General features: G+C 30.0%; 1 protein-coding gene and 1 long non-coding RNA gene across 2 annotated transcripts; one reads left to right on the plus strand and one right to left on the minus strand.

The window, feature by feature from the left end:
- Positions 1-20,131: 20,131 nt before the first annotated feature.
- LOC129316484 (TMV resistance protein N-like) lies at positions 20,132-25,961 on the plus strand. The gene is made up of 4 exons (XM_054960909.1): positions 20,132-20,268; positions 24,182-24,369; positions 24,584-25,079; positions 25,169-25,961. The coding sequence occupies exons 2-4, from the start codon at positions 24,345-24,347 to the stop codon at positions 25,959-25,961; spliced, it is 1,314 nt and encodes a 437-aa protein (XP_054816884.1). The 5' UTR covers positions 20,132-20,268; positions 24,182-24,344.
- A 1,704-nt stretch (positions 25,962-27,665) lies between these two features.
- On the minus strand, positions 27,666-33,741 carry LOC129316098 (uncharacterized). Its single transcript, XR_008594691.1, has 4 exons — positions 33,499-33,741; positions 33,054-33,188; positions 32,199-32,274; positions 27,666-31,155 (listed from the first exon to the last, which is right to left on the minus strand). It is a non-coding gene; the product is annotated as an uncharacterized LOC129316098 (long non-coding RNA).
- Positions 33,742-72,089: the final 38,348 nt, after the last annotated feature.

Raw genomic sequence — 72,089 nt, forward strand, 5'->3', positions numbered from 1 at the left:
AGAATCCATTGGTAGAGGCCTTTAATTTTAATTTTGTTGAAGCAGCTAACCTATCTTGAATAGTTTATATATGGGAAATTAAATTAATATTACTCTGATTGCTGCATGGCTAGAATAAATATGAAAATGTTATCCATTTCCTAGGAAGACTATTGAATTCCCAAGTGACTGGTTATGGATAATATTTTTGAAGAAATCATAAAAATACTGAATGGTCAAGTAAATATATCTTTGAAGAAACATATTTATATTTGGAGCCTGCAAAAACAATTTAAAATGTAGTGAGTCTTAAGTACCAATATATATATATATATATATATATATTTTCATTTTGGTGATGTTGGATGCGATTCTCCCAAATATTAAAGCTGAGCTAGTAACAAAAGCGAAGCAAGGGTAGCAGGGAGATGAAGAAAACAAAACACTGGTGAGATCTCAATAATGGCTCTTCTTTTTTACAAACATACGTCCGTATAGCAGACTAATTTTCAATTAAGTGTACAGTAAACATATAACAATACCACATATGAAAATTGCCCAAAACAAATTATGCAAGATTTGAAAATTAAATAAATATATCAAAATTATCTTTTTGATTTTTTTTTGGCAAAAAATTCAATGATTTGATATATATATATATATATAGCACTGGAGGGAGGGGAGAAAAAAGAGAAGAGAGAATAATATGAAATAAAAATAGTAATGATACTTTAAAGAGATATATATGTATGATACATATATCATATATATATATATATATATATCTAATATATATATATCCATATACATATATGGATATATATATATATATATATTGAAAAAATATATATATACACACACATATATATATAATTATATTTTGAATTTTATATTTCATATAAATATATATATATTTATTAAATAAATATTCAAATATATATATATATAATTTATTCACCCTATATTACATTCATTGAATCAAGACATATTCAAGATTCAACGAACTTGGACATTATAGCTCGAGTTGGGCTGTTCTTGTATGCGACCCTATAGACCTATATAAAATTAGCAGTAGGCTAATTACACTATTAGCCCACAAGTCACAAATGGCCTCTAGCAAGATATTGTAACTACCCAATTCACATCAGGATTAATGATCCAATGTAACCTATCATACAACTATATCACATCCTTTTTGTCATGCGATATTTCGGTCAAGTACGAGGTATGAAATTGTCATTCTCCTTTACCTGACCGTGACTTTCTCGATCTCTGAGTAGACTAACAGTAGCACTGAAAAAATCCTTTCTATTGTAGTATGGCCATACATTTTCTCAGTCTTACTCATTGAGGGGCCCTATAATATTTCTCACTTAATGTGAGGGACAAATTCCATCTTAACCACTCATATTCCTCTACATGAATATTAACTAAACTCAATCATACCCTTTATGATCACCCGATTGAAGGTGACTTTTAACTAGGTCAAAGTTCATTGGTCATTATGTAGGAATCCATAATGATTTCAAGTCAAAAGGTTTAGTGATATAGTTATATATGATATAAGCTTATGACTTATACCATGCAACTTTCTCATAGCGGGTCAGTCCAGCACCTTGTACTCTTTCAAGTGCCTATGACTTTAATTTGTATCTCTATAATTAATTAAAGTCATACTAGTCTTGTTTCATCTATGATCCCTCAAAGATAACCGACCAGGGACATTTAGGACAATCACTATAGTTTGTTCAAGGATACAGTTATCATATTAAACATGCAATTATTATGATAACAAAAGAAAAATTCATTAAATAACAATGTACATAGTATAATGATTGACCCTAAGGCATAATTTCAACAAAGTAAATTATTTAGGAGATAATTATTAGACTAATTTAAGATAAAATTCTTTATTAAGATTCTTAGAAAATATAATAATAATTATTACTATTATTATTGTTATTAAAAAAAGGGGGAGAAAGAATACAAAAAAAGAAATAAAGTGGAAAACGGGGCTATGTCCATTTGTGTGTGTAAGTGTATAGATATACATTAATAAAAAAACAAAAGAAAAAAGGACATAGGGCCCACACCTTTTTTTTTTGAAAAATGACAATTAAAGACCTCCTAAGGACATTAATCTCAATTAAGGATCATAAAATATTGAAATCCTAATTAAGGACTAAAGAAAACATACTTAACTTTACAGAATTGCCCTCCACTAAACATTAAAAGATATCAGCTCGTGCTTGTGTTCTCTGTTCGTTTTGGGCATGAAAAATCTGCTCTCATTTGTGCGAAAAATCTAAGCAAAAAATCATAGTTTTCAGTGGAGTGGATCGGCATTTGGGTCATCATCTTCTCCCCCTCTTGGTGATAAGTAATTACATTCATTACTTCTTTTTCATCTTTTTCCCTCTCCTGCATGAAAAATCTAAAGTTTGATAGTTTTTTTTCTTCTCTGTCTTTATGTCTTCTCTTCTCCCTTAGGTGAAAGACAATTTTTTTATCTTTGTAAATGATATTTTACATCTTTTCTCTTCTATAGCTAAGAAAAAAGAGATCTTGTTAATGATTATATAGATTATATATATACACACAATAAATGATTTGTGAAATAGATAGTGTTGAAAAAAATGAGTGAAAAAAAGATAAAAATGTAACATGAATGCTGATTTTTTTCTGTTCTGCGATGAAAAATACATCGATGTTGAAAAAATGATGGCCATTTATCTTAATTCCTATTCAATTGTGTATAAAATGCAAATAAATAAAATATTTATTTAATTACAAGAGGACTTGATTCAAAATTAACTTTTGAGACCTACACATCCTTTTATAGGGATCAAAATCTACGTAGTTTGAGATGAAAATTAGTGTCAATGGTTTTTAATTTATGATTTTCATGAAAAGAGAAAGTTAAATGAAAATAATTTATCAATTTGTAAACAAAATTTTTTTCTAAAATGTGAGTTGGTATATTTTAATTTGCAAAGATAAATCATCATTTTCTTTTTACTCCCATTTTAAATTTTGAAAAAAAATTGTTATTATAATTTCTCTTATTTTGAAGATTCACTTTGTTAATATAGAAAAGTAATTTTAAAAAAATTTTTAATGTGCCTACAGAGACTTATTGTTACTCGTGGACATACAATTGACCTTAATGCCTTTCAAAATTCTATGTTTCCCTTACAATATTAAATCTTAAATTATTTACTAAATATTTTATTTTAACATTTTTTTATTTATTGAAAATTTATTCAATGTGCCAATGGAGACTTTTATCATTCATGACAAAAAATATGATAAAAAAATCTTAATTATTATACTGCAGAGTCTTATTGACTCACATGATAATACGATTATCCTAAACGTTTGCAGAGATTTTTAAAATCCCATGTGACAAAAGGATCTAACTATCTAAGTATAGTTATAATTTAAATACATTAATTTTAATTAATTAATAATTTAAAAAAAATAGTTATTATATTATTATTTACAATATCCATTTATTTACTTCCTCCATTTAAAAATATAAGATAGTTTTTGAGGAGTTTGATGTTAACAAATGTATAGCATTTTTAGTCTTTCGAGGTGTAATCATTGTCTTTTTTTTAAAAAAAATGCCCCTATTGATGAATGACTTCATATTTATTGTAGGATATTTAATGGGGGTAAATATAAAAAGATAGGGTTAGTTTAAAAGTAGGTAACTATTTTATTTGGAGATAAAATTTGGTCAAAAATACTTTATATTTTTTAAAAGAGGGAGTACTTATTATATAAATTAATAACCACGACATCGACGAGGACATATTATTATACACGATGAGGTGATTAAGCCAAATATCTACAAAGATTCTTCAAATCTCTCATTATAGCATTCAGATGTTTTAATTGATTATAATTATATTTGGAAAATGATAAGAACAAAATTGTTAATTTAAACAATGGGCCATTGGAACCCATGTTTAATAAACAAGATTGATTATCACACCTATAAAATCTTATTGATTTATACGATATAAAATTATGTCAACTGAGGTTTTAAAAATTCTCATAGAAAATTATTAACAACTATGATACAAATGATTACATGTTTGTAAAACAATTTGTTCATGAAAATCCACTAAAGGAAAGGGAACCAAACTACTTGGATATTTTATTCCTATTTTATCTTGAGGATGCTATATGAATTAGTACTTAGAAAAGGGAATGATAAAAGAGGAGAAAAATGGTAGCAACACCCACATATTTAAAATCTCCATATGAAAATGATGTTATTTAAAATCAAAATTATCTTCAACAATTACTAAATTGATCTCAAATGAAAATTAAATGCAAAATAGTGTCATGACTTTAAGAAACAAAGATAGAAATCAAACTTGGGTTGACTAATACTCCTTTACGTTAAAAGACAAACTTGAATCTAACTTATCACTTAGCCCAACAATCTCAACAATTTTCCAAATGTTAGAACCAAAAACATTATGGGAAAGTATCATAACTAAATCAATCTCATTTGTGGAAGCAAATAAACACATGTTGAAGCATATTTAAGATGTTGAAATAAAGTATTAATTACATAACACAACTTGGAGGAAGAAAACACAATGATATAACTATGGTGCCTAGGTTCTATTCAAGGAGAAATAAGTTAGATGTTTTTGCTTTCAAATTCCAAACTGATCAACAGCCCCAAACAAGATCTTGAAACAAAGCCAAACCTATGATAACTCTGAATCTCAATTATTCAAACAATCACACATAATTCTTGCTATCATCAAGATTAGCCTACATTATAGTCCTAAAAAAATCCATCAAACTAAAACAAAAGGGGCTGTTCAAATCTATTTTGAAAAATAGAGCAATAAAATTTTTGTCAAGCTACATATTGCAATATGAAGCTAAAACATGACATCTAAAACCCAAAAATCGATTTCCTCTGGACCACACATACAAGCACACACTAACTCAAGCTTATATATCACAAAGCAACTCTAAATAACACTTTAATCTTGACAGAAGTAGGATGCACATAAATGTGATTATATAATCAAAATATTGGAAGATCCTCAACAAAGTGCTAGCTATTAGACTATGAAACCAACTTCAATCATAATCAGAAGCATAATTTGAGACTAAATTTCATCCACCACACAGCAAGGCAAATGAATCATATGAATAGATTATATAATCTAGCATTGTTCTTACAGCCACAAGCAAGAATCAATCCCACAATAAAACCTTTAATGAACATTAAAATAACTATTTTCAACAGCTAATCCATATATCCAATCAAGTCTATATGAAACATATCCTTAAAAAAATTTCTTAAATAATACGGACTAGTTTTTAACCATTCGAAGTCATGCTTACAAACAAGATTGGTACATTTCAAAACCAATCAAACTTTTATAGAGTAGTGTGAGGGGTTTTAACTTGAAATCAGAAACCAAAATTTAAAGCATGGAAGTTAATCTCAAAGTTGTTACCGAAGTGGGTGTCTTCTTCACTTTCAATCTCTCGGTTCCATCAGTTCTCACTCTTCTACTTCTTCAATCTCTACTTCAATTGCAAAACTCTATCGCTCTTTCTAAATTCGGTCTACTCTCAGAAATTTCTCTGAATCTCTCTTGCACTCTCAAAACTCATAACCTTTTTTAGAGATCAGACCATCTCCCCTTTATATAGAAGACATATATCATACCTGGATTACCTAAATCTGTGAACTGTAACTTGATTTGGCTTCTCCTTTCTCCCACGGTGCCAGATTTCATCTACAGAGCCGGCCTTCTTCAGTGTTGTCTCTAATCTTTCCTCTTCTTGCTAAATTTCCTTGTCTAATCTTGAAAGCAGACACAGGGAAGGACTGACTGGGGTTGTGTGCGAGGGGAGAGGTGTTTGCGTGGCTGACTTTGACTTTTGACCTCTAAGATGCAATTATAGAGAACCAGGAAGTGAGCCATCTCTGCTTCTCTTCTCTGCATGAGCGGCTACGTCTCTAATCTTTTCTTGAAGAACTAGGGCAAGTTTGAATAATTGAAAGGTTAAACGGTGCACTTTAGTCTTAATTATTTTTTTTAAATTATAACCCTTTTCCTTGTTTAATGATATTTATTATTATTTTTTATATGTCACATATTCAATTTAAAATAAGAATATATAGAATGAAGTATCTTATCTTAAATCTAGATTTTTTTTAAAGTTTAAAAGGAATTTTTTTAAGATTTTGCTTGATTTGTGTAACTATCATTTTTAAAATTTGATTTTTTAAAAAAAGGAAGATTATCTAGAATAGAAGATCTTTTCTTAATCCTAGATTTTCTTACTTCTTGAAAAATAAAAGAAAATATTATTATTATTATTATTTGAAACTAATTGTTTTAACAAATCAAAAGAAGTAACATTCTAGCTAACGGAAGATTATCTGGGCTAAAAATAAAACCAATTCCTATTTAATTAATTTTTTATCTATATTATTAAAACTTCATTTTTTTGTTAAATTTTTTATTATCATTATATTTAAAAAATACCTAGACAAAATATAGTGTTAACACCTAGACTCCTATGGATAGATTTTTGTCTAATCTAAAAGCATATATTGATTTATTGAGGTTTAGATAATTATTTGGGATGAGAACTAGATTATTATGACTATAGAATAATTATTTTAGGCTTGAAACTAAATTTGTAATTTTTGGGTATTTTTAGGTGCGAATTTATGAAATAAAAAAGGAAATTTTGATAATAGAAATTAATTTAGAGGTTGATTTTACCTTATTAGTGTCTATTGATGATTAAAAGAAGAGTTAGAAATTTTAGATGAAGGTACTAACTCTAGCTTTGTATTAATAATGGGATTAAGAATTATGTTATATTCTTTAATTCTATTATTAGAGTTATTTTACTAGTTTCAATAATTGAAACTAATATTTATAAATAATATATTATGTGTAAATTTTGTTGTTGGTGAAGACTACTGTGGAGGAGAAACTGTAATAAATAATTTATTAAAAAAGTAATGAAATAACTATATTTTAATTTGTGATTAATGTTGCTTCATGTTATTTGTGTGATTATTGAGAAAATTTGTGAATTATTGTTGGAAAATTATTTTATTATGTTTACAAGAAAATTATGTGAAAAGACTTTAAAAAGTGATGTTAAAAGTATTTTTTATAGTAGTGGTAGGTCCTCAGTCAATTTGCAAGTTGTCCAAGAAAATCCTGTCTAACAGTGCAATGAACATGGTCAAATACGTTAAGAAAGATTTAGGAAGAGGAGTGTTTTTTCCTTCCAAAGGAGATACTGAGGTAGTGAGCTATTGTGACTCCATTAGGCATCATGTGCTGAAAAGAGGCGTTCAATCACAGATTATCTCATAAAGCTAGGAGATGCACCCATTTTTTGGAAATCTAAAAAGCAAACCATTGTATCAAAATTCTTAGCTGAAGCTAAGTATAGAGCTTTAGACAGTGTCGTGTTTAAGATATTATGATTGAAAGGGTTATTGCATAATATAGGTCTCACAAACATTGCTTCAGTCACTATGATGTGTGACAACAAGGCTGGCATACAAATAGCCTCTAATATAGTCTCCCACGAGCGCATGAAACATATCGAAATAGATTGCCACTTCATGCAAGAGAAATTACAAGAAGGCCTAATCTCATTACACCACATCTTTTTGAAAGAACATAAACTGACATTCTAACTATGGCTTTAGGAAAAGCAAGTGATGAAAAGTTTCTGGACAAGCTTGGAACCTTGAATATTTTCAGCTCTTGCTTGAGGGGGGTGTAGTAAATATAAAATAGTGGGACTTACTTTATATTGTTGTTAGGTTTAGGCTTTATTTTGGGCTTATTATTCTTGGGCCATTCGTATTGAGGCCTTCTATTTCTTTGTTCAGTCTTGTATTTTTTTATTTCCCTATTAGTTTCTTGTTTTACTGTTACAAGATTCTTTCATTTGTGGGCCAACTTGTGCAATAGCAGTAAACTATACTTCAGATAATAACATTTTCTAATTATGATTTAGAGTATCTCAGCCCGCCAATTTTGTACATATACACTACCATGAACATGCTCGACCTTGCACTCCAATATAGTTTGTTAGAAGAATGACAGATAAGTTTTAAAAGAAAAAACTAATGACAATTAGGTTTTTAATCATTTTTTTTGAAAAATTAATTATAAATATCAATTCAAAAAATTATAAATTTAAAAGTTTTAATTACAAATATGAGATTTAAATTTAAATATAACAACTAGTTTGCAATCTTGATTTCTATTTATAACTATTTGAATTAATATTTATAATTTATTTTATAAAAAATTTGGTTGGAAACTTAACTTTCATTAATTTATCATTTGAGGACTTTATTGTTATTCTCTCTATTTTTTAAAATTTCATATAAATTCCACATGACCTGACTTGACAGCCATAACAACAATTATTGACGGTGCTAATAACAATTTTTTAGGTGAAGGATCACTGAGTTATGACATGGAGTAACTTATAAATGATAAGGACAAAGTTTATTAAGTAGTGATGATGCAAAACAAAAAAACAAAGTTAATATAGCACCCTCTATATTACGGTTATCTTAAGAATCATTTTATAAATGAATGAGTAAAAATTCAAGACTTCAGCTTCACTAAATTATACTCCCTCCAGTCCAATTTAGAAGACAGAAAGAGAATATCTTTTTTATCTTATTTATTACTCACATTATTAAAATTTTATTATAAATTTTTTTTTTACCCTCCATTGAATGTTGGTGGGATAAAATATATTATTAAAGTATATATATTTAATGGAATAAAATTAAAAAATTATTAAATTTTTAAATAAAGTTAATAAATTTTAAGATCTTTTTATTTAATAAAATATATTGAAAGTTGTTTATAAATAAAATTAAAAAAATATTGTGAGAATTGACTTTTAAGTGAATTGTAAGATTAAACAATTACTTTTTTTCATCTAACTTATTCCATCTCCAATCAATAACTTTAAAGATGTACACTTGACCTTATTCATTAGCTTTTTGAAAATTGTAGGAAAGAATGAGCAATTTTCGTGGGTCTTAGTCTTCGCATTCACATTAAAGCAGAGACATCAACACTTATTTAAATTATGCAAAGAAGATACTCCTTCCATTTCTATACATAAGATATTTTTAATCAAATCAAAAAAATTAATAAAAATTAGTTATCTACTTAAAAAACAACAATATTCTAATTTTGCCTCTAAATATTGTAAATAAAAAAATAAATTTTTTCAAAATAAATTTATGAATACTTATCTCTTTTTTTTTCAATGTAATAAGGATATAATGATCCATTTATTAAAAATATTTAGGAATAAAAAAGGTTTTAAAAAATTTCTTATATAAAAGGATGGAGGAAGTACATCCAAAAGTCTGAATTTGTACAAGAATTTAAATAATTATACAATGAAAAAAAGTGTTTAAATAATATAATACTGTTGTCAAATCCCCCATCATCAATAATTCAAGAAAATGAGCAAGAGTCTAATATACTCCTCTGGTCATGTTTATAGGATAAATAAAGAAGATTAATTTTAGTCTTATTTAGAGAGCACTTTATTATTTTCTAGGTTTATCTTTATCTTATCAAATGAATAGTATAAAAAAGGGTTGAAATGATAAATAATTAAGAATGCATTCTATTAAATCTGAACGGTCCGTTCATACTTAATATGGGATGGAGGAAGAAAGAGGGAAGCCAAGTTCGAGAGGTTTGGACAATTTCTTTAGGAGTCCCCCACTCTCCTCCCATCCTTGTTAAATTTGTATAATTTAAATAGTCATGGTGAAATGATTTAATTTTATATTTATATTTATTAAAATAAAAATTATAAATTTTTTATTAAATCTAATCAACAATTTAGATAGTTTAGATTTAATAAGAATAGTCTAAGTTTAATATTAAAATTTTTTATAATTTATAAATTGACTATCTAAATATACACTAAATAATACGGATTTAATGCTAAAATTATAAAAATTTTAAATATTAAATTTGGATCATTTATATTAAATATGTACTTTACAAACTAGTGATTAGATATAATAATTATTTTTATAATTTTTTTAAATTGATTATCCAGATATACTATGAAAAATACATATTTAATATCAAAATTTTAAAAAATTTTATTTTTAAATTTAGACTATATATACTAAATCTGACCATCCTGATTATTGATGAAATTTAATAAAAAAAATTAAATTTTTATTTAATAAATATAAAGTTAAAATTAAAATTAAAACTAAAATTAAATTATTTGATTTGGACGAACAGGTCTAAAAGAGGATGAGAGAAGGGAACGGTACGGAGGAGGGAAGCTAATCCCAATTTCCCTGGCAACTGGCCAGCCGTTGACATTTATTAAAGCTACATTATTGGGTCTAAGAAGTCTCAATGCTCCCTAGTTAATGTCTCCACTTTTCCTGTCTCCATTTCCCCTTCATTTCCTAAAACAGTGCAGTTTAAATCATTAAAAAAATATAAAAAAAATAATAAAAGGCATTTAAAAGGAAAGCACCCTCGTCTTGTCGGGAAAGTTAGTCACTAGTTTGAATAATCTAAATTCAATATTAATAGTCTAAATTTAATATTAAAATTTTTTATTATTTTAATATTAAATCTGCACTGTTCCAAAGTATATTTTGAAGGTCAATTTATAAAAAAAATTAATATTAAATTTGGACTATTCATATTAAATCTTGACTATCCAAATTAATAATAAAACATTTTATTACCATTTTTATAATTTTTAAGAAACATACAAAAATATTTTATACTGGAGAGGGTAGAAAGAGAGATGACAGGATAATAATTCTTTTTATTTTAGATTTTTTTATTATTTTTTATATTTTTTAATAATTTAAATTGTACCATTTTAAGCAAATGAATGGGAAATGGAGAGGGGAAAATTAGAGCCACCATGGCACAGGGAGAGGAACCAGCAGGAGCCGTGGCCTCCCAATTTTATAAAATTTTATTTGTATTATATAAGTTACATACTTTCGGCTCCTCTAAAAATTTATGAAAACTTTATAGTATATATATATTTTTTTAATTTTGATTTTTTTTATTTTTAAATCCTGACTCTACCTCAAAATGACTTAATTTAATTATTTTTATTGAGATAATATATGATTGGCTCTTTGATTTCTACTATATTCGTCAATGCTGGCCCCACCAATCACTTCAAACTTTTTTTTGTTGATAAAATATGTTGATAGTACTTACAAATAAAATTGAAAGAGTATTTTCAAAATTGAGTTATGAGTGAATTATAAAGCTTAAAAAATTAGATTTTCTTTTTAAATTATGTTTTCTTCAATCAAAGACTTCGCAGGCTTAAGTCTTAACCATGTTGATTAGTTTGTTGAAAATCGCAGGAAAGAATGGGCAATTTTTGTGGTCTTGGTCTTCACATTCACACTAAAACACGAGGACGACGGACAACTATTTCCCCCTAAAATTTAAAATCTAGTCTATCTAGGCTAATATACTCCCTCCCTCCTTAAATATAAAAGATTTTCTAAAACTTTTTTTACCAGGAAAAAATAAGTACTTATAAGGGAAAAAATCTAATATCTAATTGTCGTCTTGCTGTTGGTTTTATTTGGGTTGGAGCGTGTAAAATTCTTAATAATGCTGACAACACCTATTTAAAAGTTATATTATTAAATTCTTACCCCTTTTTTAAACATTGATAAAAGTAAATATGTTATAAATTAAAAGCATATATATATTTATTAGGGATAAAATTATAAACTTATTAAACTTTTTGATAAAGTTAATGCATTTTATAGTTTTTTTAATTTTCATGAAATATGTTTGAAATTATTTGTATAAAGGATGAGAAGAATATTTTGAGAACTGATATTTAAATGAATTGTTATTACAAGGACTAAAATTATTTTTTATTTAAATTACGTGTACAATAAACATATAACAATACCATATATAAAAATTTCCCAAAACAAATTATACAAGATTTGAAAATTAAATAAATATATCAAAATCATCTATTTGATTTTTTTTTTGCCAAAAATTCAATGATTATATATATATATATATATATAGCACTGGAGGGAGGCGAGAAAAAAGAGAAGAGAGAATAATATGAAATAAACATAGTAATAATACTTTAAAGAGATAACAGTACAATAAACAAAAATATTATAAGAATTGAAACAAAAGATTTTTAAAATTTTAAATTTAATTTTCAAATCATCAAGATATTTTGAACTGCTCTGAGACATTCCATGTGAGGCCTGCCAATATAATGTGTGTAAAATAGCCACTCTATATCGCACATGGTTTTATACTTTCATTGCTGCTCTTGCATTGTTATTTATCAAAAATTCTTTGTTGTAAAATATTGCGTACAATTGTATTATAAGAGTGAAAGTAGGTATGGATATGAATGAGGATATCAAAGTTCAAGTTTAATTTTTTGTCATGAAAGTGTTAGCAAGTAATGGTAGGCAGCAACTTTAAAAAGCTTTCTCAGTCCTTTCTTTATGCAATTTTTTCAGTTCCTGCCAAATTGAAGCAAGCTAAGGGGAGCAAAACCAATTCCCAAAACATTAATTTTAATTATTATATTCTAATAGTAGAGAACCTATTTTACCCTATAACCTTAGACAATTCAAAGACCCGAATGATTTTAAATATATATATTTAACATAAAATTAAAAACATAATAAATATTTAAATAAATTTAATATATTTTATAGTTGTTTTATTTTCATAAAACATGTTGGAAGTAACCAAAATGAGATAAGTATTTGAGAACCCAGTTTTAAATGAATTGTTACTACTAGGACTAACAATTTTTTTTTCATTTAAATTTTTTCGTCTCCAATCAACAGGGACAGATCCTGAGTGCAATATAAGGGGCAAAATTTTAAATAAGGTCAAATATGGGGATCAGAATCAATTTTAGCAATTTTTATAAAGAAAAATTAAATACATTTTAAAGGAAGGTGAAAATTATTGGGGTTGATAACTTTGAAAAAGTACTTGATCATATTTATTAGCTTTCTAAAAATTGTAGGAAAAGGATGGGCAATTTTCATGGGTCTTGGTCTTCACGTTCAAAAGTCTGATTTTATAGTTAAAAGAGATTAAAAAAATTATATAATGAAAAATTGTGTGTTTCAATAATACTTTTTTTTTTTTACAAATCCGCCATCATTAAAAATTGAAGAAAATAATGAGTAGAGTTATCTTATAAACCAAAAACTTCAAAAACGATAATTTAGACTGTTCTTGGTATAACAAAAATATAAGGAAGAAAGATAGTTAAGTCTCAAAAGAGAAAAATTAATTACAATTATATTCTCAAATAAATTACAAATATCAATTTATATAATAATTACTAATTCAGAAGTTTTGATCACAAATAATAAATTTAAATTCTAAATGCAACTCTAATTTCAAGTTGAGATTTTTGTTTACATTTATCTAAATTATATTTATAACTCATATTCATAGTTGTTAAACTCTTGAGTTGATTGTACGAGTTTATTTTTTTTATATTTTTAACTTATAAAATTGTATTTAATTGCTCATAAACCCGAAGTAGACAAAAGTTGGTTAAACTCACGAGTTGAGCCTCCAAGTTTACTATCTTTATATTTCTAACTTATAAAATCGTACTAATCTACTCATAAACTTGTTTGAGCAAAATAGATATATAATGTGTAAAATTTGATTATTAGACGCAGCAGGAGCCGATTCAATAAAAAAATAAAACTTGAAAAAACAAAAACTAATATTAATAAAAAAGAAAACAAAAAATTCCAAAGATAAAGTGCCCTATTTTGAAATTTCTACGTTGAATATAACAATCTATGAATGTAGATGGATTTAATTTTAATGATTTAAATTTGAAATATATTTAAATTAAATTATGATTATATTTTATATTTTAATTATTTAATCATATATTTTTAAAGGCTATTCATTAATAAAGGTAAACTTTTATGAGTTTATAATCTGAGTCTACATTTCGAGTTTATATATTTATCATAGTTTTATTTAAACTTGCGAGTTTTGCTCATATTTTAAAAATTTTTGTTGAAAACTTGACTATTATTAATTTTTACTTTGAGAACTTTCTTGTCATTCCCAAAATTAAAAAGGAAAGTTAAAAGGATATACACAATTGGCCAATGTAAAACCCAAATGAAAAATATTTATTCAAATGAATAATTTAAAAAGAAGTAGTTAGTCAAATATAAAAAGGGTAAAACAGTAAATCAAAAACACACTTTAACTTGCGCAAGGCGAGGCTTTTCATTGACGGTTCCATGCAAAGCCTCTCTCTAATACTGTAAAGTAGTCTTCATGGATCCTTCTTATCATCTTCCTGTCAAGCTTCTTTATGGTTTCCTTGGTGGTTTCCTATATCTGTTTCTGAGAAAATTCTCACAAGTCGCAACAAATTGAATATATAAGAAAAAAAAGACCAACACTCATTTGAGAGACGTCCCATTACGTCAATCTATTGCTTTTGATTGAGTTGGAGCAAGCAAAGTCCTTAGTCATCTCAACCTTGCTGTGGTTCTCGCCTCAATCTAAAAATTAGCTAGTTTTATTATATTGTCTTTTAGAGTTAAAACTTTGTAGTGAGGATTGAAATATGAGGTGGAGGCGAATACGAATGTAGCATGCATCAACTCGGTCAAGATATTATATTAAATTAAAAAACTTTGAGGTGACACTGAAAAAGATTTTAAGAATATGATATGTGCTTGCTTGCAAACTTTAAAATTGTACCTTAATTTTTTTTTTTACATTAAAAAAAAGTGATGCTTTCCAATAATATTTTTGTGAGATGAAAGTGCTTCATCACTTTACACATAAAAAGCCATGTAATTGCGTTGGTGCATCCAGGTTGTTTCAATGGTCAGTGACTAGAGCCTTCTTATTTTTTGAAAAGCCAAGTGATTATTAAAAATTCAAAATTCATGTAAGTGATAATTATTAACTTAAGATTTATAAAATTTAATGATTACATTTGTCATAAAATTTTAGAGAAAATTATTTTTAAGGTGCAAATTTTAAATTATTTATTCCTAATGACTAATACTCATAATTCTACTTATAAATTTATGTTGTTTGAGCGGTAAATAAATGTAAATAGTATTCTACTTGTAAACTTTTGTCCTATGAATAGTACGGTTGTTGTCCTTAAACAATTAAAGAGTTTGGGGATCCAAAGGTCATGAGATCAAATCCTTCATTAACAACCTAAATCAATTATTTCTCAAATAAAATGTTGACGGCACCGGAGTTTCAGTGACCTGCTGTTAGTGATCCTGTTGGCAGTAGGGGTTCTAGTGACCCTGCCACCGGTGGTAGTCCAACGGCCAGCTTCGGCGACAGTGAGGGTGTCTTTTCTTTTCTTTTTTTTTTGTGTTTTTTTTAACTAGAGGGATAGTTTGGACTTTTGACTTTAAAAATTAATATTAGTCAAAGACCAAGGGACCGTAGTGTAATTTTAAAGTCAATTGGTCTTTGATTGATATTAATTTTCCTTAACGATCCTTAGATGCTATTTTTCTTAAAAATTTACCCAAACTTCTTTTGTTTCGAATATGCATGGATTTTTAAGGGCAATTAATCTCCCCACCCTCCCCTAAAAATATCTATCATGTTATATTGTGAAATACCCAAACTTATTATTAAGAATAGTATGATATTGTCGTTATTATATCTCTTTTCATTCTTATAATTCATCCATTTCCAATCACACATCTTTGTTAATATTTATTATCCATTCCATCATTCCAAAACATGCCAATCTAAAATAATAATAAGGATTAACGGGGTTAGATCTAGTTGCAGAAGCTAATTTCTTATAACATGACAAACTAAAGTTTGAATTTATATTGGGAGAAGTGCTAATGTTTAGTGTTTGACAGTATCTTAAACATGATTGCCTCCAATAATAAATGGATACTTGTGGATAAAAAAAAGTAATAATTAATAATCCATGTGAAGTATGTGGTTATTTTTTTACTATCAGCCTATAATCGATATCTTATTATCAAGGGTAGTATGATAAACTGCTATTTTTTTTTTTTTCGTTTCCATCATATTTCTATTATGTCAGTATAGTAACACAGTTATTTCTATCATGCCAATATTTTTGGATAACCAATAAAATTTCTCATAGGGCCCCATTGTAAAGACTGTAAAGTAATGTGCACCATGTTAGACTTCTTTGAGGCTTTACACGTTAACAAAATGAAAAAACACATTCTTTACCTTTTATAATTTCGTCAGTTTTTATTTTTAGTTTTTATAATTTTTTCTCTTGTTTTCAATCTTTATAGTTTCAAAAAGATTACATAATTTTTATTTTTGATGTCCCTATAATTTTTATTTTTTATTAGTTTTAATTCTTATGGAGACTGAAAACATTAAATAAATTATAGAGATTAAAAGTAAAACTTGATAAGATTATGGGGATCAAAAATTATGTTTTTTTTAAAAGATAGAAAAGTAGGCTTCTTTTGACCAGGACTTTATATTTGAATTTTCATTCAATAAACAATTTTCACAGCGTATCAGCTCACACCGTTTTGTCGACGCTCCTGCTTTGCTATTTCTCAAGATTTGAGCATTAAAAAAAAGGTAGCGAAATAGTAAATTAAGGGCCTGTTTGTGTTCTGTTTTTAAAAACTATTTTTCGTTTTTAAAAATAAAAAAATTAAAAAATTTGCTTGGATAAGTGTTTTTCATTTAGTTGTTTTCAAAACTGTTTTCATTTTTTTGTTTTTAAAAACAAAAAAATAGAAACAACTTTAAGTTGTTTTCATTTTATTTTTCTTGTTTTTAAAATACATTACATTTGATAATTAAAAATTATAATTACCTTGACTATTTTCTATTATTAATCACCATCATTAACTGCCTATAATTATCATCATCAGTCCATTTTTTAATTCTAAAACTGTTTTTAAATTACATAACCAAATGGATTTTTATTTTATTTTTGTTTTAAAAACAATTTTGAAAACTATATTATAAAACAGTTTTTAAAAACAAAAAATGAGAATAAAAACCAAACAAGCCCTAAATAAACGTATGAAATTCAGTGATTTGATTTTGTTTCCCCAAATATTCAATGATTTCATATAAATGGTACAGTGGACTGGAATGCGGGAAAAGAGAGAAGAGAGAATATGAAGGAATATATATATATATATATATATATATATAAAGAGAACACCATGTAGAGACAAATTCAACTAGTAATTCTTTATTCAATTGCAAAAGGTTAAACAAAGACATATTAAGGCATATTTATAAGCATTAATTAGCTCTAATTTTAAAATCAAATTAATGTAAAATTTTTAAAATATAAAAATTAGCTACTTTAATTAGATTGTTTTTTATAGTTAAACTTTGAAGTGAGGATTGGAACATGAGGAGGAGGAAGAGGAGAAGAAAAGAAAGAGAAAATGAGGAGGAGGAGGAGGCGAAGCTGCATGAATGTAACATGCTAGCAAATTAATAATCAACTCGGTTAAGATATTAAACTAAATTAAAAAACTTTGAGGTGACACTGTTAAAAAAATTAAGAATATGAGATCTGCTTTCTTGGAGACTTCAAAATTGTACCTTCATTCCTTTTTTCTTTTTACCTTAAAAAAGGTGATGCTTCCCAATAATGTTTGTGTGAGATGAAAGTAGAGTCATTAATTAAAGCTAAATTTGTAGGGCCAACCCTTTTAAATTTAAAAAATTAAAGAATGAGTCGTTACTTTGATTTTTTAAAAAGGTAAATCGGGCTAAAAGGACCAGCTTTCTATTAAGCCCTAATATATTTTTTTTGAAAAAAACAACATAAAAAATAAATAAAAAGAAGACACCACATCACTCAAGCTCAGCACTCACTCTCTAATCCAGACAGTAAACACACATTATTATTTGCTTACTTTGAATATTTTTGCATTCTTTAAATACCTCGAAATTATGATTTTGATTTATTATTTATTGCAAATAATGAGGATAAGAAGGAAGATATGAAAAGTTTAACATATTTGCTATAGATGAGGATCCATAAGGAGAAGGATCAAATCATATTAATGTTAATAATGATAAAAATCATCAAAATTTAGCTAATGATGCTATCAATGTGTAATTGATGTTGGAGTTAATTTTGGAATGTTATTTTTTTATTAGACTTAAATTTTTTGTTATGTGAATTAATTTTATTTTATTTTTTAGACTTAATGTGATGTGTAATAACTTTATTAGGATTTTAAATACATTTTTTTAAATTTTTAAATTGAAAAATTAAAAAAATAATTAGGGTCGAGGCCCTAAGGGCCGGTCCTTCAGCCTTAAGGACTAGGGCCAGACTACTAAAAATATAATCCTTAAATATAATCAGACTTAAAAAGATTAACCCATTTAGACCCTAACCATTGAAGGGTCAGTTTTTTAAGGCCAAGCTTACCCTAATTGGTGCCTTAAGGTGAAAGTGCTTCATCACTTTACACGTAAAAAAGCCACATAATTGCGTTGGTGCATCCAGTTGGTTCCAATGATTGGTGAGTAGAGCCTTCTTATTTTTTGAAAAGCCAAGTGATTATTAAAAATTCAAAATTCATGTTAGTGATAATTATTAACTTAAGATTTATAAAATTTAATGATTACATTTGTCATAAAATTTTAGAGAAAATTATTTTTAAGGACCAAATTTAAAATTATTTATTCCTAGTGATTAATACTCATAATTCTACTTATAAATTTAAAGTTTTAGATTAATAAAGTATGTTTCTTCTGTCAACCTTTGATTTCTATCCTTCAATCAAATACTTCCAATTAATTTCAGTCCTACCAATTAATTTTTATGGGTCATATTACACCGTTTCTAAAAATTGAAGGAACAATCTACACAATAAACAAGTTCAATGTTTATGATATTGAATTTAAAGTTTAAATGATAATTTTCTCATTTATCTTATACTTAATAGGGACAAATTAAAAAAGTTATTAAATTTTTAGAGTGTTAACAAATTTTAAAATATTTTTTAATTTTGATGAAACATGTTGAAGTGACTAATAAACATATCAGCATAGGAGTATTTTGAGAACCAAGTTTTAAGTGAATTGTAACTACAAAGATTAAAAGATTAATTTTTTAAAAATTATTTTGTCTCCAATCAATGACTTCATAGACGTACTTGATCCTAATATGATGGGTCTTGGTCTTCACGTTTACATTAAAATAGAGGCATCAATACCTGGACAAGGGACCACTAGTTCCCTTGTCATTAAGAATTTGAAATGTGTTTCAATAATACCTTTTACAAATCCCCTGTCTTTAAGAATTTGAAAAAAAGAGAGAGGACCAGTTTCTTATAATCAAGAGACTTTGCAAACAATAATAAAAATCAATAGTGGGTACTTACAGGATTTAAGACTTCTTTATGTAACAAAAATGTAAGGAAAAATAACAATTAAGTCTTAAAAAGAGATAATTAACGATAATTAAGTTTTCAATAAAATCTTCTAAAAATAAATTACAAATATTGGTTTAAAGAATTGTAATTAAATTCAGACACTCTAAATGCGAGTCTAGTGTGAAGTTGAAAATTTTATTTGCAACTGTTTAAATTAATATTTATAACTCCTTTTTAAAAAAAATCAAAAACTTAACTATCATTAATTTTCAGTTTGAGAATTTTCTTGTCACTCCCAAAATGAAAAGGGAAAATTAAAAGAACATACACAATTGGCCAACATAAAACCAGGATGGAAAATATTTATTCAAATGAATAATATAAAAAGAAGTAGTTAATTAAATATAAAAAGGGTAAAATAGTAAATTAAGAATACACTTCAATTTAACAAACGAAAGGCAGGGCATTTCGTTGAAGCTTCCATGTGAAGCCTACCTCTCATGCTGTAAACTAGTCTCCATGGGTCCTTCCTGTCATCTTCCTACCAAACTTCTTCATAGTTTCCTTTAGGGTTTCTTATACTTGCTTCTCAGAAATTTCTCACAAGTTACGTATATGTAGGTTTGCAACAAATTGAATATGGTAAGGACCAACATTCATTTTAAGAGTCGTCCCATTGCATCAATCTCTTGTTGTTGGTTTTATTTGGGTTGGAGCAAACAAAGTTCTTCATAATGCCGACGACACCTTCCCTCTCCGAATGAGTTGACGTCGCCTGACCTCTCCTAATTCAACATAGCTGTATCATTCTGGTAATTTCTTCAACTTTCTCACCAAATTACTATCTTTGTAATTTTAAATTCTGGAGCTTTAATATATAGCTTATGGGTTCTAGCAGATTATTAATTTTTAGATGGTTAAAATGTATATAACCCCCTCAACTTAAGGTTAATTGTATATAACCTCCCTTGTCTCACCCCCTTACCATATAGATTTTGTGTATTTAAGTAATATAATGTCCAAAATTCCATCTTATTTACCAAATACTCTTGATTAGGTTAATTGTGAGGTTTAAACTTTTGAAGATGAGGCAAGTTATATGCGATTGACCTTAATTAACTTCAGGGAGGTTTGTGTATTTTTTTTTAATCATATGGTTAGAATTATTAAATGAATAACACAAATTATAATTATAATACTAGTTAAAGGTACACACTTACCCATGTGAATTTAAATCTCTCCTAATTACTCCCTCCGTTTAAAAATATAAAGCATTTTTAATCGAATCTCACCTCTCAATAAGTAGTTACCTACTTTCAAACTAACCCTATCTTTTTATATTTATCTCTATTAAACACTATATGATAAATATAAAGTCAATATCAATAGAGGTACTTTAAAAAAAAGGCAATAATTACACCTCAAAAGACTAAAAATGCCTTATATTTTAAACATCCAACTCCTCAAAAAATGTCTTAAATTTTTTAAACGAAGGAGTATATTTTATATAAAAAAGTGATTCTGTTTTGTAATTTCTTTTGACTAATGTATGCTTTATTCCAAAAAAAAAAAGTTCTTTCTATAATCTTTTCAAAAGAAAACGCATGGTTCAGAAAAATTCATTTAATTTTTCTTCAAAAAATAGAAAAACTTTATTGTCAACGTCAGCATTTTGTGAAGGTGAAAGTGCTTCATCATTTCACAGATAAAAGGTCACAAAATAACGTTGGTACATCCAGCTGGTTTACATGGTTGGTGAGTTGAAATTTCTTATTTTTTTTAAAGCCCCATAAAAATTAATGTACTTATCTTAAAAAAGTGATTATTAGAAAATTGAAATTCACGTTAACGATAGTTATTAACTTTAAATTAATAAAATTTTAATGATTACATTTGTCATGAAAATTTTAAGGACCAAATTTTAAAATTATTTATTCCTAATGACAAATACTCATAATTCTACTTATAATTAAATTTATGTTGTTTGAGTGGTAAATAATTGTAAATATTATCTTGCTTGTAAACTTTGGTCCAATGAATTGTACCGTTGTTGTCATTATGACTAAATAACTTACAAATTTGGTCACTATGTAGAAATTTACCCAATCTCCTTTTGCTTCAAATATGCTTGGATTTTAAAGGACAATTAATCTCCCCTCCCCCTAAAAACATCTATCATATTATATCATTGTTTCCAAAATACCCAAACTTGTTATTAAGAATAGTGTGATATTGTTATTATATCTTTTTTCATTCTTATAAGTCATCCATTTCCAATCATGCATCCTCATTAATACTTATTGTCCATTCCATCATTCCAAAACATGCCAATGTAAAACAATAATAATGACCAATGGAGTTAGATTTTATAAAAGAAGCTAATTCGTTATAACGTGACGAATTAAAGTTTGAATCTTCGTTGAAAGAGATGCTAACATTTAGTATCCGTCAGTACCTCAAATATGATTACCTTCAATAATAATATGATGTTTGTGGGTAAAAATAGTAATAACTAATAACCCATGTGAAGTACGTGGTTACTGTAAGTAATTTTGGGAAAATTGGTCATAAGGACCAAAATGTATTGGAATTCAAAAATCATCTATGAATCTTTAATAATTTATATTCTAAGGGTGGCGAGTGCAAAAAAAAAAAAAGAACAAAGAAAGAAGAAGAGTATTTTACTATTTTTGCTGATGAAATATACATTGTCTTTCTAAGGTCATGGTTGCTGCAACTTTTATATCAACAATCAGAAATTAATGATCAAATATTTGACTCTTTTCACTCATGGGGACACATTTTTACAATAATGAAAGACTTCTTTGAGGCTCTTCATGTGAAGCGAGCCATTATAATTCATCCTTTCCATCTTTCTTTCAATTAGCACTTTTCACATTGCATCACACACAACACGGTTTTGTTTTTGAGAAAATTCTTTAAAGTTTTGTGAAATATTTCCTCAGAATTAGATTATTGGCAGAATTTTATTAGAAGAGCATGGATGTGACATCATTATAAATAAAGCTCAAATTAATTTGAAATTTCACTGCAGGAATTTAAACATATATATACACGTACATTTTGAAAAATTATATGTGAATAACAACAAATAATGCTTTAGTCATGTAAACGCTCAGTTCTTTTCAATGATTGGCTCCAAATAATTTAATCAATAAAGGCTAACATCTAATATAAATGTCTAGTATTTTCTCAGTGCTTTGTTATTTTTCAATTACGATTATTTTATTATACAGTAGCTCTCTCGTGATAAAATGCAACTGATTTTTTTTTAATTCCATCATTCCGTATTTTGAAAATTGGAGGTATTACTAACAATGATCTCATAGATATTTCTAGAATATTTTTATATATTTATTAAATGTGATTGCATATACTAAAATAGTAGGACTCAAACTCCAGACTTAGAATAAATTGATTAAACAAATACAACTAATTTTGTTTCTCTCAAATACATCTATTGCAAATCTAAATCATTTATATCAAATTTTAACATTTCATAATTTATAATTTTAATAACTATTAAATTTAATATCTCGGTTCATATCTTCAATACAGTGAACATAAAAAAGATTATTTAACTAAGCCTTTTTATATTATAAAAATTAAAAGATTATTTATTAATAATTAGAGATGGCATACGTGTTGTTACATAGATGGGCCGTTCATTTTGCTATGGTCATTGGACTTTTTGAGCAAAGTATAACTTTTCAGTTTTCATCGAATTATGCATTTCTGCTTCACAGCCATTATTACCATGATAGCACTTTGTTATTTCTTAAAAAAAAAAATACTAATTTTAAATTTATGATTAATTTTGACATGTAACAAAAATATTTGGATATATTTTTACAAAATCATAATTTTACTTTATTTTTAATTTTTATTTTCAATTCTAGAACAAATCACATTAATTAATTTTATAAATCAATTATATATCATATAATATAATTAATATTATTTAAAATCAATCACATTTAATTTTTTTATAAATTAATTTTTTTATGAATATGCAAACACCCCCTAAGTCACTTTGAATAAATAAATCAAAATATTATTTTAAAACAAAGTTACCTTTATTCACAGCTTCCAAAAACTTTCTAAAAAGATATTACAACTTATGTTCTGCTAGCATGATTTTGCTTTTCTCCAATTCTTTTCCCACGTCCCCTTGCTTTTCTACTTCTGGTTTCAAGGGATCAAGGATCTTTCTTTATCCCTTGCACTCACCTTCTCTCATTTTTTTCTAAATCGCTTTTGAATCAAAACTTTTTAATGATTTTAATTTAATTTTGATAAAATTATTATTATTATTTTACATAAAAATATATAAATAACATATTATAATTTTAAATTGTTTAACTCAAAGTTTAATAATTTGAATTTATTTATATTATTTTATTTATATAATAAAGATATTTAGATACATTTTTAGAAAATCATAATTTTAATCTCTAAATTTTATTAATTATAATTGAAATTCAAACAGGAACTAAATAAAAAATGCACCTTATTAATCAAATCTAAAGTATGACTAGGCTTTTTAGTACTGAGACTTCCATGTGAAGCCTATCTCCAATATTATAAAGTAGGCTTTGCGAGTCTTTTCAGTAGTCTTCTTGTCGAGCTTCTTCGTGCTTTCCTTGGTGGTTTCTTATACTTGTTTCTTAGAAAATTCTCACAAGTTACCATGTACATTTGCAGCATATTGAATAAGGGAAAAGAAAACCGACAGTCGTTATAGAGTCGTCTCATTGCATCAATCTCTTACTTTTGATTTGAGTTGGAGCAATCAAAGCTCTTAAAAATGCCAACGACACCTTCCCTCTCACAACAATCCAACGAGTTTTGCTGATTCAACGTTGCTATGTCATTTGGGTTTAATTCTTCAGGTAATTTCTTCGGCTTTCTCACCCAATCCTCATTACATCTGTTATTTTAAATTCTGGAGCTTCAATATATGTTCTAGCAGAGACTGCAGAGTAATTTTTAGATTAATAAAGTAGAGTAATTTCCATATCTTCTGGTCTCACTACTCACACAGTTTTTTTTTTTTCCTTTTTAAGGTAAGTTAACTTTGGTTTCTTTTTTTATATTGGTAGGAAGCCACCATGGCTAGATTGGCAACAACATCTTCTTCCTTCCACTACCAATGGACTTGCGATGTCTTTATCAATTTTAGAGGTGAAGATACTCGTTATGGTTTTACAGGAAATTTGTATCATTCTCTAAGTCAAAAGGGAATTCGCACCTTCCTTGATGATGAGAAACTACGAAGAGGGGATGAAATTACCCCAGCAGTTCTCAAAGCAATTGAAAATTCTAGGATGGCCACTACTGTATTTTCTAAGAACTATGCTACCTCATCATTTTGTCTAGATGAGCTTGTTAAGATCTATCAGTGCATTAAGGGAAATGGTCGTTTGGTTTTGCCAATTTTTTATGATTTGGAGCCTTCAGAAGTGCGCCATCAAAAGGACAATTATGAGCGAGCACTATCTATGCATACAAAAAACCGCAAAGTTGATGAGGAGAAGATACAAAGTTGGAAACATGCATTGACTGAAGAATCTAACATTTCTGGCTTCCATTTTGATCCAAGGTAATTCATAACTTTTAAATTGTTTTTTCCCCTTACCTAGCTTAATAGGTTATAAGTAAATAAGCATAATTTTCTTGTTAATTTTTCAGGCATGGTTATGAATATCAGTTAATTGAAAGGATTGCGACCGAAATATCTAGTAAAATTGATAGGATTCCTTTATATGTTTCTAGATATCCTGTTGGATTAGAGTCTCGGGTTGTAAGTATAAAGTTTTTATTAGAAATTGGATCAAATGAAGAGGTCAACATGGTAGGAATTTGTGGAATAGGGGGAATAGGTAAAACAACAATAGCACGTGCGGTATATAATTCGGTTGCTGATAATTTTGATGGCATGTGCTTTCTTCATGACATCAAAGAAAAGTCAAGCAAGCTTGGCCTACAACAAATGCAAGAGACAATGATTTCCAAGATTATAGGAGTGGACGTGAAAATACAAGATGCTCATGAAGGAGTTGAAGTAATAAAGATAAGACTCAAACATAAGAAAATCCTTTTGATTCTTGATAATGTTGACAAACACGAGCATCTACAGAAATTAGCTGGTGATTGTGATTGGTTTAATGGTGGGAGTAGGATCATTATAACGACAAGGGATAAGCATTTACTTGTAAGACACGGGATTGAAATTATATATGACATGAAGGCTCTCAATGATGAAGAATCTCTCGAATTGTTAAATTGGAATGCTTTTAGAAATAACCAAGTTAATCCAAGTCACATGATGGTGTTAAATCAAGCAATAAAGTATGCACAAGGCCTTCCACTGGCCCTTGAAGTTATAGGCTCTAACATGTGCGGAAGGAATATAAATGAGTGGGAATCTGCTCATTTTAATTTTCATAAAGAATATTCTTTGACTATTCTGCAGAGTTCTTGAAATACAAGGATGTACACTTACAAAATTTACAGCAATGTACTTCATGCATATATTTCCATGCTTTCACACCCCGAGTAATTAAAGTGCTTAGTAGGTTATATAATTCAGTAATGAATGGATTTAAGCAAATTTACAAAGTGTAGGGAATAGTAAAAAGGATCATATAACACAAAAGCAATTAATACCAATTCAAAGGTCATGTATTTAAGAATTTAAATCACCATGCGTACATACATACATTCATTTGCTACGATACTAGAGAGATTTTTTTGGAGCAGAGGCTACTCTAGAATAACAATAGAAACTTATGAGATATCTAATAATATATTTGATGGTTTCTATTAAAAAAAAACTGTTAAATTCTTTTTCCATAGACAGTTGAACATGATAACTATCAAATAAACAGGAAGAATGACGTTCAAGCCCTCTCAAGGGATATTATCTTGTGAAAATATGGATTATTATTGTTAAAAGTTGAACCTTAACTTATATTTTTTGTTAGAGCTTTTTTAGAAATTTAACAAGTTAAGGTTCAATTTTTAATAACAACATATCTATGTTTTCCTTAAAGAGGGACTTAAATGTTATTCTCTCAAATAAATATGAATAATAATTTTAAAAATAAAAAATTGTTTGGCTGTGTTAATTTGAAAACAATTTTAAAATTAAAAACTTAACCGAGATAGTTACTAGCAGTTTATGGTGATGACTTATGATAATTATTGATCATGGTAATTGTAATTTTCATTAATAAAATGTAATGTATTTTGAAAATGAGAAAAATAAAATGAAAATAATTTTAAAATGTTTCTATTTTTTGTTTTCATGAGAACATTTTTGAAAACAATTAAATTTGAAACGCTTATCTAAACAAGTTTGTTTTTAAAAACAGAAACCAGACGATTACTTTACCTCTCCATGTTTATTATTTTCCTCTTGCTTTTGTTATCCAACCATTTAAACTTATAAATATTCATTTGAGCCAAAGAAACAGGTCATTTTCGACATTGAATATATAGCAATAATTGTTAGAAATAACTATTTATACTTCATTCGTTCATTTATTTACCAAAAAAAATTGTCTCATAATAGAGACATTGGGCCTGTTTGGTTTTTGTTTTTATTTTTTATTTTCAAAAACTGCTTTATAATATAATTTTTAAAATTAAAAAAAAAATTAGTTTGGTTATGTTATTTTAAAAGCAGTTTTAAAATGAAAAAAATGGCCATGGTTACAAGTAGTTAATGATGGTAATTTGTCATAGAAATTGGTCAAAAAGACTATAATTTCTAATAATCAAATATAATGGGCTTTGAAAAAAAGATAAATAAATTGAAAACAACTTGACAGTATTTCTATTTAAAAAAAATAAAAAACAAAAATCAGTTTTGAAAACAATTAGATTGAGAACACTTATCCAAATTTAAAATTTTTATTTTCAAAAATAAAAAAACAGTTTTTAAAATCTGAAAACAAACAAGCCCATTGTTGCTGAATTTTGTATGTTCACACATAATTTTAATATATGCATGATTTTATTTATTTAAAGTTCTCTTGATCATAATTCATAATGTCCAATTAGCAATGCCAAGACAAAATCATGTATGTGACTTAGGAAAATAATTATAGTTTGGAATATATCAAGAAATATTTCAGTTAAAACTAAATATGTATGTCACAACAGTTAAAAGAACATAGGCAAATTAACTGTCAAGAAAATTTTATTCTCATTCTCTATTGTAAAGCACTAATCGATGTAATTTGGAACAAAATAATTGTCTTTCAATAGGACAATTCGGTACAAGGATGAATCAGAAAGAACTAGCACTTGGCAAGAAACGAATGTTGATGGGGGATGACAATGTTGCATCAGTAAGCTCATATATTTTTTGTGTTATGTTAACACTTCACTTTGGACTTTCTTGTTAATTGAGTTTCAATTTATGACATTTTACTTGCAGAGTTCAGCTACCTGTAGATGCACAAAGAGGAAGAAATTGCTCAATCAATCATAATGAGAATAACACAATCACACCTGAAATCCAATTTGCCAATGCTGCTAGTGAAATAATTAATAATCAAGGTACAAATTCAACCCAATGGCTTCAATATTAAACTACATTTTTACCAATTTCTATATGAATACAACTTTTGATATATCACACATTTCCTTATGTTATAATTTTATCCTTTTTTCCCATTGTCAACTTTCTATTTACCATTTCATGCATTTCAAGTTCCACTGGCATCTTATGTAAAAGACTATAAAAGAGAATATAATAGCAGTAAAAACCTAGTTTACTTGTCCTAATCCTTCATGACTTTTAGGTACATGCTAATGCCATAGCCAACCAAGATAGGTTACATGTACTATTATAATTGGCCTACATAGTTGTATTCATTATTCAACTTAATAACTCAAAGGTGCTTCAAAACTCTATCCAAGCACAACAAATATACTGTTATGTGACAGCAAATGATATAAATAATGGATATACGTGTCTCTCCTTGAATTTTTCTATTGAAGCAATGTTTGACAATCTGAATGCAAATGATACTTCATTACCAGTGTTAGCATTTACAAAGCATGGTGGTGATGACACCAAGGTACATGCATATATGATATGGTAATATCAACAAGTATACTCAATAGTATACATGCAGATTTCTTAACAAGAATAATGTAACTATAACTGGTCACAATTTTGAAGAAAACAAGTGGCTCTCATTGCGTCCTTGCTGGGAGACACCATTGTCCGAGGGTCCAACTAGTCAACAAGGTAATGTTGGAACAAAATTAACATATGAGGCCACACATGTAAAAATAAAAAATGTACTGTGGCCATTATTATAATTTAGCCTAAATAAAGTGGTCTACTTGAAAAAGTTTTAAGGCTTAAGGAGGTGTAATTATTATGGAATTAATGTATAGAGACCAAAGTGATATTTATAATTTGTTGAAGGCCAAACCATAGATAACACAAACTTAAGTCTATAAATAGAGGTTGTGAACCTCAGATTGAGCATAACGAGAAACTAATTCTTTGACTCTTTCGAGAGAACCATAAGGAAGTTTGCAATGTTTATAATTTGGAAGATCACAGTACGCCAATCCATCAACATGTGGAATCTTGTGACTATGGATTTATCTGTTCAGGTATGCTTTCACATTCTATTCTATTCCTCTGAATTGATATGAGATTACATTCAAGTTTATAATTGGTTGCAATTGATTCTGCGGTTTGAATATGAACTCGATTGATCTGGAACAAACAATTCCAACAGGTAATAAACCTATAGATTTCATGGAACTATAAATATTTCACTATATTAATGTAAGTTGAACAAATGAAAGTTAAAACAAATTTATCTTAATTTGCGTTTGGATGTCAGAATGCCAACAACAACAAAATATGACTCTCATCAATGGGGACGAAATCTCAGGAGGCTCAGAAGATGATAGAAAAGCTAAAGGAAAGGAGATTGTAGTCTACAATGATAGCATAAATGAGAAATGACATCGCCAATTTATCACAGGTATTTTTATAATTAGAAAAAAAAATATAATAATGAAGCATTTCCCTTAATGGATATGTGCAATTTTTAATTAACATAATAATTATTTTTGCAAATCTTGGATACAAGAACCAAACTCTGCACCAATTGAACTTTTCCTGATGATTCATTTGGATAAATTATTAAATTTTGTGGGTGTGTGAAAGATAGTTTAAATAAGTTCAATTTCAGGGTCATACTAGGGTCAAATAATATGTAAGAAACGTGTGTGTGTGTGTGATATTACTCTATTGATGCATATTCACTAATATAATCTCCTTGACTCACCCCTTCATTTTCATTTCTGATGTGCAGCTAGCTATGAGATATTCACTCTACATCTAGACTCTGCCTTCATGTCAGTGAGGCAAGCAATTTTGAAGAATCATGTTGATAATAGATGGACAAGTTTGTAATCGTTGGGGAAAAAACTGTTTGCCTTTAATTTTAAATACTTTTTTATGTTTGAAGTAGCTAACCTAGCTGGAATAGTTTCTAGATGGAGAACTATATTAATATTGCTATGATTGTTGTATGGTTCGAATAAATTTGAAACTGTGGGAAATTATCCATTTCTTAGGAGGACTATCAAACTCTTTGGTCAATGGCTATAACTACTATTTTTAAAATCATTAAAAAAAAGTTGAATGCCTTCAAGGCCATTCTAATCCTTCAACTTGTACAGTTGCAACACCCTTCCAAGGTTTCCAATAGGTTGAACCACTACAACAAAAAAAGCTTTTTGGAGCGTTTCGTTTTATACTTTTGGAGCATTTTGTAAACGCTCCAAAAGCAGGAGCTCCTGTATATACGAGAGCGTTTTTCAAATGCTTCTGTAGGGAAGACTTATGGGAGCATTCCAAGTAGGAAAAGCTCCTATAGGTACCCTGCGGGAGCTTTTCTATTTTATAAAAACTCCCATAGGCTGACCATATGGGAGCTTTTATGCCCATAAATGCTCTCATATAAATCCCTATTGGAGCTTTTCTTTTCAACAATGCTGTCGTATGGGATCGGATCCCTATCAGAGCTTTTCTTCTAGGGAATGTTCCCATAGGTTTATTTTAAAAAAAAATATTGAATTCATTTTTTATTCTCTTCATGCATTGGACATCATGACTAATATAAAAAAAATTATTTATATAATTAATATAAATATACAAGCAATTTCACTAGTTCAACTAACTAATCTCCAATACTATAATATACATAATATTATAATGTAGATTGCAACCTAAGAAATTAAAAACATTTGCAATACTCTCATGCTTACATGGTACAAATAAATACATCTAACACTATTCTTACTTAGTTGCAAAGTACTCGTTCACATTCTATCAGCAAAATATAAAGAAAAATAATTTAGTTAAACCATAAATATCATATTAATTATGAATAAAACACATCATTCAAAGTCCATACCTCTCTGTTCACGTCCCATTGAGATAAATTTTTTCAAAAAAATGTATAACATTAGGCATGTTACTTTGAGCCTGTATTTTTTTCTCAAAGATGCAAAAGACATCCTTTTTGTGAAGGCTAGGACTAAATTCAGATTCACTTATCTCATCCAACAAGCTGGAGCATAACATCAGCTTTTTCACATCTCCATCTTTAGATTGCTAGCTTCAATTACGCCTGCACGTATATACCATGACAAGACATTCAGAAACAAGTCTATGTTAAGCAAGTCTAAGATCAATTTTCTATTCCAGAAGCTTAATCCTAACCCCATGATTATGATGTATTGAAAAATTATTAATTAATGTGATATTCATATGCTAAGTATATCTTTTGTCATGTTATGCAAAAACACCAAGAAGCATTAAATACTGCGTGCATTGGGTCAAAAAGTCTACACCACCTTTACTTGCTATTTCTATGAGAGAAAGAAGTGGGAAAGGAAAATAAGAGTCAGAAAGATTAAAAAAAGGTCTCACAATTCATATGCACTCATCAATATCAGTGGAGGGCTCTCCGCTCTTAGTCTCATGTCTCTGTCACAACATTAAAAAATCCTTCCTACTTTTTATTTACTTTCAAGTTCTAAGATATCAGGTTATAGAGGGGAAAAAGTGATTTGACAGTACATGAATTTTGTAGCTACTTGTGAATGGTTGAGAAGGAAAGGACGTCAGGGCTGTTCTGGCTTGATCAAAAGCCACATTGTACAGGTTCTGCAAATCAGTTTTTCACAATGAAAATGGAAGAATTTGCTGCAATCCATACAAATTCAATGAGAATAGGTTGAAAATGTATAGGCTTTTCTTGAATAAAGCAATCTTCATTATTCAAGAAAAGCCTACGCAATGCAACAAATTCAATGTCAAGATCAGAGGAGTCAAGGCAAGGGGACGTTGTCATCATTTCATCTTCTTAAAAATAAACCTATTTTTGGAGCAGTAGACCTTGAGGTCATTAGCTTCTCGACCATTCGAAACATCTCTAGACATTCTCAACTGTTCAGGAACAATGAGAGTTCCACTCTTATCATGGTAAGATTCATAGATAAAGTCTACAATAGTGTCCTGCAATAAGCTATTCAGTACAAGATTATGAACCAGTTTTGTAAATCTCTGAGATAAATAAGATGAAAGATTTTATCTTGATAGTTTATTGTTTGTCCCGCAACTATAAGAGAAAAAGAAAAATAGCAATAAACTAAAATTAAATAAATATACCAGTGGTTTAGAAGCATTAAGCTAGTGGTATATATGTTCATTTTGAAACCATGTCAATTGTCTTTTGGCGAAATTCCTGCATGAAAGTGTACCCAATAAATTTAATTGAAATGAGCACCTCATGAATAGCCAACAACGCTAAAGGGGAAGAAGTGGTCACTTGAATATAGCAATGCAAGAGTAACTACACACAAGGGCATTTTTCACAAACAAAATGTGAAAACAAAAGCTTTCTGGTGACTACACCTAAGTAGGAAAACTCAACTATAGAAGCAACATGATCCAACAACATTTGTTCAAAAAGTTCAATGTTTCATCATTTCCTGCCATTACAGAAAAGGGCATATTTTAAGCAGAAAATCACTCTTACATCTACATGGTCTTAACCCTCTCTATTCATAGAAATTAAAATGAAGAACATCGTCCACCTTTAATCAGATGAAGCCACTAAGTTTTGATAAAGCAATGTTCCATATAAAATCCCATGTCAAAATCTATTTACTATCAATTGAGAACTCGGTATCCATCAATGAGCATGAAAGGCATATCTCATGATCAACAGGTCCTTTCTCACAAAAAAAAAAAAAACGGCTCATTTACGAAAGTAACACAGCATGTACACATTTTTAAGCTTGGAAGCAAGCAAGAAAATAAATTTTGTCTAACGAAATTTCATGGGAAACTAGCCAATGAATGTTCTAGGAACTCAGTCAATAAAAAAAGAATGTTCTAGGAAACAAAGTTAAAAAATGAACCGAGATCCAGAATAATGAGTCACATGCCCTTTGGATCTGTGTAGTGTCTTTGCTTGTAGCTTCAAGCTAACGGAAAATGATGAAGTGGGTAATGTCTAACCTCTACTTGTCATTGAAGAGATTGAACATAATTGATGATTTCATTGAGCATGCCTGCTTTTCCTGTGATTTTGTTACAATCTGGTACTAAGCCTTGCAAGTATTTCATTCTCTCTCTAATCTTTTCCCTTCTAACCTACAAGACGAAACAGAGCTTGCATTGTTTAATTACCGGAAGAAAAGCCGACAAAGAAAAGGATCGGTCATTTTCTGGTTCTTACTCTTTCTGCTAAGCTATGGCTATAAATTTTTTTCTTACATTTTTCTTTTGCTCTTTCAACCAATCCTTAGGTCCTTACAAATTCTGAGGGCCAAGGCAAGTAGAAGAGAAGACAAAAAGAGCACGGTAACTAAATCTGAACCTGAAGAAATGGTGAATAGATGACCGAATTTGGAAGAAGAGCTACATGACAGGTGTTCTAAGAGCTAGGGAAGAAGAGCTTTACCAGAAATGGCATCAGAGTCCAGCTACAGCAGAACACGGTGGCGACACGATGGCAAGTCTTCGACGAGCAGCAGCAACATCGAGCTAAAGGAAAACGACCGGTGGCGAGCTTAGTGCAGTAGATCTGGTTTGGGTCGCAGATCTAGTTTGGGGGGAGGCATCGAGCTTGAGCAGCAAAGGACGAGAAGAACAGCGAGGAAATTACTGAAGTGATGTTCAATAAGGGTTTCGAGTAGAGTGGGCACTGGGGTAAAAACTGAAGCATCAAAATGTTAAAAAAAATCTGAAATTAAAAAACATATTGGGCTTATGGGAGCGTTCAAACTAAAAAAAGCTCCCATAAGCTTTGATCTACAACTACAAGTGTATTTTTTATCCAAAAAACTCTTATAGACTCTTTTTGAAAAAATAAATTGTAAAATTACACCTTCGTGAGCTTTTCAGCCTGTAAATGCTCTCGAAGGCAATAGTCTATTAGAACTTTTCTATTTAAAAATGCTCCAATATATTCTGCCTCATATTTTAAGAACGTTTTATCTTATAAATACTTTCGTATGGGCACTCTCATAACCTATTTTTATAGTAGTGAATACATTGGCAATTCTTTTTAGAGATTATTTTTTGCTCTTCTTTTTTAATAGAATTTACTGAAAAATATTTTCCTGCTTGCTTGATAAGTGATGAATTTTGCATCGGTTTATATCATTATCATGTTTAATGGTACATTTATATTGAACAAAATATAATTAAATGAAGTTTATTTTCAAATTAATTTACACTAGAAAATAAAGAAAACAAGATGATTCACAAACTTCAAGAATAAATTAGAACCTAAAATTATTTATTCCGCTTACATTTCATTACTCCAAAATTACCTCCTCTCATAAATGCTTTTAATGAAGATAAGTGCTAATCTAAGATTCTAAAAATATTTAAACAAGCTCTCTCAAAATCGTAAACAAGTGTTTAGTTAAATTAATTGCCCGATCTCTTATTGCAATTAAGAAAACCTAATTTTAAACATCAACCCTAATGTGGCTATGCAAGGTTAGCAAATATATCTCTATTTTATTAGCAAAACTATCCATTCAACATACAAATATTAAATTCTTATATTATTTTACCCAAGTTCTATACTCGACCTAATCCTCTCAAGCATCAATCAATTCAACCTAATATCTAAATGGTGGCTAAATGCTTATAAGCATCAATAAAGGAGTAAAATAAATACATATATCATTAATCACAAAAAGAGAGGAGGAATTTAGTATTAATCCATACAAGGGTTTAAAATAATCCTAAATCAAAGAGTTTAACTAATCATAACTATCAAAAAGCTACAAATATAGAAAATATTCACAGCCATATTAGATTACAAGAAGAGAAATGGAGAAGAAATAAAGGAATTGAAGAAATGGAGTTTCAAATATCTTTAAAGCTTTAACCCTTGAACTTAGCTCATCCAAAGCTTAAACCCTAGCACAACTAAGCTCCTAAGGTGTCTTTAAGTGTGTAAAATGCATTTTGGGTTGAGCTCTCAATCTACATGCATCCTACCCAAGCATTTTCAAATAAATAAAATGGAGCATTTTACTTATAGAGGCAAAAGTCACGAACGAAAGTCACGACTTTAAGATGACTTTGACAATTTTGCACTATTTTTACTGTTAATAAAACTTAGTCTTTATGCAATTGATTTCTTCGTCCAAAAGCCTTCCAAAAGCATCAACAAATATCCAAACATCTAATTAAACTTTAAACCAAAATAACATAAACTTAGTTCCAAAGTTTCGAATTAAAGCCAAGTATACAAACCCAAAATAAGATATACATTTTCTTAATTTAAATAATCAAAATATATACAAATGAGATAAAATATATTAAAATTTAAGAAAAATGTGATGAAATACCACAAAATTCTAGAGATTAACAAGTTTCAACTTTCAAGGACAATAAATTGTTTAGTTTTTTTCTCTTTTTTGCAAGAGGTCTTATATGTTATTCTCTATTTTTTTAACAATGGTATATATTTAACCCTTCCATATAGAATCATGATGTGATTCTATTATTACAATGGAACTTGATCCTTTAAGGAGAACAAAATATGATTAATGTTTTAACAAAGAAATATAAAAAAAATTACATGCAAAATTTAAAGAATTTACTTGGAAAAGTAGCATGAAAAGAGAAGCAGAAGCAATGATTGTGGCTCCTTGAGTTTGAGGCAATGGTGATGACAACTCTACTAGCTTCAACTTTGGATTTGGAGTGGAAGGAGATCATGGCACAAGGGAGAGGGAGAAGAGTCACTAGTAGGGCAAAGTCAATCCTTTAGCTTCAATCTTCAACTTCATATTGTAATGTTGGTGATGAGAGTGTTGATGAGTGACAATAAGAGGAGAATGGATTGGAGAGGTTGAGCTTGAGAGTTAGAGACGAGACCAGTGACACGAGTGGTGAATTTGAGTTTAGCGAGAGGTCAAGTGAAAACTCATTATGACAAAATAAGCTAAATATGATATCATATATTTGACAGTTATAAGTTAAAAATGACAAATAAAAAAGGCGCTAAATACTTGACTGTTGTTTCAAAACAGACTGTCAAGTATTTAGTATATATTTGATAGTTATAGGGGCAACTATGAACACTGTATTTTGTTCGAGTCCTAATAAGTAAATAAGATAATATCCATAGTAAAATAAATAAAAAATGAAAATAATAAGAATAAAAAATAATATTTTACAACAAGAATATATATATATATAAGTTGGGTACAAAGATAAAAAACATATATTCAAACTAGATCATAATATAATAATTGAAATAATTAGAATATAATATAATATGATATTATAATTTGAAGATTTCAAGATAACCTAATATCTAATATTAAGATTAGAAGATTTCAAAACAATATAATAATCAGGATATAATAATAGGAAAGATAACAATTAATATCCAATATCTAAATAATAGTAATAATAATAATAATATATAAAATACTAATATTGATCACAATAGGATTGAAATATGAGGAAAACCCTAGATGAATGGGTCTATATAAAAGAAAATAAAGATAAAGCATAAGAGAGTGAGAGAGAAACTCAACGAAGGAAATAGGAAATAATAAAAATTCAAGTCAACTGAAATTCATAGAGGTAAGCTTACCTTTCATTAAGCCCTAACACTTTAAGAATTTAAACCTTTTCTTACAAGCTTGATTTTAATCTCTGCTAACTACCATATATGTTGCAATTCTTTTGTCTCCTTATGATAGCATGATGTAGACTTGTTATAATCCCTATATATTTCTTTTCTTTTTCCCATCTCATCTTGAATCCTATTCCTTTGTCTTCATGTGTGTGATCCCATAACTAGAGAAAACTATTCACTCTCTTAGTGAATAAGGCATGGGCATCTACATGTATTCAATTTTATTTCATCAATAATTTTTTATTAATATTTTGATAGCCTCCCAAATTTATATCCATTTGATGCATAGCAATAAATTATTGCATGTACATAGTTTTAAAATTATCAGTTGTGTGAGACTTTCGAGTCCCTGCAGATTTATAAATTAAATAATTTATTCTACGCAGCGATAAATTATCACGAGTACATTTTAAAAACATTTTATCCTTAAGTAAAAAAATATTTTCCTAAAAAATAAATAAAATAAAATAAAATAGTTTTTTGAAAGGTGAATGTATGAAGCTTTTTTAAATCTTATTAAAATATTTTTCACAAAATCATCCCTGAAGATTTTGTCACAAATAAAGAAATAAAATATTTTTCATAAATAAAAAACTAAAAACCAACATTAAAAATTATTTTATAACAAAGTAATATTTTTCCTAAAAATCTCAACCAAGAGACATACATTTTTTCCCCAAACTACGTGGGCTTTGATCTCTCAAAAGGATACGTAAGCTTTAGGGTTTTATCTTAGGTCAAGTCCAACTTATAAATATATAAAGTTTTTCCTTTTTAATTTTCTAATTTTTTATCTTATTTTTAAGGATAATTAATATTTTTAAGGCCATTTAAATTTATATAGTTAACTTAAGATAACCATTCACATGAATAGGTGTTGTGGGGTGCCTAACACCTTCCCTACATACAATCAACTCCCTTACCCTTTTCGTTATACGTAGGTCATGCGTTAAAAGGGTTTCCAAAATTACCTGTAAAATTTTGGTGGTGACTCATAAAATATTTATATTTTTATTCAATTTTCCTTCTTGAAAATTCCAGATCGAGCACGACAGTTTGGCGACTCCACTGAGGACTTACATCAAAGAGTCAAGCCTATTCAAGTTAACTGTGTGAATTTATTTGGCCTTTTTTTATTTTAATTATCCTTTTTTAATTTTTTTATTTAAAGTTTTTTTGTATTCTTTATTCTCTTGATTAGATGATTTAACTTTCATGATATCTTGTAGTTTCTTGGTTAACATATTTATATGTTCTCCACACACACTGAGCATTCACACATCTAACCTCACACACATGTTGGGCCTTATACTTGAGTCTAAAAGTACCCTAAGTTAGTAGAAGTTAGTAGCGATTTTCCTAAGGGACTTTAAAGTCCCTTGAAGTCATCGTGAATACTTTAACTAAGTCAATATCTATTTAACAAACTTAATCTTTGAAGGGTTATTAAACTCTCATAGGGTTAAATTAGTTAAGTAAATTTTCCATCTCTCTGGTGGAAGCGGCTTAAAGACCTTGTTTAGGATATATTAGATTCACCCTAAGAATTTTACACATTACATGAATCTAGTAGCCCCCATGAGAGCAAATATATGATATCGTATCTTTGGACATGCCTCCTATAAGGCACAAAGGAGAATATACTTTTCTTCGTGCATTATTTTTTTTACATTAAAATTCCTAGATTAGGAGTAACAAACTGTAAACCACAATGGCCTTTTTAATATCATTAGACCTAAAATGTGCCACAATGAAGGTATTTAGACTAGTACCTTCCCTTCCCTCAAGTTGAAGGGTTCTTAACCCTATTGGACTATCATATTATATAAAGTACACCAAATCTTTTTATGCACGTTATTAATATTTTTATATATCACCAAAATAATTAATAATAAGCTTGGACTGGTTAACATAGATTTTTTTTATCCCTAATCATGAAGTGGCCTAGTCACCCAAGATTTATGGTTTGATTCCATTCCTACGAGATACAATAAGGATCCGTGGGGAGGGAAATACTTTAAAAAAAAAGGAGTGAAAAAAATATAATTTGTGAATCATTCTAGGCATTTGAAGTGGGAAAATGGAGGTAATAAGAATGTCAACTCCATTGCAATAAAGATAATGGAAAGGAGTGGTTTTGAGCAAGGGAAAGAATTAGGTGCACACTTCCAAGGCATCAAATCCCCAATCAAATTACTTGAGAATCATAAACATCAAGGATTAGGGTATGAACCTCTTTTAGAAGAACGACTAAGGAAACAAGTAAAAATCCCTCACCTTAAAGATACTTTCCTAACATTGACTGAAATCCTAAATAAGCCAATCATTGTAATGATCGCTCTAGTTGATGCAAGGGCTTGCGTGTGGATCTCATTGGACACTCCTAGAATTGCATTAGAAAATTAGGAGATTGAAGACAAGTTTGACTTTATTCCAGGAAACCAAATTCCTTAGAACACTTGCCCATTGTGGAAGTTCTAAAGCCCTTAAATGGTGGTTCATTAATCACCTTTGACATGTATAATTATGAGTATGATGACGATGATATAATCCAAGTATACACAAAAGTCATGGAGTCAGATGAAAAACGAATCTCCCCACATGAAGAAATAATTGAGATAATAAACATTGGGACTATTGAAGATAAGAAAGAGCTAAAAATGATAGATAATCCAAAAGGGGGCAAATGATTGAACTTTTCAAAGAATACTTGTGTCACGTCCCGCAACATGGCAGTGATTGGCACAAGATATATACACAATATACATCTCTTAAGCCTTGATCAAGGAAACTTTAATCTAGTATTTTAGTTCATTTAAAATATGATAGAAGATAATTGTGATATTTTCATATACAAAAGATCAATAAACTTTTGTAAACAATTTTGCTAGAATCTCTCCTTCAAATAGGACCTTCCAAAGTCTCTACCACACTAATATATAATCTAAATTAGAATCCTATCTATAGTTAACATCGAGCATACCTAATTGTAATTTCAACATATAACAACTAATTAACCATTTACAGCACAAGAAAGATATACGCGAAAGGTCTTCTCCCCAATTCAACAAGGAGTCCCTCGTAGATCAACAGAAGATAGATCATCGGTTATGTTATCTGAGACCAAAAATATTTTTAGTGAATAACCTTCCAACAATAATATTTTTGCAGATTCAAATTGAATAAACTACCACATATACATATATTAAAGAAAAAGAAATTCAATATAAACAAATTTGTAAGCTAGAAATAAAAGTTCCTCATATAACTTCAATATCAAGAAACTGAAAATCTATAACGATAAAATAGCTTTAACGTTTGATCTTGCAATTCAAAATAATTAAATAAATGCATAAATGAAAATAATAACATTACTAATTAAAAAACCATTAGAGTGTGAAATCATCAATTAATTAAAATTCAATTTTCTGAGGATTTATTAGAACAATTCACAAATGTGGATACACAGTCCACGAGAGTAAATAACCAAATGCAACCTGAGCTACGAAACAAACATGGACACATAGTCCACGAGGGTAATGCTAACCAAACACGGCTTGAAGCCACGAAAACAAACGCAGGTACGAGACACACGAATAACAAACGTGAGAATAAAGCTCACGAAAACAAGCTAGCTAGTCATTGACCAAGGCGCGCTAAGAACTAACGAGACTGCCATTAGCAACTAGTGTTCTATATAAAATCCCCTTCAAATTTATTTTCAAACATGCGAGAAAATCATCACTTTTAAAATATATTTCTCATTTTCAAACTCAAACTCGCATGAATAGATTTCAGCATTAAAAACTTGCCAAAACAAAATTTCATAGCTAACGTCTATGTTTGGCATTTATTGAGTAACTCAAAAATTACCAGAGTTGATAGAAATAATCTTATCAATTTTAAAAATATCCTTCAAACATAAAAGCACATACACATGTCATAATTCAAATATTCTTTAACATTTCTTTATAAATTCCCAAAACCAAAAATAATTTAATTAACAAAGTAGTAAATAATAAATACAATTGTTACTAAATGATCTATGTAAAAATATATATTTTGGCAAAAGAATTTTATTGATAAATCAATTGGGATGCTATCCACTTGCCTGCAGTACTCTCAATGCTCAAAACTCACTTCTTACAACTCTAATCGAGCTTCCTTCATCCAAACACCCTATGATAGACAACAGGATCTTAATGGGCCTTTCTTTTAAATTAATAAATTCTTTTCCAAGAGAGCCTACTCAACCAGGATTAACTATAATAACTTCAAAATTTTAGGACCATAATTTACACATAAAAGTTTCTTCATATCACTAAGCCAAAATTAACTATTAAATTAGCATTTAATCTCTTCTTTGGCTTCCTGTCCTACACCTAATGTGTAACATTCTAAACTATTTAATGGGATTTGGTAACCTTAATTCTCCTGTCCAACAATTTCAAACATCAAAATATAACTTCTAAAATGATAATATATCTTATAAACTATCAACCACATAACCCTCAAGAATCCATAACTCAAATAAGATCTCATTAATTCCTTAGTAAATTCCTTCACAAAACTCAATTTAGAATAAAAAAAATTATTAACATTGTCCAAGCCCAATCATGCATTCTTGTGAAATTGACAAGATTACACATAAAAAAAAAAATCAATCTAAACTCTGGCATTTTATCATACACCTTGCGAGCTTCAATATCCAACTATAATACCAAACTTCATTCTCTTCAATTTCCTTTCTAAAAATTTTCATTATCCATTTTTAAACTTCAATTTCCATTTTGCCCAATTTTTTTTTATTCCTTCAACACAAAGCAATTGACCTCAAAAAACATTTAAATCAATTCTTCCTCTACAGCAACAACATAAAAGTGAAATTATCTAACGAGAATCATGCTCCTAAACACAAATTTTAAACTGACCGTATCCCATTTGCTCCCTCAACCATGCACAACAGCAAACAAAAAAAGAAAACAAGAAAAAAAGAAACAATTACAATTACAACCTTACAATTACCTATACACAATCAGATCAAGCGAGGAAAGGAAGAGGATAGAGCAAAACACACTCACGAATCAAGGGAGAGCTGAAGAGAAAGAATTGTAGCTCCTATAGACAAATCATGGCAGCACCGAGGAGAGAAGGCCGACAGCACCAAACTAGGAACATGGGCTCACGCGAGAAAGCTCCAGTTTCCAGCAACTTAACTCCCCACGCACTACCAGCAGAACAAACGAAAATGGAGAAGACAGAACAGAGAATAGAAACACATGTCTCCCTTCTAGTTAAATGGTGAAATGAAATGAGGAAGAAGATTCACGAATCAAACAACAGCTGTGGTCGGAAAATCACCCACGCCTCCACTCGATCTTGCCATCTACAGGACGAAGGGAAGAAGGTAGGGAAGGAAAAATAAAATTGTGACCTTAGGGAACAACCACAGTGGTGGACGAACAGAACCCCCACGATTGTCAGCGGTGAGAGAACGAAGAGGAGGAAAAAGGTTGACTGATGACCGAACTCCCTCTGCCTCTCTGGTGTTCTGGAAAGATCGCAAAATATGGAATGGGGAGGGGAAAAACTGATTTTATGGCTTTTTTGGTATCAGATTTTTAATTATTATATATATATATATATATATTTTAGAGGGCATTTCAGTAATTTTGTTAAGTTGAAACAGAAAATACAATCCCCAACCAGCAATTCGAATGATTTTAGCACCCCCAATCCCTCTACATATTTTGATTCATAAAGATATATTTAAAATAGCATATCACCAATTATAATTCCACTAAAATTTCTTATTACAACTTGAACTTAAACATCCATAGTAAATACCATTAAACTACCCTTCCATCTCATAGTATCTACTCTAAAAATTTATAAAATATAATCAAAATATTTAATAATTTTTTTTTTTAAAAAAATCTTTGGGTCATTACAACTTGGATGTGTTTGCATGGTCCTATCAAGATATGTCAGGCCTTGACCTAAAGATAACATCTCATCAAATTCCTTTGCTCCCTAACTCCAAGCAAAGAAATAAAAACTAAGAAAGTTGACGACAAACATGTCCCTCATCGTGCGAGAGGAGGCAATGAAACAATTAGAAGTTGGTTTCTTAGAAGTGGCAAAGTACCCCCAATGGATGGCAAATGTTGTCATCGTTCCAAAAAAAGATGGTTATTTTTGAATGTGCGTCGACCATCGTGACTTAAATAAGGCTAGTCTAAAAGACGATTTCCCATTGCCCTATATTGACATATTAGTTGATAACACTGCGTATAGCCATAGATATTCATTTATGGATGGGTATTCTGAATATAACCAAATCTCCATGAATGACAAAGATAAAGAGAAGACTACATTCATTACACAATTGGAAACTTATTGCTATAAAGTCATGCCTTTCAAATTAAAGAATGCAGGAGCAATTTATCAACGAGCTATGGTAGTACTCTTTCATGATATGATGCATAAAGAGATTGAGGTATATGTGGATGACATGGTAGCTAAGTCTGTGGAGGGCGAAAGTCATGTATTGGTACTTAGAAAATTGTTCAAAAGACTATGCAAATATAAACTCTGATTAAACCCCAACAAGTGCATTGTCGGGGCATTATCCGGTAAACTACTGGGATTTATTATGAGTTAAAAAGGTATTGCAGCAGACCCTAACAAAGTGAAAGCAATTTGAGAAATGTTACCTCCTTAAACAGAAAAAGAAGTTCAAAGTTTCTTAGGGTGATTAAATTACATCGCACGATTTATTGCAAAACTGTCACTGACCTGTGAACCAATATTCAAACTTTTAAGAAAGAACAACACCAAAAAATGGAACGATGACTGTCAACAAGCATTCAATAAGATTAAGCACTACCTATTAAATCCTCTAGTTCTAATTCCTCCTACCCCAGGGCAACCACTAATCCTTTACTTAACAATATGTCCCAATTTGATGGGGGCTATGTTAGGAAAGAAAGAACAAGCCATATATTACTTGAGCAAGAAATTCAATGATTGTGAATCTCATTATTTAATGGTAGAGCGAACTTGTTGCAGTCTTGTATGGGCTACTAGGAGGCTAAGGCAATACATGCTCTATTATACTAAATGATTGATTTCTAGGTAGACCCACTCAAATACATTTTTGAGAGCCCACATGTGGCCGGCAGGGTATCCAAATGGCAGGTGATATTATCTAAATATGACATAGAATATCTAACTCAAAAATCTATCAAAGGAAGCGCCATAGCTAATCACTTGGCTGAAAATCCTTTAGATGAAGTCAGCCATTGAATTCCTAATTCTTGAATGAAGATATATGCACTATGGCAGAAGCCCAAGAAAACTACAAGGAGAGTGAGTGGGAGATGTATTTTGATGGTGCTGCTAATATGCATGGGAATGGCATTGGAGCAATAATTGTATCCCTTAACGAGAAGCAATTCCTAATCACCGTCAAGTTAGAATTTGACTGTGCAAATAATATGGTAGAATATGAGGCTTGCATTAATAGTCTACAAGCTGCCATTGATCTAGGTATAAAGAATTTGGAAGTTTTTGGTGATTCTACCTTTATAATTTATCAAGTGACTGGTGAATGGTGGACTAAAGATTTAAAATTGATCCCCTACCAAGAGTACTTGACAGAGATGATTAACTAATTTAAAGTAATCAATTTTCATCATATGACTAGGGACAAAAATCGCTTTGCCGACGCCTTAGCTACCTTGGCGGCTATGATTCAACTTGATTGCAGGGTCCATATTCAGCCTATTCAAATTGAAGCTAGAAAGGCACCCTCATTTTGCTTGAATGTAGAGGAAGAGGTTAAGGATCAACTTAGTACTATAATATCAAAACCTATGTGAAACACAGAACTTACCCCACTGATGCCACCCACAATGAAAAGAAAAGCATACGAAGATTCTCTTTGGGTTTCTTTATCAATAATGATATCCTATATAAGAGGAATTTTAAAGGGACCTTGCTACATGGTGTGGACTCTAAAGAAGCGTAAAAGATTATGTTAGAGATCCATGAAGGCATATGCAGTACACATGCGAATAGCCATTTGATGATCAAGCAAATTCAAAGATGTGGCTATTATTGGATAACTATGGAGAAAGATTGCATCAAATATGTAAGAACATCTCATAAATGCCAAAAAATTTTGGGATGTTACACTGTACCTATTGTAGAAAACAAATTGACTCCTTGAGACTTATACTTCAGCTATGAAGATGATTCATCAAGTGCTGATTGGAGACATCATTAATTTTGATGATGGGCTATTTAGTAGAACATCATTTGAAATCATTCGGGATGAAATTTTAAGTAAAATCCTCGAGTACGATACGGTGAGCACTAGTTTGATGACCTTCTACCTGAGATAATTCTTCAATATTTATCAGTTAATTACTTGAATTATGCATGTGTGTGTATGCACACGTATTAACTTGCATATTTTTCACCTAAGTCATATTTATAACTCATTCGTGGTTCTTGGTGGCCTCAAGTCGAGGATCATACTAGTTAATCCTCATGATGTCTCTCCCCACAATAATATCACAAAGGAAGCTCTTGAAAATTAAGCAAGAATGCTTTCAGGTCAATTTCGAGAAAGTGGAGTAGACAAAGATACTTTATTTTTTGCTCCTTATTGCTAAGGGTGAGCTGCTAATACTTATTACGAGTAAATATTTTTTTATATTTACTTGTTTAGTAGCACGTACTATTTCCTGCAGGGGAACACTGGATGCTTATTGTGGTTAATCTCGTTACTTTAAAAATATGGTATCTCAATCACCTTAATATAGAACCAAGTAACAGGAAAGATATGGTGATACTTTTTAACAAGTAAGTTAGATTTTTTCACTTGTTATTTTTAGTTTCCATACATATATATTTCTCATTCGTTCCATACTTCCTTCTTAGAGCTGTGGTGTTGTATCGCACTACGACCAACAAGATCGTATCCCTTAGGATGAGGGCATTTGAATCTTCAGAGAAATGGGTCATTGTTAAGGTATTCATTTAATTGGCCAATTCTTTAATCAAGAAACTATGTCATGTTTCACAATTTCATTGATATGTGCATTTTTTTTACAGTGTCCACTCCAGCCAGATTAAAGCAATGACTATGTTTATTGCTTGATGAAGTTCATAAAGGACATTATCACCCATACCCCTACCACATTGTCTGTAGTGGGATTCATCGAAACTGCTTCTAAGATCCTTAGTGTATTGCCATTATAGGTAGATGTCAGGACCAATTCCTCTCTGAAGGCCTTTTTCGTGACCAGCATAATAGCACAGTACCAAGTACTGCTAGGTTAGGACTAGATTCATGCTAATGAGTACATCCCTTCCTTGCTACACTAAATGCTTCTCATGTAGAATGGGAAAGAGGTAGAAGTAGTCTGGGTTGAGGACAAACCCTTTATGATGGTCACTGATTTTGTGGATGCGAGGTATTATGATGCTAATGTGGGCCTATTCACATTTCTAAGGGCACAAGAGGATCCAAACAGAGCCCTTTCGTGCAAAACAACAGCTCATACTATCGTGCCTTTAGCATCACAGAGGCATGAACTTATCATAAAACTAATGGATGATTGAGTTAGACCACAGAAAGGCCATAACAGTCATGGCCATCCAAAATTTATGGTTGCACAACATACAGGAAAGATTGGAAGGCTACAGACCTGAGACTTTTAGGACCAAGGTCATATATGAAGATGAAACCCAGAAAGTAACTCAACTACGTGAGTAAGACCATGCACCTCTAAAGTTCAAAGACATAGCCTTAGAGGTACAGTGTAACACTTGCCCCGAGTATTATCTAAAAATCACACAATTCAAATAAACTAAGTGTGGTTAAGGAGTTGATCCTAAAACTAACTTAGAAAATAAACCTTTTTAAATCAATAAAAAAATCCACCATCATAAAATAAAAATTTAAAGCCTTTAAAAAAATTTATAGGTTCTACCTATAGCGCACGAAAGCAAGCTAGACGAAAGTGGAATAATAAGATGCTGTCATGATAGCATTAAATTACTGTCATGACAGCCCTCCCAGGCCAACTTCCAGGAGGTGGCGTTCCGCCATTCGACCTCCGATTGAAGTAATTTGGTACACTAGTAGTGTACCAAATTACAAAACAATCTAAAAGTCGGATTAGAATCTGGACACTCTAAAAAGATTGGATAAAGTTGCTGTCATGACAGCACTTTTGGACCAACTTCCGGAGTACACAATTTTATCATCTGATCTCCAATCAGAGCGATTCCAAAGTTCACATGTCACTTTTAAAGAGTACTATTAGCATACCAAATTTTAAAAAGATTGAACAGATGAATTAAAATTCATGCATGTTGCAACATCAACACTGTTGCTTTCATGACAGCACTTTTACTGTCATGACAGCTCCTCTACACCAAATTCCAGAGTGTGTCATTTCTCTGTTCAGTATCTAATCGACATGATTCCAAATCCCACATGAAGCTTATAAAAAATTTTACTTGTTACCAAAATTTTAGGAAAATCCAACGGTCAGATTGAAATTTTAACACCCAGATGCAAAGTGCAGCTTTTTAGTAAAAATCATTTTTCAAATTGTCCAAATCTCATCCTAATGGTCACAAACCTGTGAAAACACTTTGGACACGTCAAATAGGACTAGGAGTACCTGATAAAACATTTAAATGATAAAAAAACCCCTTATATCAAAATTTGACCACCCGGGTGCCATTTCCTAAAATGGACCCTAAACTCCTAAAATTTATAAGTCACACAAGAGTGGCCAAAAACCATTCCAAATACCATATATTTATATAAATGCACATGCTAAACATTTTCACTTGGCTCAAAGCTCCCTGTGGGGCTCACACACCCACTCTCTCTATCCAAGGTGCATGTTTACCTTTAGCACACAATTTACAATGCAACCACTTTGCAATTGCGGGTAGAATCACACATATTCATATATATATATATATACACACACCAAAATACACATTTGCTTGTAGTGGAAACTTGGTCTATCAAATTAATCTATCAAAACCACACACTGTAACTAAGTTTCCTAAACACAAGTTTACAAGCAGTAAAAATTCATACACAAGCGCACAATCCACACATATTCACATATCTGTATAGTCACATCTTATTGACACCCTAATTCTAAATACATTACATTATACTTGCTCAAAAGAAAGGGGTTACAGATCTTTACAATCCATAAGCAAACCCCTAGCTCGGCTCTTTTTCCCGTCCATTACTGGATCCTTAGCTTAGACTTGTAATTATTGTAAAGAAAGGGGTGACAACCATAGTCTCAGTAATAGAAAAATCGATATTCCTTAGTACAAGGAAAGCCATAGTCAAGTAAATAAATAATAGATTCAAAATAACATATAATTAACCAATTAAAATGCTTGAATACATGAAATAGGCCGATATAACCTTTCCTGACCAACAGAATGCCCCCTGGCATTCTTTAGCTTGTAGGTAAACCTTGTACCCACTGTACCTCTACAAGCACAACATATAAACTAAGGCATGATCTGATTCACCGAATCATATGTGCCCTTTGACATGAATCCTGAGCAGTCAAAGCTAACTCCTTCCCTAAGCCAGCTCGACTTACTCTCCATGTGAGGGCTACCTTGGTCTAGGCACTCAACCTCGCATTTCATATGCCACTTCAATACTCAAGGTAGTATAACACTCATAATTCATCCCTTAAGCGGTTCCTTAGCCTATCTAAGGTACCAAACCTAGTTGCACTTTCTTAAGTAAAATTCCTCATTTTTTTTATGATCACAATGCATGCTAATAATCTTATTTCCAAAAGTAACATCATTATTAAATAGATAGTAAATATAGATGCATTATTATTAAAGCAATGCCCCATAAACCCTTCTAAAACACATTTTATTTGCATTCAATTGTTTCAAACATGTAATGCATGCTAGATAATATTATCTACTCAAAAATAGCTAAATAAAGCAATAAGAAATATAAATTCTCCTGTTACCTTAACTCTTTTATACTAAAAGGGTTTCCCCTTATTCAAAAATAAGACTTGGCTTGTCCTTTAACTTCCGAACAAATTCCACCAACAATCCCTATAGCATATAAGTGATCCACATCACTTATCATGACAAATAGCATAAAAGAAGACTATAATTCATACCACACAACTTAGGTCAATGAGCTATAATCCATCCCAATGGTCCACATATTAAACCAACCATTCACATAGTATCACTTAACCACCAAAACCATATATTAGCCACCACTAGGCCAATTTTCAATTCATCTAATTTTTAATCAATTAAAAACCTTCACTTAGTGTCACCAACTTTCACCATTAGCCCTTATAATGAAAACCAAACCTTAATTTAAATTTTATTGGGCTCAAATAGCAAAATTATAACTAAATCACTAGGCTTAAATCATTGAGGAGTAAAACCCAACCTCTTGGGGTTTAACTTTTACCCTAAAACTTTATTTTTCATCTAAATGCTCACTCAAAACATTAAGACATAATGTAGAAACTCAAAACAACCTCCCAAAGACCCAAAGAAACTAAAGCTTACAAGAATAAAGCTTTGGGATCAAAATTTAAAAATTTTCTTTTCTAAAAATTGAAGAAAATCAAGAGGGAAAGAAGAGGATTGAAGTAGGGAGTTTACCTACCACATAGCTGAGCTCACAACGGCCACAAAGCCTTCTAGATTTGAGCCCAAGTCCCTACCTTCCTCCTCTCTTATTCCTCTCACTCTCTTGTCTGTGCGTTTCTTTTCCTTCTTTCCTTTTTCATTTCTCTATGTGTTTCTCTTTAAAAAGCTGATCTAACACTTTGGAAAAAATTACTAGAAAGGGCCCAACATTTCTTATTATAACATAAAAGCCTGGGTTAACTTTGATAATTTTTCCCATGGTTAAAAATCAAATAAAACCAAACTTTTACTGAGTAAAATTCAAACTATGGATCTCTATCAAATTATTCTTAATTTTAATTTAATTATAGATGTTTTATTTTTTTAAAATAAATTTGAGTCTTAAAATTTTCGGGATGTTACATACAGGATCCGCTAGAAGAAGTAAGCTTCAGATCTCCAGAGGAACTAAGGATCACCTTCCTTAGCTTACTATTAGATGAAGAATAAAAGAATACCTTTAAGCAAGTTCTACAAGAATTCAAGGATTGCTTCACGTGGGACTATGATGAAATGCCGCAACTGGTGAGACAATTGGTTGAATACATGCTTCCTATAAATCCAAACTATAGATCGCATCAATAACTCACAAGGAGAATGTCAATTGAAGTAAAGCTATAAGTAAAGGAGGAGATCAAATGCCTCCTACAAGTCAAATTTATATGGCCTTACAGGTATGCTCAATGGCTCTCAAATATAGTCCCAGTAATTAAGAAAAATGGAAAGGTATGGGTTTGTGTAGATTTCTAGAATGTAAACTCAGTCACGCCTAAAGATGTGTATGTATTGCCTATTGAAGATAGGTTGATAGGCATTGGGGCTAGGAATATATTATTATCATTTATGGATTATTTCTCTGGATATAATCAAATATTTATCATGATAGAGGATATTCACAAAACTACTTTTAGGTGCTCGAACTCCATCTGGATACTCGAATGGGTAGTCATGCCATTTGATCTGAAAAATGTCGGGGCCACTTATCAACAGGCTACGAATGCCATCTTTCATGATATGATAGAAAAACATTTGGAGATATACATAGATGATATAATGATCAAATTGAAAAAAGCACACAATCATATCGAGCATTTGAGGACGAGCTTCCTCCGAATAAGGGAAGTAGGCTTTAAATTAAATCCACTAAAGTGTACATTTGGTGTAACAGCAGGTAATTTCCTTAGATTCTTGGTCCACAAAAGGGGGATTGAAGTAAGCCAGAACAAAACACGGGCTATTCTGCAAGCAAAGGCGCCAAGCAATAAGAAATAGCTTTAAAGGCTTTTAGGCCAAGTCAATTATCTTAGGCGTTTCATTCCAAATCTGGCAAGGAGACTAAGGAGTTTTTCGAGCTTTTAAAACTTAAAGACGTTTAGGAGTTCACTTAGACCGAACACCATTAGGCTGCCTTTGACAAAATCAAAGAACACTTGACAAGGCCTCCGGTCTTAACAGCCCCAAAGGAGAACACCCTAAATTTATTATATTTAGTTCCTAAACTATTGATAGGGGATGTGAGTAGGCGCTCTATTATTTAAGTAGGAGTTTGACTCCCACAGAGACTAGATACTCAATTATAGAGATAGCGTGTTTGGGACTGTATTATGCTTGTACTAAATTAATACATTATATAATAAACAAAGTTGTATATGTGGTTTTGCATTCTAATTTCATTAAGTATATGCTTAATTGGCCAATCATGATGGACCTTACAGGAAAATAAAGCTTGGCCTTAGTAAAATTTTCATTAATATTCTTACCCCAAAAATTAGTAAAGGGCCAAGCATTAGTGAATTTCTTAGCTGATCACCCCTTAGTCGGGCTCCCTGAAGATGAAAAAGAATTACCTGTGTTCTCAATAGATCTAGAGTCCTAGGTGCTTAAGTTCGATGGGTCTAGCATCGAACAAGAATCTAAGGCCAGTATAGTAATAACTTCTCCTACTAGGGTAAAAACTATCTTATCTCTATAATTAGATTTTGAATGTACTAACAATCAGGCTGAATATGAAGCACTACTCACAGGGCTCAAAATTCTTAAGGAAATGAAGGCTCGTGATATAGTCATAGAAGGGGATTCTCAGTTGGTCATCAAACAATTAACTGGTGAGTATAAGTGTATGAGCTTGATTCTAGTAATGTAGTATGCCGAGGCTTCTCAGATCTTGAAAGAGTTTGACATTGTAATGTTAACACATATTCCCTGAGCTCTAAATTGGGAGGCCAATGAATTAGCTCAAATAGCATTAGGGTTAAGACTATCACCCAAACTCACCAGAAAGAAAATTGTGGTGGAATGAAAAGAACATCCTTCAGTCTCTCAATGTGGTTTGACAATATAGTGTGGTGCGGCCTCGCAAGAGTTAAGTCAGGATTGGTAAGATGATTTTAAAAGTTATTTACAAAATCTCAGCCAATGATATCCTTACAAAATAAGGATACGTGCCAAACATTTCATTTTAATTGGAGATGAGTTGTATAGAAAGGGCCTGATGAGTTATTACTTAGGTGTTTAGCCTTTACTGAGTACATGGAGATCTTAAGATAGGTGCATCAAGGAGTATGTGGGGCCCATCAGTCAAGGCCAAAGATGCAATGAATGGTACACAAGCACGGATACTATTAGCCATCAATGGCAAAAGACTACATTGAATATACTAAAAGATATAGGAAACACCAGACTTATGGGCCAGCACAACAAATACTAATATCAGACATGCATCTAATTGTTAAGTAATACCCTTTCTGAGAGTGGGCTATAGACGTGATAGGGAACACCTTATCCAAGGTACACTCATTCATCTTAGTGGCCGCAGATTATTTTACAAAATGGATAAAGACCATCCCTATGAAGAAAGTGGAACAAGATGACATTATTAACTTTGTACATTAGCAAATTGTATTTTGGTTTGGGATTCCTTAAACAATTACAATGGACTAAGGGACCATGTTTACTGGAAGAAACTTTAAAGCTTTTGTCGAGGAAAGTAGGATCAAATTATTAATATCCTCACCATATTATCCTCAGGAAAATAGACAGGCCAAAGTGTATAATAAGATAATCCTTGAAATTCTAAAAAAGACAATCGAGGAAAACCCTAGGGAATGGTACGTACGACTTCATAAGACACTATAGGTGTACCAACATCAAAGAGAGAGGCCATGAGCATGAGCCTATAGGTGTTGACATACGAGCATGAGGCCATACTACTTATGGAAATAACAATTCCTTCTTTATGCGTTACGAATAGTTTAGAAAAATCTTCTGAGGATTATAATGAAGCTATGATGAACAAGTTAATTTAGTTGGATGAAATACGTTTACAAGCATTAGATCATATGATTACCCAAAAGAAAGAAGTTTTAAGAATATATAACAAAAGAATAAAAAAGAAACAATTTTAGATAGGTAAGCTTGTACAAAAACTTGTGTTGCCACCTGGTTGTAAGGACCGGACACTTGGTAAATTTTTACCTAATTAGGAAGGACTGTTTAAAGTAAGCCAAGTACTTAAAGGAAATGCATATTGGTTATCTAGCATCGATGGGACTCTATAAAGACGGGCTATAAATGGAAAATACTTAAAGAAATATTGGCCATCATAATAATAAAAAACTAAAGGCTGAAACGTGAAAAAGTAAATACTTGAGGCCTAAAATGGTCTCAAGGTGAACCAAAACAAGTAGTAAAAGAAAATAATATTTTCCTTTTATTAATAAAGAATTATGATACAAGGGGAAAATAATAAATAAAAATAATAAAAAGAATAAAAGAATAAAAAATGTATCTATTATTTACAATAGGCCTGGAGGACATCCCATATAGCCAAAGCTGCATCCGGCTTAGCAAATAAGGATTGATATCGACCAAGGGCCATCTCAAATTCTAACATTGAAAGAAGCTTCTCTTTTAAGATGGCCCATGCATCATGTAATGCTTTATTGGCGACCTTTAGCTCGGACTCCACATTACCCTTTTAGCTCCTCTTCGATAGCTGCTAGTTGACACCTTAAGTCAACCACCTTAGCCATCAGAGAATGGAGATGATTTCCTAGACCCGATTGTTGGCAACAATCATTCAGGCCTTGGTGTCAAGATGCTCATCCCTAACAGACCAACTATTGTTAGAAAGTTTGAAAGGAGTGAAAGCTCTGTACAGTAATGATTGATGATGCCATAGCATTCTGGGACTTAGGTACGGAGGAACTCCAACTCAGGCATAGGAACCGCTTTCTCTACAGCATCAATAGCTTGAATCATCTCCTCATAATTCTACTTAGGAAGTAGAAGCGAATCCTGGCTGAGTTCAAACTAAATGATCGACCAGGAATCCAACACCACATCCATTTTAGGAATCCAAATGCGGGCTAGAAAGGTGTCAGTAAGGATCGCCCTCAATGAGGCAAGCTAAAGAGAGAAAAAATAAGTTAGTAATAGTAATAAGAGGTGAAACTTCAAGAAAACTTGACCTATCGAAATGAACCAGAATGGATTGTGAATGTGAAAGACTGATAATTGAGGAATAAGACTATTCGATTGGTTAAGGTCTTTTAGAAGGGTATGACTCCCAATGATGCGACTTAGGAGATCGAAGAAAAAATGAGGCAGTTATATCCTCAATTATTTCCACATGTATGTGTTTGTGCAAGATTTTGAATTTTGGAGGCAAAATTCCTAAAAGGAGGGGAGAATTGTAACATCTTAAGTTTTTCAATTTGTAAATTTTGGTGTTTCCAAGGGTAAATTGGTCTATTTAGATAAATTATTGATTAATAGAGTTTATGAAGACTAATATAGTTTTTGGATTCTTAGACAGTATTAGAAGAAAGCTAAGGCTATGTTTGAGTGGGCCATGGCACAAAAGGGAATTTAAATTTTTTTGGGACTTTCTGTGCCATGCGCCACGGTGGGCCTGTCAATACACTGCAGTGCACGTGTAAAATTAGCACTTATTAATTTGCGAAACCAAACCAAAAATAGAAGAGAGAAAGAAGGAAAATTGAGAGAGCGATGGAGAGGAGCTCCTGGTCCGCTAGGGCATGATCTCTAAGGCTACTTTGGAAGCATTTAGAGCTTGAATCACCATTGGATAAGCTTCACATTCCCTCTTCTCCCTCTTTTATGTGAAAATCTAGATTGGTGGGGTAATAGGGGCTTTGATTTCAGTTTCCTTAGGTTTAGACCTAACCCATTGGTTTATTTAAGGTCTTAGAGAGCTAAATCAAGCTTCTAACCTTAGGTTTGTGAGTTTTATAATGATTGAAAATTTTTGGTAAGGATTTGGATAAACCCTAGGTATAATTTGAAGATTTTGAGACAATGTGGAATATTGGTTAGTAATTTTCATGTGTTGGGATGTTTAATAGGATGGTTAGAGTGTTTGGGAATGGTTGATGTTGTTAAGAAAGGAATTTGGGTATTTTGGACAGTTAGAACCTAGTGAATTCAGAGTTATCTGGAGTGATAGTTGATGATTACCACTTGATTGTGTAGATTGAGTGTTGCTCAAGCTATATCTTGCGTATAGAATGTGTGGAGCTAACGTTGAGCCACGATAACCCTTTTATGTGATAAAAGCTTGAGGTAACCATATAGTTTATTGTGTTTATTAACTATTATAACTGTGTAGAAGTAAATATAAATTGATGAACTTGTTGTTTAAGCATTTTGTGCATAATTTGATATTGAAAATAATTTTTAGCATGAACATTAGTTTGTGAAATGGATTTTGAAAAGTCATTGATTTCAATGGATATGTATATATATATATATATATATGACATGAAAGTAAATGTGGTAAAAATGTGGACAAGCAGTGATAAGTGTGAAAAAGCATGATCATAGGGGGTGGGAGTTCACCTAAGATATGTGGGGATATGTGTGTGGAGATATGTGAGTGAAAAATTCATATGGTCGGGCTAGCACTATGGGACATCCGGTGCAACATTATATAAGATTGTTACCATGGAATATCTAGGCAGTCTAGCAACTTCCTAGTACCTATTAGGGTGTGGTTAGGAGTCAACGATGCCTCTATCATAAGTGTGTGAAGAGGAAAAAATCATAGTCCGTAAGTATGTTAGATTACCTTTAGCCAGGTGTTTTACCACCGAAAGTGTGCTCGGATCAACGAGTGGTTGATCCAGGAGAGCCTATGGTTTCATGTCAGGGAGCATTGGAGGTTCAGTGGTTAGATGATCATGCTAGTTGGAAGTTGTGTAGAATTGTTCTAAAAAGATGCACTTATCTCATAAATTTGATATACTCGATAATTACCTTATTTTTGATACTTTATCATGGTTATTTGTGGTAATAAGTATTTGATGAATTATATTGGTCAATGAGATGTTTATCTCACATCGTGGTTATATTTTATAGGTGAGGGCTCCGGTAGAGGCAAGCGGAAAGAAGGGGCAATTGAAGAGTGAAGAGCGTTGTAGTATAGCTCTTTCCCTTTTCTCTTTTGGTTTTGTAATGAATATTGCCATTATATAATGCCAGCTTAAGAACATGATATTATTTTAGGATATCACTTGTATGAATTTGTGATAAGTATGCGTCTCTTGCTCCAAGGATGATGTTATAGATTAAATGTGTGTGCTTGGCCAAGTTACAATTTCAAATGAAGAATTTGAAGTAATTTGTGTACCAAAATGGCCAATTGACATGTGTATTAAAATTTAATCCACTCCTTGATATTATTGTCAAATGGGGGTTTGGTGGTCATTTTGAGTGTAATTATTTACTTTGTGTGATATAAATGAATTCTCATGTTGTGTGTGGTCCATTTGAGGTGGTTAAGGTGTCTCTGGGGCTAATGGTGTTTGGTAATGTGAGTTGGACACCTTTGAGTGTGTTTTGAGGTAAAAACGAACTATTTTGGGTTCAAGTATTCATCTTTTAAATGGATGATTATTTGAGTGTGAAACAGTGACATTAGCTAGAGGGCTCAAAGAGTTTCATGTGGACACTTGAATTACCTAAATCAGATGTCAAATGGCGAAACGGCGTGCTCCAAAAGTTTAGAGGGCTGTCATCTACTGTCATGATAGTAGATGCATGCTGCAGTGCGTGGTTGTTGTGTCGTGACGGAAGGGACCTTTGAGGGACTCATCCCTCTATGCCATCCGCCACAGTGGGCCCAGCTTGTGCTGCTGTTGACGAACTAGAATTGTTGAAAAGTAGCTTGTTTTAGCCTAATTTGACATGATTTGATTTCCATGCTTATATATTTGTTCTAAATTGATTTTTAACTATAGTTTAAGCTCAAACAATATTTTAAAAAAGGTTTTTTTTTGGATCCCAATATTTTAAACTAACTCTTTTAAATCTTTTGGGTTGTGATAACTTCCTTATGGGATTTATCTAATCCTAGTTATCATAATGGCATGTATGAATGTTGTCCTGGTAATGTTGAGGTGGACATTACAGAAGACGTGACCACCTAAGGATCTGGCGTTGTCTCAAGCACAGTTATAGACGTAACCATCTGAAGATCTGGATTCTGAGCCTCCAGCCCTGCATGGCAAAGGGGACTCATCCTGCTATCATCATAGTTAGTCGACAGGATTATGGTGTATTGATGCTTTTGCATGTGTATTCCCTTTAGGGGAGTAGGTTCGACTATAGGAGGTATGGAGGAAGGTTGATTAGGAAGAGGGGGTGTTGTCTTTTTCTTCCTCTTGGAATTAGGTAAAGGAGACAAAGCCCACTTCCTCTTATTCGGCCTATCTCCTTTATTCGAGCGACTTAAGGGATGACTCTTCTTATGCTTCTTTGGGATCGAGACATGAGAGGATGCATCATCCTTCTCAATCCCTCTGACTATGGATCCCAATGAAGGGGCCATCTGGGTCTTCGAAGCATTAGGAGCATCAATGTTTTCCTTCAAGAAATTCACTAATGCACGCGATTGCGTCCAATCACGGCCTATAAAGATCCAAAACAGGTCAAATTATGTCAAAAAGTGAAAAGAGCAAATATAAAGAATAGTACTTACTGGTATGGCACTTTATAATGTGCTTGAAGTGCTGGGGCCACCAATTGTTAAAATAGAGGTAAGCATCTCTATCAACCAGTTCCATCTTACATTGGTTTTGGGTAGTATGTGGAACAGCTATTTGATTGATGGCCTCCTGGTCCAACAACTCTACACTAACTTAGGGGGACAACCCTCAAGGGATGCACTAGTTCAATCCAAATTGGCCCGCCACCAGTTAGGGGTGATATGACTTCAAATAGACCTTCAAAGATTTAGAGGAAGAGCCGATGTATGGTAGCCATATTTTCCTAGGAGTTGTGGCTGAGAGGAAAACCTCGTCCCTTAGCAGTGAGGTGGGCTTGTTCTTCCGGTCTACCAAGAATTTATACTAGGTAGGGATGTAATGGTCTAAAAGATTGAAAGGCTTTAAGGTCCTTCAAAAGGACTAACTCTGCCTATAGAAGAACTCAAAAAAGTTCGTCGACTCGTCTAGAAGATGAGCATCCAATAGGTTGGTAAAAGGGTGGTTGGCATGGTGAAAGTTGCTGAAGGACTTCTTCATCAGGGACTCTCTCATGCCATCATATAGATGGCATAGAAACATGGTCCGTAAGGCTATTTGGTTGCCACAAAGAAGGGACTGAGCAATCCGTAGATGAAGTTGTATGGGCTTTCCTCCCTAAGGGGCCAGAATCCATTAACTCAGTAGTATCCAAATGAAGACCAGATGCTCTATAAGGGTGACGGGCTTGTCGACTAGTTTCTCGGAGAACAGTTCCATGATCTTTATATAAGAGCTAGTACCCCTAATCTTGTTCTCCAAGTCAGTAGAAAGGGTGACATAGGAGGTGTGCCTCTCGAGGATAGTGTAGAAATTCTCCTCCTCGGTGATTGATAGCCCTAAATATATGAATATGTCCCACAGTGTGATTGACATAGGACTCAGTTTGAAAATGAAGGCATTATAGCTTGGCGCCCAAAAACTCAGAAGGGCTATCAGTAGGTTGACTGGAATGTCGACGTCGACCAGTGAAAGCTAAATGAGGTCATAAAGACCCATCTCTCTCCACTGTTGCTCGTGGGTCTACCTCAAGCATTTCACCTAGTTGGTCTAAGTGCGAGGAGATCGGGGCCAATTCTAAAGCTTCTGGTAAGATGATTCAATAAAGGGCAAAGTCGTCTGGGCCAAAATTAGGTTACGGACTGAGGTCAGTAGCCATGGATTTGGTTTAGTAAGAACAGTCACTTCAAAGAGATCGGGAGAAATGGTCAAGTACCCAACATCGCTCTTTGAAAGCCTAAGGGAGAGGTATTGGGAAGACAACAAATAGTCAGTATTTTTATCCCGGATAAAATAGTACCAAACAAAAAGTAAGAAGCTTACTAGAAGGAGACAAAATCATGGAATTATGAATCCTCTTGAAATAGAAATAGAGAGATATCATAATAAGAACCTAATCTAGAGGAAATACGAATTTAACAATAAGATACATACTATCGTCAATCCTCCCAATGAAGCAATGGGATTCCTGATAGTGACCGAAGAATCAGGCAAACTTTCAATAAAAGTGCTAGATGGAGCAGCAATAGAGGCAGTGGTAATAGTAGAGTAAGCCATTTTTGAGCAAGGGGAAGAATGGAGCAAGGGGTGTAAAAGCTTAAATGATAAGAAATGGCAAGAAGGGCAAGAGAAATGACCAGGAAAGAAATAAGTTTATATTAACAAAGGGCGCTCAGAGACGAAGCGACATTTCAATTTTTTAAACGTGCCACATGGCTTACGTTGTCTGCCATTGGCACGTGGGGGACATTGTTTAGGCTAAAATATGAAGCGTCGCTCGCCAAAACATTGGGTAGGTCATAAAGCTATTTAGGCCGAGTGATTGAAGAGTCAGGCCCAATCTAAACAAAGGGGTCGGCCCTAAGCTCAATGGAAAGCCACGACAGGATGAACATATTGAAATCTTGCCTGTTGTAAATATTGGATTATTGGCACATAAAGACACGATTTCAAGTGATCCCAAAATCTATGAGAGCAGCATCATTGTGCCCAAGTATCTCGGTGAAACGGGTTGGTTGCCAAAAATGGGAAACACTGAGTAAAGACTATACCATGAGCTTTACGAGATCCTTGATTCTTTGGTAAAACGTTCTAGGTATTAAGGGAGAGGCAACCATCACTCTTACACTATACATAGAATACGAAAGCACAGAAGAAGAACAGTCAACACTTAATAAAGACTCGCATTCTGCACCCATAGCTTTTAGGTTTATCATCTAGTTTTTATTTTCAATTTACACTTGTAATTGTTTCACATTTCAATAATAATCAAAAACACTTGTTCTACCAAGTCTAATGTATTTTTTACATTCAGGTGAAATGTGGTAAGGGAGATTAGGACCCTTTTGTTATCGATTGAAACTCAGCATCTCTTGCATGCCTGATATTTGTTGTTCACAGACAAACAACTTCAAAAAGAACTTGGGAACAATTCCTCCAAATTCAGTTGCGATACTCGCAACTAAGGAAGGGCTTGAATTTGTGTATAGCTAATCACAATAAGTTGAGTAGGATTCAATTCAGATTCTTTGGAGGCCATGAACAATTTGTCCAGGGGATAGTTGTAATTTGAAATTGAGTAAACCAAGGAATTGCAGTAGATATTTTGGCAAAATGGCTACTATGACCTAATTTTCTTTTTCCTTCAAGCTTCTGAACATTGGTTCATCATGTGTTTGCATTCTTTGAAAAAAAAAATTAAAACACTTAAATGACAAAAATGAAAAGAATAAAAAGTAAAAATTATCTGATAATCACCTTGCAATATGTCAAAGTGGTTGATTAAAAATGATATTTTCATATTTTATATGGATAAGAAGTAACTTTAGTCTATTAAATTTATTTGTAATTTAAAAAACTTAATCAATATTAATTTTCTTATACAATTCTTTTGTAATTTTTTGCATTCTTTTTTGTAATTTTCTATAATTTTGTTACTCAACTAACGATCAAATTAGCTTATATTTAATAGAGTAACATATCAGTCCATTTTTTAATACATGAAGGGTGATATTGCACCCACTTTCACTTTAAGGTACACCACTCTTCTGGGGAAAAAAATGTTGAGGTAAATTAGTATTTTAACCATTCTCTATTCAAATAGCAAAATTTACAAAAAATAATTTTTTTTATTCAAAGTGATCAAGTTACCAAGTTAATATTTACCTCTTACCCTGAATATTTTAACTACTTTTTTTAAAAATAATCTCTTTCAACTTGACTTATTTGTCCTCTTATTTTTATTTTTTATTTGTTAAAAGGTAATTTAACCCCCTAAATTATATGTTTAGAAGATCTAAATCACTATATGTATTTTTGGTACCATTTTCTCTATAAGTTTTGAAAATAGTGTAACATCACCCCAACTATTAACAAATATTAATTTTAACGGTTAGTTAACAAGACAATTATAGAAAATGATCCAAAAAATACAAATAATTTACCATAGAAAATTATAATGATCATGTTCACTAGTTACCGGGTGTCAGGTGATCATCAAATCACAATTATTCTCAAAAGTTAACTTATAAATTGTGTCTGAAAATTTGTAAATAATAATAACATGTAAATCATTAATATTTTAATAAGATATTATTAAAACAAATATACAATTTTTAGTAATGGTGTCCAATTAAAGTAGCTAGTTAAAATTGTATTTTAGAATGTTAAAGGGGAAAACTGCATTAAAAATAAAGTTACAGTCCTAAATATTGTTGGACTTGTAGTTTAAGGAAGTAATTACTGTTTAACCCTTTTTATTTATTAATTTATTAAGGGAATAAAATGTTGGTATTTTTCTCATATTTTTTACTGGAAAATCCCCAAACCATAGCTTCCCAAAAATGCTATGCTGGAAAAAGTTCGACTGTTATGAGACATTCCATGTGAGGCGTGACAAAATATAATATGCGTAAAATAGCCCCTCCTTTTTAATTTTTACCTTTCAATTAACACTTTTCACAATGCATCGTACCCAGTTTCATACTTTCCTCGGTGCTGCTGCTTTGTTATTTCTCATAAAATTCTTTGAAGTCATAAAATATTGCCTCAGATTATATAAGCTAAGGAAGGTATATATGGACTATGGAATATGAATGTAAGAGTTCAATTGTTCGGCATCTAATGAAAAGGAAAAGGAGATCTATGTTACAGTAGCATACCCTATACAACAATTGGAAATGAATATATTGTTCATTTAAGTTTCTTAATAGTTATCATAATTATTTTTTAGGAAATAAGTTTATAATTTAAAAATATAATTAAAAGATAATTATTTATAATGTTATGATATATATCTTAAGGAAATAAAAATATATAGAGTGAAATTATATATCTGATATATTAATTTTAAGGAAAAAATTTATCTCATGTTTTAATTTCAGTATCTTTTTCACCATAAAAAAATTAAGGATCTTAATATTTCCAATAGCTATTGTATATCATTATATATTGATGATTTGAGATAAAGAAATTAGTTTGGCAAAAACAATAAAACAAGAACTTGAAATATTATAAAAAAATTATATGTAAATAAGAATAAATAATGCTATAGTACGTTCAATTTATTAAATATTGATTCTAGATAATTTAATTAAAATAGACTAACATTTAATGTAACTATCTAGCATATTTCTCCTTTCCCGTTTTTATTAAGGGAAAGTAAACTAATTTAAAACCCTTCAACCCCTTTCCTTTAGAATTCTTGCAAACTTATGTATTGTAAACTAATTTTCTTTTTTACTAATTGATCCATATTTCTATAAAAAAGAGGAAAGTAAGTATTAATTACCCTCTATTAAAAAATATAAATTATTTTTAACCAAATTACACTCCCTAATAAAGTAGTTAGTTATCTTTAAACTACCACTATTTTTTTATATATATTTCTATTTAATAGGGTATTTTACTTTAAAATAAATATAAAGTAATTTATTTATTGGGATACTTTTAAAAAAAGAACATTAATTAAACTTTTAAAAATTTAAATTCCTTATATTTTTTAACAAAACAATATTAACTAAAATATGTTAATAAAAAAATAAAATATGCTAGTACCATGTTATTCTTCAAGAGAAACTTTTAGATAGATCGAATGGCCCATGTCATTTGTGATTTGTTTAATAAAAACATGACATTTGGATAGTATTAAATATAAATTGATTTTAATACCAATGATAATAGAGAGAGAGACAGAAGGCAGTAAATTAATTAGGCATTCTATTATATGAATAATATTGATTAAAATAACGTCATGTAAGATTTATTTAGATAACTTCAAAAATTTTAATTGGATAAACTACAAATAATGTAATGCATCCGGTCTATCTAAGAATTTCTCATTTACATGACTAAAGCATTATTTATTGTCATATACATATAATTTTTCACAATGTCTATATATTTATTTTTTGTAAAATTTCAATTTCAATTTCATCTGTTTTATTGTTTTTGCCAGACTATTTGTTTTATTTCCAATCATCAATATATAATGATCGATATACAAAAGGTATTGGAAATATTAACATACTTAAAATTTAAACTTGAGATTTAATTTTTCCTTAAAATTAATATATTAGATATATAATTTCACTCTATATATTTTTATATCCTTAAAATATATAAAATTATACATAATTATACTTTAATTATATTTTTTTTAAATGATAAACTTATTTCTTAAAATACTTATGATAATAAATATTACGATAAACCCCCCCTCCCACAGAAAACATTTTATATGGAGTTTTTAATTTATTTGATTTACTATTTCACTAAGTTTTCTGTTTTTTTTTTTTTTAAGATAAAAAGGAGAGGCTACCTTACACCTATTATATTGGCACCCTCACATGGAATGTCTCATCATAGTCTAATTTTTTTTGGGCATAGCATTTCTAGGAACTGGGAAGCCATGATTTGGGGCTTTTCCAGCAAAAATAAGTAAAAAATACCAATTTATTTAGAAAGTAACAAATAGTTATGCCTTGCTCACAAGTCTCAATGTAACGACACAGAAGCCCTCTCTACATATTACTCCCTTCATTACTATAGATAAGATATTTTTAATCAAATTATATAAATTAATAAAAATCAGTTATTTAATTAAAAATATAGTAATATTTTAATTTTTTCCTAATTATTATAAATAAAAAATAAATCTTTTTTTTAAAGTAAATTAATTAATGAGAGTACTTATCTTTTTCTGTTTTCAATTTAATAAAGATAAAATGGTCCATTCATTAAAAGAATGCTAACAACCTCTTATATTTAGAGAAAAAAAAGTTCTAAAAAAATTTTTATATATAAGGACGGAGGGAGTAATACATAATCTTTTAATTTAACATGAAAAGGCTTAGTTAAAGAATATTTCTTCCCTCCAGGTGCTTAGGTAAATTAGGTGCATCCCATCATCTATAATCCATTCAATAAAAACATGACATTTAAATATTTTTAAATATAAATTAATTTTGATATTAATGATAATAGAAAGAAAAAAGGTAAAAAATTAAATGTGCGTTATATGATAAAAATAAAATCAATTTAGATTTTATTTAGAGAGAGAAGGTAATAAATTAATTGTGCATTTTATTATAAGAATAAAATTAATTAAAATAATGTCATGTAAGATTTTATTTAGATAATTTAGAGAATTTTAATTGGACAGACCACAAAACATGTGGTACATCTGGTCTACCTAATTATTTTTCCACGTAAACACTCAATTCCTTTTAATGATTGGTTACAAATAATTTAATTCAAAAATATTATCATATAATATAAATGTCTAATATATTTTTTGTTTCCCTTTTTATTAAGGGAAAGTAAATAATAATTGTTAACCAAAATATGCTCGTGCTTTGTTATTTTTCAATTGTTATTATTTGATTATACAGTAGTGCTCACGTGATCTAGACATTCTCTTGATTTGAGTTGTTTGAATGCAAATGCAATTGATTTCTTTTCATTCTATCTTTGATATTTTGAAAAATTTGAAGGTATTACCGCTTGTCACTCAAATTAATTTGAACCCACACTATGTGAAATTGTGTTATTGCAACCTCACAAGTACCTTAAAAATGGTTTTGACATATTCATTTAATATGACTACATATTTTAAAATTTGAAATCAAGATCCAAAATAAAATTCAACAAATACAATTGATTGGTTTCTTTCAAATACATCTATTGCCAATCTAAATCATTTGCGTCATTTCACCCAAACAAATAATCATTCATGTCAAATTTTAATGCTACATAATTATAATTTTGTTATAGCAATGAGAGACTCGGACTTTTCTAGCAGAGCATAATATACTTTTCACTGAATTCTACATTTCTGCTTCACAGTATACTCTGGTGGCGCTTTGTTATTTCTAGGGGAAAAAATTCCCATTATTTATTACTTTCTACATAAATTGGTGGTAGTGGTACAATATATAAACTTACTTTGAATAAATATATCAAAAAATTAATTATGTTTTTTTTAAAAGCTACTTTTATTTACAGGTTCCAATAACTTTCCAAAAAACAAATGTTACAATAACATGACTTTGCCTTTTTTTTTTCTTTTTTACGTCCACCCGCTTTTTACTTCCCATCTTAAGAGATTAGGGGTGTGTCTTCTTTTTCGCTTATTCTCAATTTCTCACCTTTTCTCTACGTCACTATTAGATCAAATTTTAAAAGTTCAAATTTATTTATATATCTTTTGATTTATAAATAATTTTTGGATTATAATAAAATTGTTTGGATATATCAATTATTAGTGAAATCCAAACAAGAACTAAATAAAAAATTCACCTTAATCGAATGTAATGTATGCATGACTAGTTTTTTTTACTGAGGCTTCTATGTGAAGCCTACCTGTAATACTGTAAAGTAGTCTTCTTGGGTCCTTCCTATCATCTTCCTACCAAACTTCTTCTTGGCTTCTTAGGTGGTTTCTTATACTTGTTTCATGGAAAATTCACACAAAAGCTAAGTTACTATGTAAAATTACAACAAATTGAATAAAGGAAAAAAAAAATGATACTCTTTTAAGAGTCATCCCATTGTGTCAATCTCTCTCTGTTGGTTTAATTTGGAGTTTCTTGAAAGGGAGCAAAATTTTTTGATTGATTTGTCTTTGGTTTTTAAGTGATATTCCATAAATGCCTCTCTTTAATTCATTGATCATCCCTAATCCTTTTCCTTTCCCAGATTTATATGGTGCCGGCATTTATGTGTGTGAACTAAGTCTTCTCATCATCATTAGAAATATTTAGGTAGATCAGGTGTACCACATTATTTGTACTTTATTTAATAAAAATATGACATTTAGATGATATTAAATATAAATTGATTTTGATATTAATGATAGTAGATAGAGAAAAGGTCAAATGTACATTTTGTTATAAAAATAAAATCAATTAAAAAAATGTCATATAAGATTTTATTTAGATTATTTAAAGTATTTTAATTGGTTAGACTATAAATGATGTGGTGCATTCAATATATTTAAATATTTCTCTGTCATCACCCAACTATGTTTCGTTGCCTCTATCATATTGCTATCAACCATTTTGAGCTGAACCCACTATCACTCAACTTCGTCTTGCTTGGTTTGAAAGATTTTGAATCTTCAAGAGGTCATACTGTCGTTTTTGAAAGGGCCGACAGCAATTGTCACCATACCTCATCTTGCTTGGTTTGAATGAATACTATTCCGAATGACTTTGACAGCCATTATTGATTCTTAAGCTTTCCAGCCATTCTTTTTTTTTTTTAATTGAATTCATTCTATGGGCATCATGAAGGCAGCGAAGGTTTTAATAGAGAGATATATTTTAAAAAGTTTTTATGATATAATTAAAATGCCTCTCTTTTATTATGTATTCAAGGAAGTTAAAAAATTATTGCTATTGTTCAATTTAAGTATTTAGTGATATTAGGATAAGGGTAATTTTTTTTTCATAAATTATACAATTTGAATTAAGTTGAAAAATTACTTCATACAATAAAAAATTAAAAAATTAAATTAATAAATTAATATATAATGATATAATAGTAAATTAGTTATGATATCCTCAAATATAATTGATCATTAAAAATCCCTCCTCTTCCTTCACTTTCAACAAAATCAAACAAAAGTAACATAAAAAATATCACCTCCCCTCACATTCACCTACTCCCTTCCTTCTCATGAACCAAACATATCCGAGAGGAAGAAAACAAAATAATGGTTTGTGTTGGTATGGAAATTAGCCCCTAAGGTCATAGTGTGAGATCTCAATAATGGCTCTTCTTTTTCTTTCATAATGCTATCTCTGGTCCTATTTAAATTAATGGTGTAACTTTTTAGATAATATTTGAAAAGTATTTTTAGAATTACCTTTCATGAGAGAGAGAAAGCAATATGATATTACTTTTTGAATTTTTTTATATACGGATATATTTAAAATTTTACATATTTTTATTTCCTTTATTTTTTTGCATTAATATTGGTGAGGTTGGTGGGAATGACTTTTTAAAAAGAGGAGGAGTATATCATACAACAGCTTGATTTAATTTATTATGTGGTTTTGTCAGTGCTTGATTCTTTTTTGCTATTGACTTATTTCTAAGAAGATTCTTCCAAATTGTGAAATATTATCTTTTTTGGCTGAAAGTGAAATATTAGACTACAAAAAAATTGATTTTCAACAAGCTGAAAGGTCGCCGCTAAAAAGCGACAAAAAGTCACCACAATGTCACCGTGAGAGCTCTTGTCGCTGGTTATATCAGCGGTGACAATAAAAGTTTCTGCTGAAAGATGAGAATCTACAATAACAAATGTCGCCACACATCAATATTGACTATTTGGTCACCACTTAATGTTAAGTATCAATGGCGACAAATGTCACAGCAAAAACTATCAATCAATGGTGACAATATTAATGCTGGTTTACTTAAACATGTGGCACCACATCACCCTCCATGTGGTGGCCGACCTCATGCCAAGTGGTGCCATGTCACCGTCCATGTGTCGTCCTAATGCATGCCATGTGGCTCCATGTGGTGCCCCCACCTCACGCCACGTGTTATCATGTCATCAATTTATATTTTCATTTTGAAAGTTATTTCCTCCAAAGTTTAAACACCTCCTCCTTTTGTGTCCCACCATTTTACCATTGAACCGAAATGAACTTGCAGTCATTATTGCATAATTATATATATATATATATATATTATTAAACTATACAAACACACACATATATATAATATTAAATATTATAAAATATCATTACTATCATTAAATGCTTTAATTTAATTCTTTTAATTTATTAAAATTGCAAATTATATTATTTATTTTGTTTAAAGTAAACTATAAATATAATTGATACTATATCAGTTGTATTATCTATTTTAATTTTTTACTTCTTAATGTTGTTATATTATTTATTTTAATATTCATATTTATAATTATAATATAAAAAATATCTAAAAATAAATAGTAAAAATATTGATGTATACATTAGTTCATAATTATTTATTTTTCTAGCTAGTTTTATTTAAAATTTTATTTTTACTTTTAATTAACAATAACTCTTAAGTAATGTAATTGGCTTGTTTTTACATTACGTTTTACTTTTTTAATTATTTTTCATTTTTAAATCATAATTTTATAAGAAAATTATGCACTATATTATCTAATTTTTTTCATATTTATGTCGTAAGATAGCATCAAACAAAAAAAAAAATCATGTAGCATCACATACATAGATATATTTCATATATTGTAAAAGTTAAAAGTAGAATTTTAGAATATCTCATTTTTTTTCTTTTTTCGCTTTCCTATCATTAGCCATAAAATTGGCATCAAGCTTTAAAGTTACTGATATTAAATGTAGAATTTGAATTGAAAAATTAGATTAGATAAAATATTATTTTATGAATGAATAAATTTAAGTATCACATGTCTAATTATTAAAAAAAATAGTTTTATTATTTAAAATATAAATTTAATCATCAAACATTTAAAAATAGAGACTCATTTGAAAATATCAATTTCATTATTTTAAAGTTACAATTTAACCATAAAATATATTAAATGAAAACTCATTATGTTATTTTATATATTCATTATAAAATTACAATAATACAACAAAATTAATGTCTTAAAATGTCAAATATTAGATTAAATAAAAAATAAAAAATTATGATTATCATACAAAATCAAACTTTCAGTGGCAATATTCAAAGTCGCTGCTGAAAGTCTCACTTTCTATGATGACTCTAAAAAGTCACTGTTAATTGTCAACTTTCAGTGGTGATTTATATGTTATCATTAAAATTTATAACATATTTTAAAATATGTTGACAATTAGCGGTTACTTTAAAAAGTTGCCGCTAAAAGTCTTACTTTTAAAGGTGACTCTAATTAACTATTGATTGTCAACTTTATATGTTGCTGCTAAAACTTAGACCTTCAACGGTAACATGCACTTGTCGCTGCTAAAAGTTTGACAATCAACGTTGAGAAAAGAGAGAAGAGAGAACAACAACAATAATACTCTAAAGAGATAACCGTACGATAAACACAGGTATTATAAGAATTGAAACAAAATATTTTAAAATTTTAAATTGAATTTTCAAATCATCAAAATATGTTGAGCTTCTCTTGAGACGTTCCATGTGAGGCCTGCCAATATAATGTGCGTAAAGTAGCCCCTCTTGCTCTGTTATTTCTCAAAAAAATCTTTGTTGTAAAGTATTGCCCACGATTATATGAGCAAAAGAAGGTATGGATATCAGAGTTCAAATTTAATTTTTGTCGTGAAAGTGTTAACTTAAAAAGTTTTCTTACTCTTCTCTTCATGCAATTTTTTCAGTTCCTCCCAAATTGAAGCACGGGGAGCAAAACCAATTTCCAAAACATTAATTATTATATTCTGACAATTTTAATTAATTGATGAACAGATGATTTTTTATTTATTGCAAGGAGCACTTGCTGGTCAAATGAGAAACACTAAAGATTTCTGCATTTGCACCAGTATGATGAGCACTGTGTGCTTATTAGGGCTAATCTATCAATTTATTTCAAAATAATATATGTTGGTCATTGTAAATTAATTTTAAAATATTTTTAATATTTTATTTATTACAATAAAAGTCTATAAAAATTATAGAAAAATTTAATATTAAATCTGGGCTATTTTTAATGCTCATCAGGGGATGAGTACTAAATTACTCATCAAAATGAAATTTATGAAATACTTTTTAAAATTCATTTTTTGTAGTGATATAATGGGATAAATTTTCATTTGGCCCTCTAAAAAATTACTCTTGCATTATTTAAGTTTTTTTTTTTAAATTTGAGTCTTCACAAGTGATAAACTGATTCATATGAAAAAAAATTTCTTGTTCATATTATTTATATAGATTTATAAGATTAAGCTAAAATTTACAAAACTTCTCTAAATTTTAATGCAATTGCATATAACTCATCTCTTCTTTAAATTTTTAAAATTAACCATCCTAAACAAAATAAAAAGATTAGAAAAGTTAATTTTAAACTTTTAAAGGTTAGAAAAGTTTTGTACAACTATCTTGAAAGTTCAAGGGAATACAGTATATTTTAGCTAGATAAGATTATAATAAAATATTATAAAATATATTTCTTTTCACTTCTTGAATAAAGTATTAATTTTTTCTTGGTAAATGATAATAATATCAAGTTGTTTAACAGTGTCAGCTACTACTTATTATATCATTTTCAATACTAATTTTTTTATTTAATTTTAATGAATTTATTGTTTATTAATTTAATAAATATTTATAGTTGTATTTAAATTTCAAAAATGTTAATACTTATTTATATATGTTTTACCCCCACTAAATTTTTTTTTCTGATTTGTCACTAGCAAGAGCACATCGTTTTTAAAGTTGAGAGAATAATTTATACAATAAACTGTTTATGATTAATGGTGCTATTGGACCTAAAATTTAGAGAGAAATTTTCTCATTTACCTAATATTTAATTGGAGTAAAATTAAAAACTTATTAAATTTTTAAAAAGTTAACGAATGTTAAGATTTTTTTAATTTTAGTAAAACACATTAAAAGCAACTGATAGATAAGAGCAGACGAGTATTTTGAAAAATAAGTTTTAAGTGAATTGTAATTACAAAAATATTAAAAGATTAATTGTTTTCCTTTAAAATATGCTGTCTCCAATCGGTAACTTCGTAGACGTACTTGATCATATTTTGGTGGGTCTTGGTCTTCATGTTCACATTAAAATAGAGATATCAATACCTGGATGAGGGACCACTAGTTCCTCTCTCAAATCATGCAAAAGAAGACACGCCCAAAAGTCTTATTTTCGAGTTTTTAATAACCAAGAGACTTCACAAGCAAAAGATAAAAAATCAAGAGTAGTGAGTAGTTAAAGGATTTAGACTTTTTTTTTTGTTTAACAAAAATATAAGAAAGAATGACTGTTAAATTTAAAAAAGATCATTAATGATAATTAAGTTCTTAATAAAAAAAATTAAAAATAAGTCATAAGTGTCAATTCAAATAATTATAAATTTAAAAGTTCTAAATGCAACTCTAGTTTGAAGTTAAAATTTTTATTTACAATTGTTTGAATTAATATTTATAATTTATTTTTAAAAAAATTGTTAAAAATTTAACTATGATTAATTTTCACTTTGAGAATTTTCTTGTCATTCCTAGAATGAAAAAGGACACTTAAAAGGACATACACAATTGGTCAATATAAAACCCAAATAGAAATGTTTATAAAAGAGTAGTTAGTCAAATATAAAAAGGGTAAAATAGTAAATCAAGAATACACTTTAATTTAACATACAAAAGGCAGCACATTTCATTGAGGCTTCCATGTGAAGCCTACCTCTCTAATACTATAAAGTTAATCTTTACAGGTCTTTCCTATCATCTTCCTTCCAAACTTCTTCATGATTTTCTTGGTAATTTCTCATGCTTGTTTCTTAGAAAATAAACCACTACAAAATAAATCATTTTTTAAAAAAATTTAAACTATCTAAAAATTATTTATTTTTTAATTTTAAATAAATGGGTCCAATATTTAGTAAACACATCATATTTTAATTTCATATATTGCTAAACTAATAATATATACAAAAATTCTCCATTAGATAATATACTTGATCATAATCATTATTATTACACCTTCATGAAAATCTTTATTTTCACATAAATATTCATATATCTCATAATAACTTTATATTTCAGGTGTTTGGACTATTAGTCCATGATTTTCATATATTTAAAATTAATATATTTTTAGTTAGATTGTGTCATTTTCATTTTCTTTTCCTTTGGCTAATCATTTTTCTCTCTACATTCCATAAACCTATTTGTGTATAAGATCTTCATTTGATCATCATCAAAATTCACAACTTTATTTTTTGATTTCATTTTTTCAATTATGACATAACTTTTTAAAATCTCTTTGTTACTTTTAGGTATTTAAATCTCTTTTGGGGTTTTTATAATTAGTTATGTCTTGACCCTCTTCTAAATCTTGTCTCCTTGGTATTTTTATTTTAGTTATATGCTCATCCTTTTTCAAGATATTTATATTTGGAACCA

Source organism: Prosopis cineraria, unplaced genomic scaffold (assembly GCF_029017545.1).
Source record: "Prosopis cineraria cultivar Desert tree isolate PC_DT_omini unplaced genomic scaffold, ASM2901754v1 PC7, whole genome shotgun sequence".
Taxonomy (NCBI): Eukaryota; Viridiplantae; Streptophyta; class Magnoliopsida; order Fabales; family Fabaceae; genus Prosopis; species Prosopis cineraria.

What these genes read in the sequence shown, in the direction of transcription:
- LOC129316484 (XM_054960909.1), top strand. Translation starts at nt 24,345, where the DNA reads ATGTCATTTGGGTTTAATTCTTCAG. An exon ending in ATTTGGGTTTAATTCTTCAG is followed by an intron (nt 24,370 to 24,583) that starts GTAATTTCTTCG and finishes ATTGGTAGGAAG; the next exon opens with CCACCATGGCTAGATTGGCA. An exon ending in GGCTTCCATTTTGATCCAAG is followed by an intron (nt 25,080 to 25,168) that starts GTAATTCATAAC and finishes TTAATTTTTCAG; the next exon opens with GCATGGTTATGAATATCAGT.